The sequence below is a fragment of the Salmo salar genome, chromosome 28 (assembly GCF_965601325.2).
Source record: "Salmo salar chromosome 28, fSalSal1, whole genome shotgun sequence".
Classification (NCBI taxonomy): Eukaryota; Metazoa; Chordata; class Actinopteri; order Salmoniformes; family Salmonidae; genus Salmo; species Salmo salar.
The window spans coordinates 43,804,522-43,876,610 of NC_138318.1; the positions used below are offsets into that span (position 1 = coordinate 43,804,522).

General features: G+C 42.1%; 1 protein-coding gene across 2 annotated transcripts; it reads right to left on the minus strand.

The window, feature by feature from the left end:
• Nucleotides 1-25,735: 25,735 nt before the first annotated feature.
• LOC145865657 (delta-type opioid receptor-like) lies at nt 25,736-58,901 on the minus strand. 2 transcript variants are annotated; one of them, XM_082970611.1, is made up of 3 exons: nt 58,340-58,901; nt 36,524-36,845; nt 25,736-33,175 (listed from the first exon to the last, which is right to left on the minus strand). In XM_082970611.1, the coding sequence occupies exons 1-3, from the start codon at nt 58,582-58,584 to the stop codon at nt 32,606-32,608; spliced, it is 1,137 nt and encodes a 378-aa protein (XP_082826737.1). In that variant the 5' UTR covers nt 58,585-58,901; the 3' UTR covers nt 25,736-32,605. The 2 variants fall into 2 exon arrangements, with proteins under 2 accessions (XP_082826737.1, XP_082826736.1); XM_082970610.1 differs by having other exon boundaries at nt 25,736-33,144; nt 36,478-36,845.
• Between the last annotated feature and the right edge of the window lie 13,188 nt (nt 58,902-72,089).

The window sequence follows — 72,089 nt, forward strand, 5'->3', positions numbered from 1 at the left end:
CATAGGATACGAACATCGAACACAATTTAATTGTATTGATGGCAATTTGAATGTACAGAGACCATGACAAGATCCTGAGGCCCATTGTCGTTTCATTCATCCGCCGCCATCACTTTATGTTTCAGCATAATAATGCACGGCCCCATGTCGCAAGCATCTGTACACAATTCCTGGAAGCTGAAAATGTCACAGTTCTTCCATGGCCTGCGTACTTACCAGACATGTCACCCATTGAGCCTGATCAACTCTATGTGAAGGAGATGTGTCACGTTGCATAAAGCATATGGTGGTCACACCAGATACTGACTGGTTTTCTGATCCATGCGCCCACCTTTTTTGAAAGGTATCTGTGACCAACAGATGCATATCTGTATTCCCAGTCATGTGAAATCCATAGATTAGGGCCTAATGAATTTATTTCAATTGACTTACATTTATATTTTTGTTCAGTGTATGTTATTAGACTAGTAGCTTTCTATGTTACATTTCAGACTTAAGATGAAATCACATGGAGATGCCCGTCAACGGCATGATAGTTGCGTGCGAGAGTAGCGAGCGTCAATTCACATACACTGTGTAGCGTATGCCAACGTCATTGTCATGAAAATCCTTTAATGAACAGTTGTATTTGTTTGCTGTTGAACGTATCCCTGAGAGTTCTTGCTGTGAGTTCCTTTTGACCTTAGATGTCCTACGGGAGCCACCGTACCTGGGCTGATAGCCTATTTGACTGATAAACCTTAGTTTACAGACCAATATATTTTAAACTACATTGTTAGTTTACTTAGCATAGGGAAGATCATAAATATTATTCTACAAACGACCCACGCAATTTATCCGCTTATGTCACCAGCATTGCACCGCGCAGATGCGAGAAAAATAGACTTGACGCCGTGGCACTATGACACCATAGATGCCGTTTGAATTTAGCTTTAGTGTGCGTCTGTGTTAAACTGTGTGTGTGTCTGTGTTAGTCTATGTGTGTTGGTGGGGGTACTGTGTGAGTGTGTGGAGATGTGTGGTGTGCGTATTAAGTCTCTAATTTGCATAACGCAGAAAACCTGTATTATAATTTCATGAATTGTTTCCAATTGTTACAAACTACGTTTTGCATAACAATAATATGACCACCCTACGTTGAAATATTGCACAAAAATGGTTGAATTTATGAATCTAGATAGGTAATTTAGTGCCATTATTGACTAGGCATTAACATTTACCTGTCTGCAGCTGTTGACCTTTTCTGGTAACATGAAAATAAGATCTCAGCAATTGTAAATCCTATCCTCATGAAATAAAATGTTGTGTGCTCTCTATAACATGGAATACAAAGTATAACACCAGAACCAATGTTTCATTTAGTCCCATAACACCATACCCTAAACATTGTGGCTATACAAGGCAAGTTATCTATGAACATTTCAATGAGGCCAAGCTAATCAGCAAGCTAGCTATTGCTATTAGCTAGGTCAGGAAGCCGGAAAACCTGGCAATAGGTTTACAGACCTGAGGGGTATACTATAAAGCCATATTAATTAGTTAGCTAGCCAGCTAACTTTGCTGAACGACCAGAAAGAACTAGCTTGCTATTGATTTTCTGGTTCATTATGAAAGTTAAACCTAAATGTGTTTTTGGTAACGTTAGTTGAATCAATTATACAATTCCCATTTCAAGCTTAGCTATCTTTCTAAAAAATAAAAAATGATTTCAGAACATTTAGCCAGGCACATTAGTAATTGGGATCATATCGGAATGTCTCGTATGTGTAAAATAGAATAATGTCGGGTGGGAAACAAAGCCAGCCACATAGAGAAGCTATAATTCATATAATTCATTACTACCATTTGTACTTGGCCAGCTCTCCTGCTATCTCTCTCAGAATGACCTTCTTGATCCAAATCAGTCAGGTTTCAAGGCTGGTCATTCAACTGAGACTGCTCTTCTCTGTGTCACGGAGGCTCTCCGCACTGCTAAAGCTAACTCTCTCTCCTCTGCTCTCATCCTTCTAGACCTATCTGCTGCCTTTGATACTGTGAACCATCAGATCCTCCTCTCCACCCTCTCCGAGTTGGGTATCTCCGGCGCGGCTCACTCTTGGATTGCGTCCTACCTGACAGGTCGCTCCTACCACTGGTGTCCCCCAGGGCTCAGTTCTAGGCCCTCTCCTATTCTCGCTATACACCAAGTCACTTGGCTCTGTCAATACCTCACATGGTCTCTCCTATCATTGCTACGCAGACAACACACAATTAATCTTCTCCTTTCCCCCTTCTGATAACCAGGTGGCGAATCGCATCTCTGCATGTCTGGCAGACATATCAGTGTGGATGACGGATCACCACCTCAAGCTGAACCTCGGCAAGACGGAGCTGCTCTTCCTCCCGGGGAAGGACTGCCCTTTCCATGATCTCCCTCACGGTGGACAATTCCATTGTGTCCTCCTCCCAGAGTGCTAAGAGCCTCGGAGTGACCCTGGACAACACCCTGTTGTTCTCCGCTAACATCAAGGCGGTGACCCGATCCTGTAGGTTCATGCTATACAACATTCGCAGAGTACGACCCTGCCTTACACAGGAAGCGGCACAGGTCCTAATCCAGGCACTTGTCATCTCCCGTCTGGATTACTGCAACTCCCTGTTGGCGGGGCTCCCTGCCTGTGCCATTAAACCCCTACAAGTCATCCAGAATGCCGCAGCCCGTCTGGTGTTCAACCTTCCCAAGTTCTCTCACGTCACCCCACTCCTCCGCACGCTCCACTGGCTTCCAGTTGAAGCTCGCATCTGTTACAAGACCATGGTGCTTGCCTACGGAGCTGTGAGGGGAACGGCACCTCCGTACCTTCAGGCTCTGATCAGGCCCTACACCCAAACAAGGGCACTGCGTTCATCCACCTCTGGCCTGCTGGCCCCCCTACCTCTGCGGAAGCACAGTTCCCGCTCAGCCCAGTCAAAACTGTTCGCTGCTCTGGCACCCCAATGGTGGAACAAGCTCCCTCACGACGCCAGGACAACGGAGTCAATCACCACCTTCCGTAGACACCTGAAACCCCACCTCTTTAAGGAATACCTGGGATAGGATAAAGTAATCCTTCTACCCCCCCCCAAAAAACAAAAAATAATAACAAAAAAAAAGATATAGATATAGATGTACTATTGTAAAGTGGTTGTTCCACTGGATATCATAAGGTGAATGCACCAATTTGTAAGTCACTCTGGATAAGAGCGTCTGCTAAATGACGTAAATGTAAATGTACTAAAATAATGACAGATTTGATGCACGCATTAATTGATTGCAATCAATCCAACCGAGTGTATTGCATAAAAATCATACAGATTGTAATAACATTGCAGTTGTAATATAATCACATACAATTCTAGATATGACAAAAACAATTTTAAAAACTTCCTTGTGAATGTGATCCAAGGTCTTATTTCAATGAACAGGGAGTATCCTGTATAAGTAGTTATTGATTTGTTGTCTGTATTTAAACCTAATTCATATTTCAGAAAGTGCAAAGGCCTCCATTTTTGGGTCCATCTAATTGTCCACTGTCCATAAAATCTCTTGAGGCCTAACTGTCACAAGCCAAGAGAGGAAGTGATCTGTATTGGGCACTAATCTACTGTAAACTGTGTGAACCTGATGCAAAAAAGGTATGCCACCATAACCACCTATATATAAAGAATATTGATGCATAAAGCTATCATCATTTTTATTACAGGCCAATATTGATATTTATGAGGAGAACTCATCTGACAGAGGGAACTGTTGCTTCAATCATAATCACAGTAACAGAAGGCTGCTGTGATTCAACTATGAGAAATATATCTGTTTAGAGCACAGTTTCGTGATCAATTACTGTTGTCACACAGGTTGTAAAACCTTATCACAATTATATAAACATCACATACATTTATTGAAGGCCATGGAAGTCCTTCATTTTCACTTTTCTGAAAATAGACTATCCAATTAAAATGAGAGAGAGAGAGTGGGGCCTGTGTTGCTCTTTCAATGTGCTCATGTTTTCTGGAGTGTCACTGAAACTGGAGTGTAGTTTTGTGATGGGGACTGTGTTGCCATAGTAATGAAATATACCAGGCTCTTAGAGCGAGACGAATAATGCCAGAACTATTACCTAACTTTCCTCTGTGCCTTACAATGTTTGTACCATGTTTGTGCTGCCACCATGTTGTGCTTCTGCCATGTTGTGTTGCTACCGTGTTGTTGTCGTGCTGTGTTGCTACCATTTGTTGTCATGTTGTGTTTTCCTACCATGTTGTGTTGTCATGTTGTGTTGCTGCCATGTTGTGTTGTTGTATAAGGTCTCTCTTTATATAGTGTTGTAGTGTCTCTCTTGTCGTGATCAATGTTTTGTCCTACGTTTACATTTTTAATCCCAGCCCCCGTTCCCACAGGAGGCATTTTGCCTCTTGGTAGGCCGTCATTGCAAATAAGAACTTGCTGTTAATTGTCTTGCCTAGTTAAATAAAGGTTCAATAAAATAAAATACAAATTCTCAGAATCCCATTTCACTCACTGTAGTATTTACCACCAACTAAGAGTTTCTCCTGTCTCCAAGGGAACATACTGTACACTCTTAGAAAAAAGGGTTCCAAATGGGTTCTTTGGCAGTCCCCATAGGATAACCATTTTTGGTTCCAGGTAGAACCCTCTGTGTAAAGGGTTGTACATTAAACCCAAAAGATTTCTACATGGAAACAAAAAAGGTTTTACCAAGGGTTAACAGCCAAATAACCCTTTTAGGTTCTAGATAGCACCTTTTATTCTGAGAGTGTAGGAGCAGAAGATGCAGGTGTTGACTCTAAATGAACTGTCACGCCCTGACCTGAGAGAGACGGTTTTTCTCTGTTTGGTTAGGTCAAGGTGTGGCATTCTATGTGTTGTAATTCTATGTTGGTTTTTCCTTTGATTGGCCTAAGTATGGTTTCCAATCAGAGGCAGCTGTCTATCGTTGTCTCTGTTTGGGAATCATACTTAGGCAGCCCTTTTTCCCAGTCAGTTGTGCGATCTTGTCTTTGTTTGGTTGCATGTATTTTGCGCTATGAAGCTTTTCGTTTGTTGTGTTTATTGTTTATTGCTGGTTCACCTTTAAAATAAATGATGATGAACTCAACTCACGCTGCGCCTTGGTCTACCTTGAACGATGGACATTACATGAACACTGATTGCCTCTCTGACTTGTAGTTGTAATGAGAAAAGAAATGGTTTAATTGTACTGTAAGTGATTTTTGGAGAAATGCCAGAACTTTGAAAGGTAATACATTCATATTTCATATATGCTCACACACTTCTGAAAAGAGATTTGGATCAATAGCCTGCCCTTCATATTCATCAAACATTTTACACCGTTTTATAGATTTGCTTTATGTAAATATACTTCATATTTGCAATATAAACTAAATAAAGAATACTTCATTCATATAAATTGATGCAATTGGAAAGAAAAACAGTCATGTGCTTTTTATGAGCGGCGAACAGATTCCTTGGCAACGACTAGTGCTTAATATAGTGCCTTGAAGGCCCTGGGTTTGGTGGGCATACGGCTTCCTTTCAGGTTCTTACAAGCTGCCCATAACACAAGTCTCTCTCTCAACAGAGTTCAGGATACATGGCTTAGTGCTGGACTAAGTGTGTGTGTGTGTGTGTGTGTGTGTGTGTGTGTGTGTGTGTGTGTGTGTGTGTGTGTGTGTGTGTGTGTGTGTGTGTGTGTGTGTGTGTGTGTGTGTGTGTGTGTGTGTGTGTGTGTGTGTGTGTGTGTGTGTGTGCGTGCGTGCGTGCGTGCGGGCGCCACTGACTGGCGGTCTGTTTGAGTGGTGGGTCCCAAAACCATCAACAAGCCTGCTTCATCAGACAGAGAAAAGACTTGATCTTACCATTCAGTTGGATGTATTGGTGATTTCCAGTTACTCATAGTTAAAACAATAAAAACAAATGACCATTAATTATGAGTGTGATTTACTGTAGTGTCTACTGAAGAACTGTAATATTCTATGTTCTATATTTCTCTGAGTTGTGGCTGAACAAGGACATGGATAATATAAATCTTTTTGTTTTTTCCATGCATCGTCAAGACCGGTCGGCAGCCTCGGGTTAACAACAGCCGGTGCGCAATCTCTAATGTTAAGGAAGTCTCGAGTTTTTGCTCGCCTGAGTTAGAATAGCTGTAGACCATAGTTTTTACCAAGAGACTTTTCACCTATATTTTTCATAGCTGTTGATTTACCACCACAAACCGATGCTGGCACTAAGAGTGCACTCAACGAGCTGTATAGGGCCATAAGCAAACAAGAAAATGCACTTCTAAAGGCAATGCTTCTCATGTCCTTAACGATCTGTTTCACCTGTCTTTGTGCTTGTCTCCACCCCTTTCCAAGTGTCGCCAATCTTCCCCATTATCCCCAGTGTATTTATACCTGTGTTCTCTGTTTGTCTGTTGCCAGTTTGTCTTGTTTCGTGAAACCTACCAGTGGTTTTTCCCTTGCTCCTGTCTGTTCTAGTTCCTGTTTTCTAGTTTTTCCTGGTTTTGACCATTCTGCCTACCCTAACTCTGAGCCTGCCTGCCGTTCTGTACCTTGCCACACCACACTGGATTATTGACCCCTGCCTGCTCTGACCCTGAGACTGCTTGTCGTTCTGGACCTTTTGCACCCTATCTGGATTGCTGACCTCTGCCTGCCCTTGACTTATCGTTTTGTCTGCCCCTGTACTAGTAATACACTTTTGTTACTTCGACACTGTCTGCATCTGGGTCTGTCTGCATCTGAACCAGCAGACTCGGACCAGCTCCACAATGCCATATCCTCCCAAGGAGCACCATTGGAAGGCATGAGGAGTTGCTTCCTGGTCTTATGGAAGAGTTCCAGACCTTGGACGAACGCCATGATCAAGCATTGAACACATTGCTGGAGCAATTCAGCGGGTTGTCTGTTAGGCAGCCTACCACGACGGTAACCTCCCAGCCCCTCAGTAACCTGGCTGTTAGCAGCGCCACCTCCCAGGTTGCCCCGGTTTCCCGGGAACCCCGCTTAACTCCCCCGGAACACTTCGATGGAGAGTCGGGCATCTGTCGGGCGTTTCTCGCTCAGTGTTCCCTCATCATCGAGCTGTAGCCCTCCTCCTTCCCCTCGGACCACTCTAAGGTAGCGCACCTCATCACGCTGATGTCCAGAAAGGCTCTCGCCTGGGCTATGGCAGTATGGGAACAACAGTCGGCCGTATGCGTCAGTCTGGAGGAGTTCATGGCAGAGGTAAAGAAAGTATTCGATGCTCCATTGTCCAGGAGAGAGGCTGCCCGGAAGTTACTCCGGCTTCAGCAAGACTCCTGCAGTGTGGCAGACTATGCGGTGGATTTCCGCACGTTGGTAGCTGAGCGCCTGGAACCCGGAAGCACTGTTTGACATGTTGTATTGGAGGAAGTAAAGGACGAGCTTGCAGCCCGGGAACTACCGACGGATCTTGACTCGCTCATCGCCTTGACCATTCGGATCAATGGGCGACTGCGGGAACGAAGGAAGGAGAGGAGATTCGATTTCACTCGTACGTCCAAGGATTCCACCTCGCCTCCGAGGCATCCCGGACGTCCCCGACAGCTCCGTTGCCGAGAGAACCCAAGGCTACCTAAGTTCCCCTGAGAGTCTCAGAAGACTGCTGATTCACCTCTTCCAGAGTCTATGCAACTAGGCAGAGCTAGGCTGTCCCCAGCTGAATGGCTTCACACTAAAAGTTGCCTGTATTGCGGGACTACTGGCAATTTCGTCTCCACCTGTCCACTAAAAGACCAGGCTCACCGGTAGGAGCGAGTACTCTTGTGGGCCATACGGAGAACTTTTCCTCTCCCCTTACTCGCACCCCTTTTCATGCCATTTTGTTGTGGGGGAACCAGTCGAAACCTCTGCGGGTACTCATCGACTCTGGGGCTGATGAGAGCTTCAGAAACGCTACCCTGGCTTCTGAGCTGGACATCCCCACTCAGCCCATCTCCATTCCCATGGACGTTAGAGCACTGGACAGGCGCTCTATAGGCCGGGTCACCCACAATACCACCCCCATCAACCTACGTGTGTCAGGGAACCACAGCGAGACGACCCAATTCCTGCTCATTAAGTCTCTTCAGGTTCCCGTGGTATTGGGATTTGCTTGGCTCCAGCGACACAATCCCCTCATTGACTGGTCTGCTGGTGTCATCATGGGTTGGAGTCCGTTCTGCCATGCCCATTGCTGGAGGTCTGCCCCGGGACGTCTTCCTGGGGGCTCAGAAGTTTCCCCGGGCCTCTCTACCATTCCTGCGGAGTACCAGGACCTCCGGGAGGTGTTCAGTAAGGCCCGGCCACTTCGCTTCCGCCGCACCGACCATATGTCTGTGGGATTGACCTTCTTCCAGGCACCACTCCGCCCCGGGGATGACTGTACTCTGTCGGGTCCGGAGACCAATGCTATGGAGACCTACATTGAGGGTTTTGTCCTTCTTCTCCACAAAGAAGAACCCTGCTCCCGTGCATCGACTACCGTGGTCTCAACAACATCACAGGGAAGAACCGCTACCCGCTACCCCTCATATCCTCAGCCTTCGAGCCGCTCCGGGGGGCCACCGTGTTCTCCAAGCTGGACCTACGGAACTCCTACCACCTATGCGGATATGGGAAGGGGACGAGTGGAAGACTGCCTTCAACATGGCCAGCAGTCACTACGAGTATCTCGTCATGCCATTTGATCTTACCAACGTCTCTGCTGTGTTCCAGGCTCTGGTTAATGATATTCCCTGCGACATGTTGAACCAGTTCATCTTTGTCTACCTCGATGACATCCTCGTCTTCTCCCGCTCTGCCCAAGAACACGCACGTCCAAAAGGTTCTCCAACTCCTCCTGGAGAACCAGCTTTCTGTAAAAGCAGAGAAGTGCGAATTCCATCACTCCACCATCCCCTTTCTGGGTTACATCATCACTGCAGGGAGTGTACAGATGGATCCCGGAAAGGTGAGAGCAGTGGCGGATTGTCCCCAGCCTATGTCCAGGGTGCAGCTGCAATGTTTCCTGGGATTCTCCAGCTTTTATCACCGCTTTCTCCGGGGTTACAGCACCCTGGCTTCCCCCCTGTCTGTACTCACCGCTCCCAAGGTTTCGTTCACGTGGTCCCGAGCTGCTGACCGGGCGTTCCGGGATCTCAAACACCGTTTCACCACAGCTCCCATCTTGGTTCATCCTGACCCGTCCCGCCAGTTCGTGGTGGAGGCCGATGCTTCGGATGTCGGAGTGGGGGTTCTCCTGTCCCAGCATTCCTCTCTGGACCTCAAGTTACATCCGTACGCCTTCTTCTCCCGGCCGCCACAACGCCATGGAGAAGAACTATGAGGTGGGGCAACACGAGCTTCTCACGGAGAAGATGACGTTGGAGGAGTGGAGGCACTGGCTGGAGGGGGCGGAACATCTGTTCATTGTGTAGACCGACCACAAGAACCTGGAATATCTCCGCACTGCCAAGCACCTCAATTCCAGGAAAGCTAGGAGGGCCTTGCTGTTCACCCAGTTCAACTTCTCCCTCTCATACCGGCCGGGATCCAAGAATGGGAAGCCCCATATGTTGTCACGCCGCTATAGCCCCACGGCTTCAACCCCGGAACCCAAGACCATCCTTCCCACCTCATGCTTGGCGACGGCACTCAGCTGGGGAATAGGGAAGCAGGTTCGTGAGTCACAGCGTTCCTAGCCAAACCCTGGGGGGGGGGGGGGGGGGGGGAGATAACCGGATGTTCGTTCCTGACGCGGTCCACTCCTCGGTCCTGGAGTGGGCTCACTCTTTTGGTGGCCTACCATGGTTCCTGACATCTCTATTCGTCACCGCATGCACGATTTGTGCACAGAACAAGACTCTTTGGCAAGCTCCGGCTGGTCTCCTTCAACATCTGCCTGTCCCTCACCATCCCTGGTCTCACATATCCCTGGACTTTGTCACGGGTCTCCCCCCATCTGATGGCAACACCACCACCCTGACCATAGTGGATCAGTTTTCCAAAGCCTCCCACTTCATCCCTCTCCACAGCTACCCTCTGCCAAAGAGACAGCCAAGCTCACGGTGCAGCACGTCTTCCGGATCCATGGACTGCCAGTGGACATGGTCTCCAACCAGGGTCCTCAGTTCTCATCCTGGTTCTGGAAGGCATTCTGCACACTCATTGGGTCATCGGCCAGCCTGTCCTCCGGGTTCCACCCCCAGTCCAACGGCCAGTCTCCGTCAACCCCACCAGCTGGAGCCAGCAACTAGTGTGGGTCGAATATGCCCGCAACACCCTTCCTTGCTCTGCCACGTGTCTATCGCCCTTTGAGTGTTCCCTGGGGTATCAGCCCATGCTCTTCACTGAGCAGGAGGAAGAGGTCGGCATACCTTCGGCCCAGATGTTTGTCCACCGCTGTCGTGGTACCTGGAAGAGAGCCCAGTCGGCCTTTCTCAAAATCACCTCCAGGTATTGACGACTAGCGGATCGCCACCGGACCCCAGCTCCCCGGTATCGTCTCGGGCAGAAGGTATGCCTGTCCAAACGGTATCTGCCCCTCCAGGTGGAATCACGCAAACTCTCCTCCCGGTTTATCGTCCCTTTCCCATCTCCAAGATCATTAGCCTCTCTGCTGTACATCTTCTGTTGCCCCGTACCCTCTGTATACATCCCACTTTTCAAGTTTCCAGAATTAAACCCATGTCTCACAGCCCTTTGTCTCCTGTTTCTGTTTTGAACCTTTTGCACCCTATCTGGATTACTGACCTCTGCCTGCCCTTGACTTGTCATTTTGCCTGCCCCTGTACTAGTAATAAACTTGTGTTACTTCGACACTGTCTGCATCTGGGTCTTACCTGAAACGTGATACATAACATGATGCAGCCACCACCATGCTTGAAAATATGAAGGGTGGTACTCAGTAATGTGTTAGATTGGATTTCCCCCAAACATAACACTTTGTATTCAGGACACAAAGTTAATTGCTTTGCACATTTTTGTCCAGTATTACTTTAGTGCCTTGGTGCAAACAGGATGCATGTTTTGGAATATTTTTATTCTGTACAAGCTTCCTTCTTTTCACTCTGTCAATTAGTTTAGTATTGTGGAGTAGCTACAATGTTGTTGATCCATCCTTGTTTTCAACTATCATAGCAATTAAACTCTGTAACTGTTTTAAAGACACCATTGACCCGTTGGCCTCCACCACTCCGGCAATTGAGTTAGGAAGGACACGAGTATCTTTGTAGTGACTGGGTGTATTGATATACCATGCACCAACTAACACCAACTTATTATGTGACTTGTTAAGCACATTTTACTCCTGAACTTATATAGGCATGCTATAACAAAGGAGTTGAAAACTTATTGACTCAAGACATTTCAGCTTTTCATTTTTAATTAATTTGTAAAAGTAAAAAAAAAAAAAAAATCCACTTTAACATTACGGGGCCAGTGACAAAAATCAAAATGTAATGTATTTTACATTTTTGGGGGATTTTTTTTTGGGGGGGGAAAGTCAAGGGGTGTGAATACTTTCTGTGGTTAACGAAATAGCTACCTGGACTATCTGCATAAACCATTTTTGCACTAACTGTTTTGACATGTTTATTATCTATCCTGTTGCCTAGTCACTTTACTAACTAACTATAGGTGCATATACAGTGCATTTGGAAAGTATTCAGACCCCTTGACTTTTTCCACATTTTGTTACGTTACAGCTTTATTCTGAAATGGATTAAATAAATATTTCCCCTCATCAATCTACACACAATACCCCATAATGACAAAGTGAAAACAGGTTTTTAGAAATGTTAGCAAATTTATAAAAAAATAAAAAAACTGAAATACCTTATTCACATACAGTAAGTATTCAGACCCTTTGACATGAGACTCAGAATTGAGCTCAGGTGCCTCCTGTTTCCATTGATCATCCTTGAGATGTTTCAACAACTTGATTGGAGTCCACCTGTGGTAAATTCAATTGATTGGACATGATTTGCAAAGTCAAACACCAGTCTATATAAGGTTGACAGTGCATGTCAGAGCAAAAACCAAGCCATGAGGTGGAAGGAATTGTCCGTAGAACTTCGAGACTGGATTGTGTTGAGGTACAGATCTGGGGAAGGGTACCAAAAAAATTCTGCAGCATTGAATGTGCCCAAGAACAGAGTGGCCTCCATCATTCTTAAATGGAAGAAGTTTGGAACCACCAAGACTCTTCCTAGAGCTGGCCACCCGGCCAAACTTAGCAATCGGGTGAAAAGAACCCTATGCGCACTCTGACAGAGCTGGAAAGTTCCTCTGTGGAGATAGGAGGACAACCATCTCTGCTGCAATGATGCCTTTATAGTAGCTGCTCCTCAGTAAAAGGCACATGACAGCACCTAAAGACTCAAACCATGAGAAACAAGATTCTTTGGTCTGATGAAACCAAGATTAAACTCTTTAGCCTGAATGCCAAGCGTCACGTCTGGAGGAAACATGACACCTTTCCTACGGTGAAGCATGGTGGTGGCAGCATCATGCTGTGGGGATGTTTTTCAGCGTCAGGGACTGGGAGACTAGTCAGGATCGAGGGAAAGATGATTGGAGCAAAGTACAGAGAGATCCTTGATGAAAACCTGCCCCAGAGTGCTCATAACCTCAGACTGGGGCAAAGTATGTATTTGTATTTATTATGGGTTCCAGCAAAATTAAGGCAGTTTATACAATTTTAAAAACATTACAATACATTCACAGATTTCACAACACACGGTGTGCCCTCAGGCCCCTACTCCACCACTACCACATATCTACAGTACTAAATCCATCTGTATGTATAGTGTGTATGTATCTCCCCATCTTAGCTACTACTGCATCAATATGTTTTGACTATGACAGTTTACAATCTAGGGTTACTCCAAGCAGTTTAGTCATCTCAACTTGCTCAATTTCCACATTATTTATTAAAAGATTTACATTTTAGTCATTTAGCAGATGTTCTTATCCAGAGCGACTTACACTAGTGAATGTATACATTTCATTTCTCCATACTGGTCCCCCGTGGGAATCGAACCCACAACCTGGCGTTGCAAACACCATGCTCTACCAACTGAGCCACACAGGACCATTTAGCTGAGGTTTAGGGTTTAGTGAGTGTTTTGTTCCTAATACAATGCTTTAAGTTTTTGAAATATTTAGGGCTAACTTATTCCTTGCCACCCACTCTGAAACTAACTGAAGCTCTTTGTTGAGTGTTGCAGTCCTTTCAGTTGCTGTAGTAGCTGACGTATATAGCGTTGAGTCATTCGCATACATAGACATTGGCTTTACTCAAAGTCAGTGGCATGTCGTTAGTAAACATTTTAAAAAGCAAGGGGCCTAAACAGCTACCCTGGGGAATTCCTGACTCTAACTGGATTATATTTGAGAGGCTTCCGTTAAAGAACACCCTCTGTGTTCTGTTAGACAAGTAACTCTTTATCCACATTATAGCAGGGGGTGTAAAGCCATAACATATGTTTTTCCAGCAGCAGACTATGATCGATATGTCAAAACCTGCACTGATGTCTAACAAGACAGCCCCCACAATAATTTTATCATCAATTTCTCTCAGCCAATCATCGGTCATTTGTTTAAGTGCTGTGCTTGTTGAGTGTCCTTCCCTATAAGCATGCTGAAATTCTGTTGTCAATTTGTTTACTGTGAAATAGAATTCTTTCTGGTCAAACACAATTTTTCCAGAAGTTTAGTAAGGGTTGGTAACAGGCTGATTGGTTGAATATTTGAGCCAGTAAAGGGGGCTTTACTATTCTTGGGTAGCAGAATGACTTTTGCTTCCCACCAGGCCTGAGGGCACACACTTTCTAGTAGGCTTAAATTGAAGATGTGGCAAATAGGAGTGCCAATATCATCTGCTATTATCCTCAGTAATTTTCCATCCAGATTGTCAGACCCCGGTGGCTTGTCATTGTTGATAGACAACAATACTTTTTTCACCTCTTCCACATTGACTTTACGGAATTCAAAAGTACAATTCTTGTCTTTCATAATTTGGTCCGATATACTTGGATGTGTAGTGTCTGCGTTTGTTGCTGGCATGTCATCCCTAAGTTTGCTTATCTTGCCAATGAAAAAGTCATTAAAGTAGTTTGCAATATCAGTGGGTTTTTTGATGAATGGGCAATCTGATTCAATGAATGAAGGAGCCGAGTTGGCTTTTTTTCCCAAAATGTAATTTAAGGTGCCACAAAGCTTTTTACTGTCATTCTTTATATAATTTATCTTTGTTTCATAGTGTAGTTTTTAAAATGTTTTTATTTAGTTTAGTCACATGATTTTTTAATTTCAGTACATTTGCCAATCAGTTGGGCTGCCAGACTTAATTGCCATACCTTTTGCACCATCCCTCTCAACCATACAATTATTCAATTCCTCATTAATCCAACGGGATTCAACAGTTTTTTACAGTCATTTTCTCCCTTTTTTCCAATTTTCGCCTAAATGACATACCCAAATCTAACTGCCTGTAGCTCAGGCCCTGAAGCAAGGATATTAATATTCTTGGTCCCATTTGAAAGGAATCACTTTGAAGTTTGTGGAAATGTGAATTGAATGCAGGAGAATATAACACAATAGATCTGGTAGAAGAAAATACAAAGAAAGAAAACAACCGGTCATTTTCTACCACCATCTTTGAAATGCAAGAGAAAGGTCATAATTCTAGCCATCACTCTGGTTGTAATTCTGATAGTGTTCACAAGATGGCGGCAGTGTATGTGGAAAGTTTCAGATGGATAACTTAAAGTATGAGTGAACAACAAGACTTTTAGTGTGAAGTCCTCAGGTACATTTGGGCAAATCGGGAAGGAGACATTGACATTTTTCGTGTCTTTGGCATCATTAAAACTGAAGACATATTTAACAAATAACTCTCTGTAATTATTATTACACGATTAACCTGATTAATCATGTAACTGTAATTAACTAGGAGTTATAATTTTCCTAATATAACTTTCAGATATTTTAATATTTGATCAATTAGTCTTCGAATTAAGAAATTATTATTTACCTCACGCCAGATGCATTCCAAACATAGTAAATTGTTGGTTATCTTCACTATGAGTCATCCATACATCAATTGTCTTAAAATCATTTATTTACTAACTAAGTAATTCACAGAAATGCATAACAAACAGTAGATATCTTACAAAGAAATGATAGAGGAATGTGCCCTAGTGGGCTAAGCCGGCATGGCGGCTTGTTAGACAAAAGGGGAGTGGGGGGGTCAACTGAGAAGGCACTACAGAGTTGATAATTATAACAATTGAAATGCTAATCCTTTGCACATGAACGCTCACTCATTCTGGAACAATTGCAATTAATATATATATTCCCCGCTCAGTGTGTCGTTGGGATCTCTGTTGAAAAGTCAGTTTCTGTTGGAGAGTCTGTCCGCCCTCTCTCTCTCTCTCTGCCGTGGTTAGAATGGATAGTTCAGAGTAACATTCATTCATGTTGTTATAGAATAGCTGTTTCGGCGGTTGTCGGTCTTCGCGTTCAATGATACCAAATTCCTAGCTGCAGACTAATAATTGATATCAAAGACTTGTTCTTATTCTGTCGGTATCGATAGTCTAAGAGTTTAACCTCTTACATCTAGACGTTCCGCTAGCGGAACACCTGCTCCAATATCCAATGATAGGCGTGGCGCGAATTACAAATTCCTCTAAAATACAAAAACTTCAATTTTTCAAACATTCTTAACGTTGTTAACCTCTCTGGGCTAGGCGGGACGAAATCGTCCCACCTACGCAACAGCCAGTGTAATCCCGTGGCGCGATTTTCAAATACCTTAGAAATGCTATTACTTCAATTTCTCAAACATATGACTATTTTACACCATTTTAAAGACAAGACTCTCGTTAATCTAACCACTGTCCGATTTCAAAAAGGCTTTACAACGAAAGCAAAACATTAGATTATGTCAGCAGAGTACCCAGCCAGAAATAATCAGACACCCATTTTTCAAGCTAGCATATAATGTCACAAAAAACAAAACCACAGCTAAATGCAGCACTAACCTTTGATGATCTTCATCAGATGACACACCTAGGACATTATGTTATACAATACATGCATGTTTTGTTCAATCAAGTTCATATTTATATCAAAAACCAGCTTTTTACATTAGCATGTGACGTTCAGAACTAGCAAACCTCCGGTGAATTTACTAAATTACTCACGATAAACGTTCACAAAAAACATAACAATTATTTTAAGAATTATAGATACAGAACTCCTTTGTGCAATCGAGGTGTCCGATTTTAAAATAGCTTTTCGGTGAAAGCACATTTTGCAATATTCTGAGTACATAGCCCAGCCATCACGGCTAGCTATTTAGACACCCACCAAGTTTAGCCCTGACCAAACTCAGATTTACTATTACAAAAGTTTGATTACCTTTGATGTTCTTCGTCAGAATGCACTCCCAGGACTGCTACTTCAATAACAAATGTTGGTTTGGTTCAAAATAATCCATAGTTATCTCCAAATAGCGGCGTTTTGTTCGTGCGTTCAAGACACTATCCCAAGTGTAAATAAGGGTCACGAGCATGGCGCATTTCGTGACAAAAGATTTCTAAATATTCCATTACCGTACTTCGAAGCATGTCAACCGCTGTTTAAAATAAATTTTTATGCCATTTTTACTGCCCAGACTGGAAGATCTGGGCAGTAACTTAGGCATATGTTAACCTGTTATGGCTAGGGGGCAGTATTTTCACAGCCGGATAAAAAACGTACCCGATTTAATCTGATTATTACTCCTGCCCAGAAACTAGAATATGCATATAATTATTAGCTTTGGATAGAAAACACTCCAAAGTTTCTAAAACTGTTTGAATGGTGTCTGTGAGTATAGCAGAACTCATTTGGCAGGCCAAAACCTGAGAAGATTCCATGCAGGAAGTGCCCTGTCTGACAATTTCTTGCCCTTCTTGATTATCTCTATCCATTACAGAGGATCTCTGCTGTTACGTGACACTTCCTACGGCTCCCATGGGCTCTCAGAAGGCGGCAAAAAGCTGAATCGTGGCTTTGCAGGCTCTGATTGAAAAAAAGTAGCGCGTTTGGGTAGTGGCTGGTTACAATACTGTGAGACTCAGGCTTGTGCCCGCGTCGACCTCATGCTTTGTTTTCTTTCGTCTGTTTACCTAAACGCAGATTCCGGTCGGAATATTATCGCTTTTTTATGAGAAAAATGGCATAAAAATGGATTTTAAACAGCTTCGAAGTACATGCTTCGAAGTACGGTAATGGAATATTTCGATTTTTTTTGTCACGATTGCGCCATGCTTGTGACCCTTATTTACACTTCGGATAGTGTCTTGAACGCACGAACTAAACGCCGCTATTTGGAGATAACTATGGATTATTTTGAACCAAACCAACATTTGTTATTGAAGTAGCAGTCCTGGGAGTGCATTCTGATGAAGAATATCAAAGGTAATCAAACTTTTGTAATAGTAAATCTGAGTTTGGTCAGGGCTAAACTTGGTGGGTGTCTAAATAGCTAGCCGTGATGGCTGGGCTATGTTCTCAGAATATTGCAAAATGTTCTTTCACCGAAAAGCGATTTTAAAATCGGACACCTCGATTGCACAAAGGAGTTCTGTATCTATAATTCTTAAAATAATTTTTATGCTTTTTGTGAACGTTTATCGTGAGTAATTTAGTAAATTCACCGGAGGTTTGCGGGGGGTATGCTAGTTCTGAACGTCACATGCTAATGTAAAAAGCAGTTTTTTTATATAAATATGAACTTGATTGAACAAAACATGCATGTATTGTATAACATAATGTCCTAGGTGTGTCATCTGATGAAGATCATCAAAGGTTAGTGCTGCATTTAGCTGTCTTCTGGGTTTTTGTGACATTATATGCTAGCTTGAAAAATGGGTGTCTGATTATTTCTGTCTGGGTACTCTGCTGACATAATCTAATGTTTTGCTTTCGTTGTAAAGCCTTTTTGAAATCGGACAGTGGTTAGATTAACGAGAGTCTTGTCTTTAAAATGGTGTAAAATAGTCATATGTTTGAGAAATTGAAGTAATAGCATTTCTAAGGTATTTGAAAATCGTGCCACGGGATTACACTGGCTGTTGCGTAGGTGGGACGATTTCGTCCCGCCTAGCCCAGAGAGGTTAACAACGCACGCACACACACTCATGAAATATATATAATTACATTCATTCCCCAATGAGTAGCGTTGTGGCACTAAGTGATGGTTGTATGGGGACTTTGTTTATGGCTCTATCACATCCTAAGTGTCAAAGGAACTGAACCGAAAAGGAATGAAAGCATAAACAAAAGATATACAAAATATAGTTCTCACACAAAAATCATCTAATTGGACTGTATTCTATATACGTCCAATGTTCTGGCAAAATGACTAACATGGCATTGTCTCTAATGCCATATCTAGGGTTTTCCTACTTGCTGTGTTGCTTAGGCACTATAAAAAGTTGATAACTATATGATAAGTCTACAGCTGTAAGGCACTAGTTTTGGGCAGTCTACAGGGATGACCTACGGACTTCTGGGAAGAAAACTGGTGAGTGCTGTAGAGTCAAAGGCCTAGAAGTAAAAGTTCAACTTTACTAAGGCTGGTATTCTGCTTGGACCCTTAAGTGATCCTAGCATAAATCCTAATTAGATGTTCCGTTGTGCATTTGCGTTTATGCTTACACAAACGCGCATGTCAAGGGAAGAAAAGCAAGTATCCTGGCAGATTACAACTTGTTCAGAATGAATCTGACGTAGTCAGGTCATTTTCAGGTCAATGCCTGGAGGTCAGTCAGAATTGGTGTCAAGGGAGTCTGTAGTAGTTTTTCTACAAGTCACTGTGTCTTCCACTATTGTAGTGGTGATAGGTATGAAGTCTATTTCATAGCTATGTTATCCACAGAGGAGCTAACCTCACGACGGAAGTACTCTTTAAGTGTTGGACCAGTCGTACGTGGTGTGATCCTGGTTCATGACTTCTAATAATTTTCCTCCTGAATGGAGGATTCTATTTATTAGTGACGTGTGTTAACCATTGGAAGAGTGCACTGGAGATTCCCTTCCACGTGTTGCACTCTGAGTGACTCCTATGTCGCTGTTGTCAAGGGTAATTTGATTGGTTAGGTCTCTAACCTTCTTACTGATCGTAGCTGGACTGACTGTTGCTGGCATTGCTACTGGTGCTCAAGGGGACCAGTTATCCTACGGATTTATTCTGAAATATTATACTACCGGAACACATGATTGGAGCATTTTACTAGTTGTATTGTAGTTGAACCTACACATGGCAAGGAATGATTATTGTTGCCATTTGTTTTGGAGGTGGACAAGTCCACTGGACTTCCTTTACGACCAGTGTGGTACACCTCAGTACTATCTTAGATGTGTCCTAAGATAATTCCCATCTAGGGGCCTGTCTGCTCCTCACTGTTCTCATAGGGGAGTTTACAACTAGATTTGATTTATGCTCTGGCGGCCTCGTACGGTGTTGTCCATAGTCTCGACCCCCCCACCGGCCTCGATGAGGCTCATCATGGGTCTGGGCTACTATTCCCCCCCCTTTGTGTCTCGGGACCCCCCCACCAGCGGGTGGTGTTGGTGCAATCGAAAAGGTCGGACCCTATGTACGAGTTGTCAGCGGCCGCGTTGTTATGAGAATGGCTGTAACCTTTCAACCAAATCTCCTGGTGTTTGTGCTTCAAAACGCTCAGTGGCTGTCGAGGCATGTCAGTCACCACCGCGTCCGCGTGTGGCAACCTCTTCAGTACCTGCGAACTGAGACGAGGATATCGGTCTGTGATATCGCAAAGTGTTTCACCAGTGGGAGTCATTGGGTCAGTTGCTGGACTGATGCCATTAGTGTCATTGTAAGGGGTGACAGTCCCCAACAAAGCGGAAGGTGTATCATCGGAAGCAGAGTATAGTCTGCGCATCGATGTTTTTACATTACATATTACATTTAAGTCATTTAGCAGACGCTCTTATCCAGAGCGACTTACAAAATGGTGCATTCACCTTATGATATCCAGTGGAACAACCACTTTACAATAGTGCATCTAAATCTTTTAAGGGGGGGGGGGGTTAGAAGGATTACTTTATCCTATCCTAGGTATTCCTTAAAGAGGTGGGGTTTCAGGTGTCTCCGGAAGGTGGTGATTGACTCCGCTGTCCTGGCGTCGTTTTTCTTGCTGAGACGGTCGCAGTGCTTGCGGAAGTGTCCGAAGGGCAAGAGAAGTTCATCTCAACTATCGTATTGTACGACTGCAAGGATGAGGGAAGTTGCTTATTCACAGAGACAGCTGGCTCAAAATCATGAAAAGAATGGTCAATCAGGTTGGCTGATGGAATGTGTCGAGATATCGTAATATGTCCTTGGATCGGATTCTGCACCAAGAGGTTTCTAAACGTCTTTTTCCCAAGGGGTGCTTTCGACAGATACCCCTCGTGAATGACTGCGTTGCAGCTAGCGTTAGGGGAAGACAGTGTGGTCAGTGGAGAAGGCACTGTTGCCTGTGACCATACCTGGTTGGTTTTCCAATCCATCAATGGGAGTAACCGATCAATCAAGTCTGCTCCAAGTAGCAGGGGTACAGTTTCGAGGCTGGTAACATACACAGGGTGAACGAGCGATACATCCTTGAAGTGTAGTTTCAGCATGACTCTCAATGTGAGAGGCGAGGTTTTCTGGGTGACCCTTCGAAGTGTAGTGTCGCATTGTTCCACCTTTAACCAATGTTTAGTTGGCTTCAAAGCCCTTTTGAGATCATTGAACAATGTTTGAGAGATGAGTGATATTGTCGCACCCGAGTCAATTAGCGCATGACAAGTCAAGCAGTCCTCCAGGACTGTTTCCAGGTATGGCCGTTTAGATTCTTGTTTAGTGGACATATTCCCCACAAAGTGGAGTGGTCATTCGCAACGACGTGATGTGCCATTCCTATTCAAGGTGGAAGCAGATTGACTTTTCAGATTTTGAGTGGGCTTGGCTTTAACGAAGCGTTTTACCTTTTTCTTCGCAGCCTTTGTATCATAGTCTATAGACAAAGCCCGGGGGCTTGTTTCTTGATCAAGCGGGCCCTGGATAGGGTCTTGAATGAGAGCGGGAGAAATTTGAACTTTAACGTCCTTGCTATGGGTGTTAATGCCTGCGGACCTGGTGTCCGGTAATTCCCCGTCTAGTCCTTGTGACTTATCTTTTACCCTTTTCTCAAATTGTTCTCGCTTTAGTTCTTCCTGTAGTGGAACTCCTGGAGAACATTGGTCTACGTTTTGATCGTCCTTCAACCCTTTGTTACCCTTGTGCTCTGACACTTTTTGTGGGTTGGGTGCAGGAACGTAGCGAACGGGTCGATTGTAGCGGTAATCATGTTGATGGCGACGTACTTTACAGTTATTTTGACCGCGGAGGTTATTGGAATCATGGTTTCGTGGTAGAAACTGTTGTTGTGCGTCATCTCTCAACGCTCCAATACCTGATAATGCACCCTCTAACTGGAGTGAGTGCTCCTGGTCAAACTTCAAAACCGAGTGGTCAGGGCTGTTAGCGTTGTGAACTTTTGATGCCTCAAAAGCTGTGCTTGCAAGCTCTCTGAGTTGTAAGATAGGCAAGCCAACGTGGGCGGCAGGGCCCAAGTAGGTAATGAAGGTGGGATACATGTTCGACAGAAACATTTGTTTGTATGGTAACAGCTCTTCCATTCCTGTTTCAGTGAGTAGGCCAAAGTAAGCTGAACGAAGCCTATGATAGTAAGCTTGTGGGTGTTCGTTCCGAGCTTGTTTGACGGTGTTAGCCAGTGAGCTATCGTGTTTGTGAGTCGCAGAACCACTGAATTCTAATTTCAAAGCTGTGGCAAGTTTAGCGTAGTCATTTAGCATGTGTTGCTGTTGTATACAAATGAACCTTGTCACGTGTCTATTCGACGTTCGCTTCAACAGGTAAACCCTGTCAGAACCCATAGCGTTCGGGTAGCCATCCAACGCGTCCTATATATTTCCATCCTCATCACCTGAGTTCTCTCATCATTCATTTGGTCAGCGACTTCAATAAGTTCTGCTGATTTGTCCTCCGACTTTGTCATTGTGTTCATTAACTGATCGTCTTTGGTCTGCAGCGTTTTGAGTAGAACTGTGCTACTTTGAGTAACGTTCAACAAAACTGCATGCATGTTATCAAGTTGAGCGCTCCTGTTTGTAGATAACTCTTCAGATTTATCTAGTTTGGCGTGGACATCATTGTATTTAGTTTTGGCTAAATCGAGTTGTTCCTGTAGCATATGATTTTGTTCCTGTAGAAGACGATTTTGTTGAAGAGCTTGTGCTTGTTCATCGTCATACGTTTTTGCAATTACATTTAAATGTTCAGTTTTCAAGCGCACTTCCATAGCTAGCAGAATTTTTCCCTTTTCTGCATTTGTCATTGGTTTCCCGGTTCTCTCCACCTGTCCCTTTATGTCTATCATTACCTGCTCGTACTTCAGCTGTGCACTGCGGTATTGGACAGATGCCAATCTCGGATGGCAAGACATCAGGGCTAGACTGGAGAGAACCTTTACGAGGCCTGCGCCTGATGGTTGATTTTGGAAAGCGTTGTTGTCTGCTTTTCCACTAATGGCATAATTAGGGTTGGTATCACTGCTGAGGTCAGAGATCAATCCATTTACGGGTGGAGGTTCACTAATTAGCGGGTGAGCGGGGACTACCCCCTCTGATAGCTTGCACATTATTAGAACATTTGAAAGGAAAAATGTTTTCCAAAGTTTGATTTTGGAATATGTTGGGAGCTGCAAAGATGATTTTAATCTATTTATAGACGTTAATGAACCATCAGTACTGTACAGTACTGTGGGAGTTGGACGTGAATGAATTTTCAAATGGTAATTGGTAATGATTAATCATACCTGGATAGGCTATCTGGGAATTAAACTTTCCTTAACCTGGGAAGTTGGTTCATCTAGGTTACTATTGCAAAGTTTAAGACGTCTCATTTAATTGGAAGAACCTAGAAAGGTATGTTCGACAATTTAAATAAATAAATTGAATGAGACGATGATACCCAAGCAATTGAGATTGCTGGATTATCATAAAAGTAATGTTAGGTACATTCACCACTATGGTACACTTTCCCCTCAGGCCACAGCCATATGGGATTCCCTCTGGAGGCGGGACTGATTGATTGTGCTTTGCAAAAGCAGATTTTACTGATTGATCAAATGTAATGAATAATCAAACCTGTATAGGCTATCTGGGAATTAAACTTTAAGTTAACCTGAGAAGTTGGTTCATCTAGGTTACTATTGCAAAGTTTAAGATGTCTCATTTAATTGGAAGAACCTGGAAAAGTATGTTCGACAATTTAAATAATTAAATTGAGAACGTCTGGATTATCATAAAAGTAACCAGTAGTTTAAATGTTAGGGTACATTCACCACTATGGTATACTTCCCCCTAAGGCCGAAGCCACATGGGATTCACTCCCGTCAGTAATGGGTTTTACTGAATGTGCTTTGCTAAAGCAGATTTTACTGATGAATCTATTTATGATAAATCAAACCTGTGTAGGCTGGGAATTATATTAAAATATTAAAATATCTGAAAGTTATATTAGGAAAATTATAACTTTGTAATCTGAATATTTTCCTAGGTGCCCCGACTTCCTAGTTTATTACAGTTACACGATTAATCAGTTTAATCGCGTAATAATAATTAGAGAGTTATTTGATAAATATGTCTTCAGTTTTAATGATGCCAAAGACACGACACTAGATATGGCTATTATATTGTGATCACTACATCCTATGGATTTGGATACTGCTTTAAAGCAAATATCTGCAGCGTTAGTAAAGATGTCATCAATACCTGTTGATGATTTAATTCCTGTGCTGTTTGTAATTACCCTGGTAGGTTGACGCACTGGTTACAGTTTGAAGTTTTTTCCTGAGCTTGATGAGAGCCAGTCAATATTTAAATCACCAAGAAAATATACCTCTCTGTTGATATCACATACATTATCAAGCATTTCACACATATTATCCAGATACTGACTGTTGGCGCTTGGTGGTCTGTGGCAGCTTCCCACAAGAAAGGGCTGTTGGAAGTTCACCTTCCAACAGGACAACGACCCTAAGCACACAGCCAAGACAATGCAGGAGTGGCTCCGGGACAAGTCTCTAAATGTCCTTGAGTGGCCCAGCCAAAGCCCAGACTTGAACATCTCTGGAGAGACCTGGAAATAGCTGTGCAGCGATGCTCCCCATCCAAACTGACAGAGCTTGAGAAGATCTGTAGAGAAGAATGGAAGAAACTCCTCAAATACATAAATGCCAAGCTTGTAGTGTCATACCCCAAAAGACTCAAGGCTGTAATCGCTTCAACAAAGTACTGAGTAAAGGGTCTGAATACTTATGTAAATGTGATATTTCCGTTTTTTGTTGTAATACATTTGCAAAAAAATCTAAAAACGTGTCTTTGCTTTGTCATTATGTGGTATTGTGTGTAGATTGATGAGCGTAAAAATGATTTAATCCATTTTAGAATAAGGCTGTAAGATACCAAAATGTGGAAAAAGTCAAGGGGTCTGAATACTTTCCGAATGCACTGTATCTACCTTAATCACCTCGTACCCCTACACATTGACTCATTACTGGTACCCCGTGTATACGGACAGGTTATATATGAGAGAGAGAGAGAGAGAGAGAGAGAGAGAGAGAGAGAGAGAGAGAGAGAGAGAGAGAGAGAGAGAGAGAGAGAGAGAGAGAGAGAGAGAGAGAGAGAGAGACCGTGAACCGTGTACAACGCGCATGAAATATTTGATATCAAAGTATTGCAGAATCATATTATAGACCCTCTCCAGCCGGTGGGGGTCCCTTGTCAAGTAATTAACAGCCTGGCAATAACTGAACACAGCTGCTGCTTTCTGGGCTTTGTTTTGTTTCCAGGCTACAAGGTGCTATCTAGAACCTAAAAAGGTTCTTCAGCTGTCCCCATTTGAGAACCCTTTGAAGAACTGTTTTTGGTTTCAGGTAGAACCTTTTAGGTTCCATTTAAAACCCTTTTCACAGAGGGTAGCTATTCTGTATTTGAAGAGAAGAGACTGACATCAGACACAGTGCTATGCTCCCGAGTGGCGCAGCGGTCTAAGGCACTGCATCTCAGTGCAAGAGTCATCACTACAGTCCTTGGTTCAATTCCAGGCTGTATCACATCCGGCCGTGATTGGGAGTCTCATAGGGCGGCGCACAATTGACCCAGCGTCGCCAGGGTAGGCAGTCATTGTAAATAAGAATTTGTTCTTAATTGACTTGCCTAGTTAATTAAAGGTTAAATTAACAAAAAAATATATATACTCTGCATCATTCATCGTTACCTAACACATTTTTTTTCAAATGGTGTCCTTTACGCATAAAATACGCATGACACATTGGCTTGTGGGCTGAAACACCCCTGTTGATACTGAATGTGATACCAAGCCACAATGTCAAATGCTTTGACAGCTTTGACATGATAAGTAGATTGGATGGGGAAAACTGATTTGTCATTCATATGAGATCTAAAGTGTTTGATGCAGTGCATCTCAACCAAAACCTTTTTTTGCTGCATTATAGAGAGGGAAGGTGTGCAGGTTTATTGAACATGACCATGTTGGACTAATACTTTTTACAGTTTTTGATAGATAATGGTTTATTTGAGTGCTTATAAAAACATTCATATGTCAAAATTCAGAATTTAAGTATATTTAGAAAAACATTTGCTCATTAACATGCAAATGTATACATTTGGCATGAAAATATGAGTAATTTCAGATATTTTGAGTCAAAGTTACATACTCAGCTTCAAATTTACAACAATAATTTAGAAAGTACACGCAAGTACGTTCACCATGATAACATTACATTTTAAGACAATTCAGGGATTTTACCAAAGGACCTGTAATTGCTAAATTGTTAATACAGAAAAATGACACTTTTACAATAAAAAGTTACATGATAGACTATTGTATATTGTCATGTCCCTGAAAAGCGACACAGGCATAATAAGACCATAATATACATCTGACAAAGCCTGGTGGAATCCCTATCTACACATGCTTTTTAAAATCATTGAATGGATTGACCTAAAAAATGTATATAATATAGAAATATATCAAGCAAGTACATCGAGTTTGGAATGAACAGCCACACCCTAGACCTGGGTTCAATACTATTTAAGGTATTTCAATTACTTTCACATTCATTTCAAAGTAAGTATTTTTATATTTTTTCTTTGGAAATACAAGTATTTTCTACTACTTCAAATAGAAGTAGCTGATTCGGTCACATTATTTGAAAATACTCAAATACACAGAAAATAAGTATTTAAAATATAAATACTTAATTAAGCATGCATTTGAACCCAGGCCTGCCACAATCCAATGGTTAGGACTTTGTCTCTGTAAACCTGCAAGCACTATAATATATCAGCAGCATTATCATGTTGATGGAACATTTTGGATGTGGGCAAGACATCTGCCAAGTTAAAAATGACAAAATGTATTGAATACAATATCTGGATATAACTAAATATAATCATGTTTTAAATCCCTTTTCAGTTTTGATATTCTGCACTGCTACAGTAAAGGCAATATGTATTTATTTATTTTTATTTAACTTTTACTTATTCAGGGGATCCCAATGGAGGCCAGGGTCTCATTCACAATAGTGCCCTGAGAACAAACAATTCACAAATCAACATAATTCAATAAAACAGCAAAAAATGAAAATACAAGACACAACAGATACATTTCAACAACACAAATAAATGATTACAATCAACCAAAACACTCGCAAACCTCAGAGAATGTATTCCACATCAGCGTTCTAAACTGCCCTGCTGGCACCAGGGATTCAAGATGTAATGAAGATTGTAAATTATTCCAAACATGAGGGGCATTAAAACTAAGGGCTAATTTACCTAGGTTGGTAGAGATACAAGGGACCTCAAGAGTTAACCAACCCTGTGAGCGGTTTTGGTGCCTCGTGTTTTTCTACTTTAACATAGGGCGGAGCACAGTGTCGTCCTGGTCAGGGTTTGGCCAGTGTAGGCTGTCATTGTAAATAAGAATGTTTTCTTATCTGACTTGCCTAGTTAAACAAAAAATACAAACAGAGAAGTGAGATATGTTGGAAGTTTGTGCAGCAGAGCCTTGTAATCAAAAAGGGAGAAATGAAGTGATCTACAGGAAATTAGAGAGGTCCAGCCGACCTTCTGATAAAGCATGCAGTGATGAGTATTAAACCTGTCACCTGTGAAAAAGCGAAGCGCGCTATGGTACACTGCATACAAGGCTTTTAGAGTAGCGGCTGCTGCCTTCTGATAAATGGTGTCACCACAATCAAGAACTGGCAGGAAGGTTGACTGGACTTTAAATCTCAGCTTTAAATCTCAGCTTCTTAACCAAAAGCCCAGATATTATAGGTGGGAACCTGCTCGATGAGAGAACCATCCAATGCATAAATGTATAAACCATCTGAAATGTTTATACGAGAATTAGAAAATGACATACATTTAGTTTTTCCCAATTTCTGCAAGGCAACAAAATCATATTGCAGCTCTAACATACTGTAGTCTGGTCAGCATTACGGGCAGTAGTGTACAAAACAAAATATGCATTTCGTGAACTAACACTCGCACTATACATTTATTCCCCCCTTACTAGCTCTGACTTTGTTTATGTCTACTTTGATGAGGAAAAGTTGACTTACTATGACTGGGATAGAGTATGCGGTTGTCCCACCTAGCTATCTTAAGATGAATGTACTGACTGTAAGTGGCTCTGGATAAGAGTGTCTGCTAAACGACTAAAATGTCAATGTAAATAACAGTGTAATCTGCATACAGATGAATGTTACAGGTTTTTGCAGATAAACCAATATTATTTAGATAAATAGTAAAGAGGATAAGTCCCAAAATGGACCCCTGCAGGACACCTTTAGTAATAGAGCTCCAGTGGAGGTGTCATAATACCCATAAAACCTAGCGGTCAAACAGGGAAATGGTTTCAATCGTTTTTCCAACATTCATTTTTCCCATAGGGGATTTTAGAAACACTTAAAATAAGGGCTGTGTTTCATGTAGGTTTACCCTGGCGTAATGTTTTGATAACCATGCAAATCTCTCTAGGACAAGGTGACTTTTATCAATATATTTGCCTCTATTTACTCTCAGTAGACGTCATGCAAAACTACAAATCCCAGCAAGCTCCTGCAAGTCAACTCGAGCTGACACCTTTGCTAACAGGTATTGCATCAATTTAAAACTTGCACAAGACAGTTCACCGATTTGTTAATTTACAGAAATTTAGCCAGTTTATTCATGACAAAATGTAGCTAACATTAGATAGTTAATCTAGAGATTGTTACCTTTGCCTCAATTCGGCAGGCTCGTCCAGATCATCATGGCATTTGTAGTTTTTTTATGATAGCCGCATTAGCAGCTAATTAGCGTTTCACTTTTGGGGGATAAATACAGGAAAATATATTGATAAAAGTAACCTTGTCCTAGAGATTTACATGGTTATCAAAACGTCATGCCAGGGTAAGCCTACATTAAACACAGCTCTAATTTTAAGTGTTTCTAAAATCCACTATGGGAAAAATGAATGGTGGAAAAACAATTGGTAACTTGACTTGACACCATTGTGTCCTGTCTGTGAACATTTGAACGAAAACCAAATCAAAGGAGACATGGACGCTATTAAAAAGCAACTGACAATGCAATATTAAAACAAATGGGTGGAGATTAATCATAAACCCAAATTGAGAACCTTTTGTTTGATTAAGGCTGACTTTGTGTGTGAGATATATATTATGTACAACCTACATAAAAGCAAGTGATCGCTATGTGCACATGTAAGATCCGGAATATTGCCTCTGCATATTGAAACAGGTAAGATCAGGGAAATTGCCTCTGTGTATTGAAACAGGTAAGATCAGGGAAATTGCCTCTGTGTATTGAAACAGGTAAGATCAGGGAAATTGCCTCTGTGTATTGAAACAGGTAAGATCAGGGAAATTGCCACTGTGTATTGAAACCGGTATGATCAGGGATATTGCCACTGTGTATTGAAACGGGTATGATCAGGGAAATTGCCTCTGTGTATTGAAACAGGTAAGATCAGGGAAATTGCCTCTGTGTATTGAAACAGGTAAGATCAGAGGTATTGCCTCTGTGTATTGAAACAGGTAAGATCAGGGATATTGTCTCTGAGTATTGAAACAGGTAAGATCAGGGATATTGTTTCTGCGTATTGAAACAGGTAATATAAGGGATATTGTTTCTGCGTATTGAAACAGGTAATATAAGGGATATTGTCTCTGTGTATTGAAACAGGTAAGATCAGAGATATTGCCACTGTGTATTGAAACAGGTAAGATCAGAGGTATTGCCTCTGTGTATTGAAACAGGTAAGATCAGGGATATTGTCTCTGAGTATTGAAACAGGTAAGATCAGGGATATTGTTTCTGCGTATTGAAACAGGTAATATAAGGGATATTGTTTCTGCGTATTGAAACAGGTAATATAAGGGATATTGTTTCTGCGTATTGAAACAGGTAATATAAGGGATATTGCCACTGTGTATTGAAACAGGTAAGATCAGAGATATTGCCACTGTGTATTGAAACAGGTATGATCAGGGAAATTGCCTCTGTGTATTGAAACAGGTAAGATCAGGGAAATTGCCACTGTGTATTGAAACAGGTAAGATCAGGGAAATTGCCTCTGTGTATTGAAACAGGTAAGATCAGGGAAATTGCCACTGTGTATTGAAACAGGTAAGATCAGGGAAATTGCCTCTGTGTATTGAAACAGGTAAGATCAGGGAAATTGCCTCTGTGTATTGAAACAGGTAAGATCAGGGAAATTGCCTCTGTGTATTGAAACAGGTAAGATCAGGGAAATTGCCTCTGTGTATTGAAACAGGTAAGATCAGGGAAATTGCCACTGTGTATTGAAACAGGTAAGATCAGGGAAATTGCCTCTGTGTATTGAAACAGGTAAGATCAGGGAAATTGCCACTGTGTATTGAAACAGGTATGATCAGGGAAATTGCCTCTGTGTATTGAAACAGGTAAGATCAGGGAAATTGCCACTGTGTATTGAAACAGGTAAGATCAGGGAAATTGCCTCTGTGTATTGAAACAGGTAAGATCAGGGAAATTGCCACTGTGTATTGAAACAGGTAAGATCAGGGAAATTGCCTCTGTGTATTGAAACAGGTAAGATCAGGGAAATTGCCACTGTGTATTGAAACAGGTATGATCAGGGAAATTGCCTCTGTGTATTGAAACAGGTAAGATCAGGGAAATTGCCACTGTGTATTGAAACAGGTAAGATCAGGGAAATTGCCTCTGTGTATTGAAACAGGTAAGATCAGGGAAATTGCCTCTGTGTATTGAAACAGGTAAGATCAGGGAAATTGCCACTGTGTATTGAAACAGGTAAGATCAGAGATATTGCCACTGTGTATTGAAACAGGTATGATCAGGGAAATTGCCTCTGTGTATTGAAACAGGTAAGATCAGGGAAATTGCCTCTGTGTATTGAAACAGGTAAGATCAGAGGTATTGCCTCTGTGTATTGAAACAGGTAAGATCAGGGATATTGTCTCTGAGTATTGAAACAGGTAAGATCAGGGATATTGTTTCTGCGTATTGAAACAGGTAATATAAGGGATATTGTTTCTGCGTATTGAAACAGGTAATATAAGGGATATTGTCTCTGTGTATTGAAACAGGTAAGATCAGAGATATTGCCACTGTGTATTGAAACAGGTATGATCAGGGAAATTGCCTCTGTGTATTGAAACAGGTAAGATCAGGGAAATTGCCTCTGTGTATTGAAACAGGTAAGATCAGAGGTATTGCCTCTGTGTATTGAAACAGGTAAGATCAGGGATATTGTCTCTGAGTATTGAAACAGGTAAGATCAGGGATATTGTTTCTGCGTATTGAAACAGGTAATATAAGGGATATTGTTTCTGCGTATTGAAACAGGTAATATAAGGGATATTGTTTCTGCGTATTGAAACAGGTAATATAAGGGATATTGTCTCTGTGTATTGAAACAGGTCGGATTGTGGTGAAATGGAAGAGGAAAGACTATGTAACTATTGTGACCTCGAAGAGAGAACTCAATTAATTTTATCCTCTATTGCCCTTTCTACCACAATATACGCTTTCAGAAATTCCACCAGATCTACCCTGGCATTATGTGGCTGAGCGATGAAGAGAAACTGAAAACGTTTTTTGTCCATTGTGTATTTCTGTTTGCAGAATTTTTTTTATAAAGCCTGGAATAAAAGAAAAAGTGTGACAGAATGAAATTCAAAGTGCACATATGTATATAGATTGTGTAGATCACTTATACTAGAAGGGCTTGTAAGTAAGCATTTCACAGTAAGGTCTACACCTGTTGTATTCGGTGCATGTGACAAATACAATTTGATTTGATTTGTGCCAGACCGGGTTTAAACGCCATCCATTTCATTTTGCTGTATTTCTTTTGTAATTCATTTGTATTCTTTTTTACAGCTCTAGGGATGTTATTATTATTGCTTGAATAACCTTATCTACTACTATGTATTGATTTCTTGTTCATTCTTTATGCGGTGCACACTGCACAGAACACTGGAAGAATTATCACTGAATAATCACTGTGAATCATTGTAATGTTTGTTTATGCGTCAGTAACTGGCGATTTGACACGGAAATACAATATAATTCATTCATTTGATAGTTCCCAAACCACGTGCACATCATATACACATATAATAAATAACAATTTAGTACAGAACATACAGTATATAAAAGCTGCTATACATACAGTAGATGTAAAGCAGATTGGTAGGCTACATCCATTTTCTGACTTTAACATTAATAATATAAAGCCATTGACTCTGGAAGCAAACAATAATGTAATTGTAAACAAACAAACTGATCATTTTGATCTCATGAATGGTCAGTTCTTGCATCCATAGCTCTGTCTATCAATTTGACAGTGGTTACATTCCTCCAGCCCCATCTCTCAGCTGTTTACCAAAACAAGTGGTGGGGTGGCCGCTTTGTTTTTTTGAATCGCCGCTTGACCCTTAAATAACAATCTTCTTCTATTAGCATCTTGAATTAAGTACTCTCAATGAAGATTTTCTAATTGTGAATGTTGTTGACCACAGAACATTATCCTATTACAGTATGTTCAATATACCAGTCTACAAAGATACTGTGTACATAATAGTTGATGTTTCTTCATTTCAGTGTTCTGCCTAAAGTTCAACATTTTAATAATGCTACCTGACAGAAAGCCTTATGCGGAGTGTCATTCTGCATTCAAATACTCGTCAGCCTCCAGAAAGAGGCGACAGTACGATCGATGCTTGTGTTACGTTGCACTTCAGTATCTTGGCGCATCATGTGTCAGAGCTTTGTGTCAGAGCACTGTGGTTACCTGGGTGACTTCCGAGCTCATGTCATCGTTTGGCTGGTAGCGTGAGTCCAAAGACAACATCTCCATACCTAGTCATACCGGTTGATTGGACCTCTCCACCCTGTTGGCGCTGGAGTGCTGCTCGCACTGGTGCTGCTGGTGGGGGCGGGTACGAGAAGAATTCTGCAGCTCCAGCACAGAGGGACTCAAGGGGATGCAGAACTCGCGGAAGCAGCGCTTGAAGTTCTCATCCAGGAAGGCATAGAGGACAGGATTCAGGCAGCTGTTGGTGTAGCCCAGAGCGATGCAGAAGTGCCAGGTGACGGACTGCAGCAGGGAGTTGGGGATGTTGATCAGGGCTTTGATGATGACGTAGATGTGGATGGGCGTCCAGCAGATGATGAAGACGGCCACCACCACCAGGACCATGCGGGTGATGCGCCGCAGGTTGCGGTCCTTCTCCTTGGAGCCGGACAACATGCGCACGCTCTTCAGGCGCAAGATCATTAGCCCGTAGCATACGGTAATGATGAGGACCGGGATGATGAAGGCAAAGATGAAGACGCAGATTTTCAGGAGATTCTCCCAGTACCAGGACGGGTGTGGGAAGATCAAAGTGCAGTCGATGATTCCTGAACATGTGAAGATTGAGTACAAAACACAGTTGAAGGAACGTAGTACATGAGGAAACCAATAGCTTCACAGCAGTCTTTTTCACAGGTACAGTTGAAGTCAGAAGTTTACATACACCTTAGGCAAATACATTTAAACTCAGTTTTTCACAATTCCTGACATTTAATCCTAGTAAAAATTCCCTGTCTTAGGTCAGTTAGGATCACCACTTTATTTTAAGAATGTGAAATGTCAGAATAATAGTAGAGAGAATGATTTATTTCAGTTTTTATTTCTTTCATCACATTCCCAGTGGATCAGAAGTTTACATACACTCAATTAGTATTTGGTAGCATTGCCTTTAAATTGTTTAACTTGGGTCAAACGTTTCGGGTAGCCTTCCACAAGCTTCCCACAATAAGTTCGGTGAATTTTGGCCCATTCCTCCTAACAGAGCTGGTGTAACTGAGTCAGGTTTGTAGGCCTCCTTGCTCGCACATGCTTTTTCAGTTCTGCCCACAAATTTTCTATTGGATTGAGGTCAGGGCTTTGTGATGGCCACTCCAATACCTTGACTTTGTTGTCCTTAAGCCATTTTGCCACAACTTCGGAAGCATGCTTGGGGTCATTGTCCATTTGGAAGACCCATTTGTAACCAAGCTTTAACTTCCCGACTGATGTCTTGAGATGTTGCTTCAATATATCAACATAATTCTCCTTCCTCACGATGCCATCTATTTTGTGAAGTGCACCAGTCCCTCCTGCAGCAAAGCACCCCCACAACATGATGCTGCCACCCCCGTGCTTCACCATTGGGATGGTGTTCTTCGGCTTGCAAGCCTCCCCCTTTTTCCTCCAAACATAACAATGTTCATTATGGCCAAACAGTTATATTTGTGTTTCATCAGAACAGCGAACATTTCTCCAAAAAGTACAATCTTTGTCCCCATGTGCAGTTGCAAACCGTAGTCTGGCTTTTTTATGGCGGTTTTGGAGCAGTGGCTTCTTTCTTGCTGAGCGGCCTTTCAGGTTATGTCGATATAGGACTCGTTTTACTGTGGACATAGATACCTTTGTACCTGTTTCCTCCAGCATCTTCACTAGGTCCTTTGCTGTTCTGGGATTGATTTGCACTTTACGCACCAAAGTACGTTCATCTCTAGGAGACAGAACGCGTCGCCTTCCTGAGCGGTATGACGGCTGCTTGGTCCCATGGTGTTTATACTTGCGTACTACTGTTTCTACAGATGAAAGTGGTACCTTCAGGAGGTCTACAATTTTTTTTCTGAGGTCTTAGCTGATTTCTTTTGATTTTCCCATGATGTCAAGCTAAGAGGCACTGAGGTGGAAGGTAAGCCTTGAAATACATCCACAGGTACACCTCCAATTGACTCAAATGATTTCAATTAGCCTATCAGAAGCTTCTAAAGCCATGACATGATTTTCTGGAATTTTCCAAGCTGTTTAAAGGCACAGTCAACTTAGTCTATGTAAACTTCTGACACTGGAATTGTGATACAGTGAATTATAAGTGAAATAATCTGTCTGTAAACAATTGTTGGAAAAATGACTTGTGTCATGGACAAAGTAGATGTCCTAACCGACTTGCCAAAACTATAGTTTGTTAACAAGAAATGTGTGGAGTGGTTGAAAAATGAGTTTTAATGTCTCTAACCTAAGTGTATGTAAACTTCCGACTTCAACTGTAGATAAAGCTACATAGGCCCCGAAGCATTGCTCATAATGTTAGCCATAATAATCAGCTATTTGTTAAACAACCTTGTGCTGCCTGCTTCTATTCCCCAAGCTGACATCAGATAGAGTTCCTTCAAGAGACTGCAAATAACACCCATTCTCCTCTAACCAATAAAAAGAGCTATGATGGTTTTTACAGGCATTTTGAAAACCTAATTCAGGAGACGCATCACAAATTTTTCTAACAAGTTTCCATCCCACTATTATACTGAAATGATGCATGGACTTTAAGACTATTATACATGGTGGAAGCTGCTAGTCTATGGTTATATTAGTCATCTATAAAGACTACATGGTGGAAGCTGCTAGTCTATGGTTATATTAGTCATCTATAAAGACTACATGGTGGAAGCTGCTAGTCTATGGTTATATTAGTCATCTATAAAGACTACATGGTGGAAGCTGCTAGTCTATGGTTATATTAGTCATCTATAAAGACTACATGGTGGAAGCTGCTAGTCTATGGTTATATTAGTCATCTATAAAGACTACATGGTGGAAGCTGCTAGTTTATGGTTATATTAGTAATCTATAAAGACTACATGGTGGAAGCTGCTAGTCTATGGTTATATTAGTCATCTATAATGACTACATGGTGGAAGCTGCTAGTCTATGGTTATATTAGTCATCTATAAAGACTACAAGGTGGAAGCTGCTAGTCTATGGTTATATTAGTCATCTATAAAGACTACATGGTGGAAGCTGCTAGTCTATGGTTATATTAGTCATCTATAAAGACTACATGGTGGAAGCTGCTAGTCTATGGTTATATTAGTCATCTATAAAGACTACATGGTGGAAGCTGCTAGTCTATGGTTATATTAGTCATCTATAAAGACTACATGGTGGAAGCTGCTAGTCTATGGTTATATTAGTCATCTATAAAGACTACATGGTGGAAGCTGCTAGTCTATGGTTATATTAGTCATCTTTAAAGATGCACTATGTAGAAATCGCTCTGCAATTTTCTGGTTGCTAATTTCAGTTTATGTGACAAAACAAGCAAGTATAGTGTAGAGCCTCCATACTCAACTGGCGGACCGGAACCGGAACCAGAACGGGGTCAATACGGACCGCAGGTTCCAAAGAAAAAACATATATATATTTTTTTACATGTTTCGGACCCCTGGTATCATAATAACACACATAACTCACATTTCTATGTGAAGTTGGTTGGGTCGCCCCAAAAGTTACATATTGCAGCTTTATAGCATTATATTGATGAATAGAGTTGGAAACCTACATTAAGGCCAATTAGGGATGAACACTTACAAAACATTATTTAATATAGCCTCTGATTTGCAGTTCTAAATCCACCATTATGTAAAAGTTAATGTCACACGTAAACCTAAATAAAGGAGCTGAAAGTGTTCTTATTGTATGATAATAAAAAAAGGTTTCATAGCTAACATGGCACTCTATTTCTCTCTATGACTCAGACCCAGACCATGTGTAGAACAGCAAAACAGCATTTCACAGACATGAAATGAAATGTAAAACATAATTGTTACTCTCTCGCTACTGTGGTGTACTCACTGACATTATAGATAGGCTGCCTACAATTGAGGATCATAGAAAAACAGCATGGGGAAACGTACTGTCATACTTGCCATTATCGGTTACAGTAGTTAAGGCGGTGAACATGACAGGCAGACCGATGGCAGAGGACAGGATCCAGTTGCACACGTTGACAATCTTTGCATTACGGGGCGTGCGGAAGTCTAAGGCCTTGACAGGGTGGCACACTGCAATGTAACGGTCAATACTCATGGTGGTCAATGTGAAGATACTGGTGAACATGTTGTAGTAGTCGATGGATATCACTATCTTGCACAGAACGTCTCCAAATGGCCAAGTCCCCATCAGGAAGTTGACACTCTGGAAGGGCAGTGTACTGGTGGCTAGTGCATCAGCCAAGGCCAGGTTGAAGATGTAGATATTTGTGGCGGTTTTCATTTTAGTGTATCTGGAAAGATAACATACAGAAAGAAAAATCAGAAGACAAATAATCAGGACAGCAGCTTGTCTATCTCAAAACCATAGGCTCAGCAATATCTTCGGTTCACCTTGCCGTTCATGGCAACATCTTATCGCTGTGTCTCAGTTTCTCAGACAAATCATGCCACCAAGAACAGGTTTACAAAATATTGGATTTATAAGGAATTTATATTACAAACAAACACACAGACAGATGGTGTATTGACATAGGCCTACATACATTACTGTTAATTAATTCTAATCCAATTTCTCTTTCTTACAGAGTTACCGACTGGGTAGCTCTCGAAAACGATTCTAATTATCTGTGGGTTTTCAGCGGTTAGCTTTGCACACGGTTGACTGCATGTCAACTACAATTCCTCCAACAGTGTGTTTTAACGTTTAGAAATGTCAATAATCATTGCTTGCGAAACGATTTTCGAAACATGCTGATATACCTTTTATCTTTCATACAGTGCCTTCGGAAAGTACCCCTTCCCTTTTCACATTTTGTTACGTGACAGCCTTAAAAATAGGTCAAATACGTTTTTTCCCTCATCAATCTACACACAATACCCTATAATGTCAAAGCGAAAACAGGTTTTTTGAAACTAGCAAATTTATAAAAAAGAAAAATCAATACCTTATTTACATAAATATTCAGACCCTTTGCTATGAGACTCGAAATTGAGCTCAGGTGCATCCTGTTTCCATTGATCATCCTTGAGATGTTTCTACAACTTGATTGGAGTCCACCTGTGGCAAAAACCAAGCCATGAGGTTGAAGGAATTGTCCATACAGCTCAGAGACGGGATTGTATTGAGGCAAAGATCTGGGGAAGGGTAGCAAAACATTTCTGCAGCATTAAAGGTCCCCAAGAACAAGTTTGTAAGAAGTTTGGAATCACCAAAACTCATCCTAGAGCTGGCCGCCTGGCCAAACTGATCAATTGGGGGAGGGCCTTGTTCAGGGAGGTGACCAAGAACCCAATGGTCACTCTGACAGAGCTCCAGGGTTCTTCTATGGAGATGAGACACCTTCCAGAAGGACAACCATCTCTGCAGCACTCCACCAATCAGGCCTTCGTGGTAGTGTGGCCAGACGGAAGCCACTCCTCAGTAAAAGGCACACGACAGCCCACTTGGAGTGCGCCAAAACACACCTAAAGCCTCTTAGGCCATGAGAAACAAGATTCTTTGTCTGATGAAACCAAGATTGACCTCTTTGGCCTGAATGCCAAGAGTCATGTCTGGAAGAAACCTGGCACCATCCCTACGGTGAAGCATGGTGGTGGTAGCATCATGCTGCGGGGATGTTCTTCAGCGGCAGGAAGTGGGAGACTAGTCAGGATCTAGTCAGTGAAAGATGAACGGAGCAAAGTACAGAGAGATCCTTGATGAAAACCTGCTCCAGAGCGCTCAGGACCTCAGACTGGGAAGAAGGTCACCTTCAAACAGGACAACAACCCTAAGCACACAGCCAAGACAACTCAAGAGTGGCTAATTTCCACCGATTTGAACCAGATCAAACATCTCTGGAGAGACCTGAAAATAGCTGTGCAGCAATGCTCCCCATCCAACTTGACAGAGCTTGAGAGGATCTGCAGAGAAGAATTGGAGAAACTCCCCAAATACAGGTGTTCCAAGCTTGTAAAGTCATACCCAAGAAGATGTGAGGCTGTAATCGCTGCCAAAGGTGCTTCAACAAATTACTGAGTAAAGGGTCTGAATACTTATGTAAATGTGATATTTCTGTTTTTTCTAAAAACCTGTTTTTGCTTTGTCCTTTTTGTGTAGATTTTAGAATAAGGCTGTAATGTAACAAAATGTGGAAAAAGTCAAGGGGTCTGAATACTTTCCAAATGCACTGTATCAGCGAGAAATAATCGTTCAAATAAAAAATCTACACTTACTGTAGCAGTTTTGCACAGATCCACAAGCAGTGTGTGCCTCCAGTTGACAAACTACACTTCCTCTCCAGTTAAGTTTACACACAGGTGTTCAGAACACACTACGCTAGATAGCTAATTAGCCCAGGTGGCTGCCTATGTCTTGCACCTGTCTTCCGAAACAAGCGATGTAACATGGAGATATGGCCGTGTAGGAACACTAACCCAGTTAAGGTGTGTGGTAATTTTTAAAAATGTATTATTATTATTTTGCACTGATATGAATGATACGTTCCTTATGTTTCCAAAATTGTGCCGCAAGCGATACGTTTTAACAGTCAGAACGATCCTAAAAAAACTCCCCCGGCCAGAAGATACTGTCGTCAATAGGCGCTAAAGTTAAAGTACGTTATTGTTAAACAAACAGACAGTCATTGTAATGGAAATTGAATTTTTACTTGAACAAATATTTGACCAGCCTAAATCCTCTCATGACAGGCACCGACAATAGTTCATCAAAATGATTAGCTCCAACAGCATAAAGACAGTGTTGAGTGGATCAAGAATGTCATTTCCACCCATTAGATACTACATTGATCTCTTATGTATCATATCAGAGCACTTATGATCCAGTTGGGCTTATTATACCAATTATCCAGGGATACCATAAGTAGTGTTGTCCATTGTGTTTAATTCAACGGAGCAGACTCGATTTTTTATCCTTATCTGTTGTCATCCCCGATCTTAATAATTTCAATCAAAATCATAGTGTTAATTTGGAGCTTATTGTGCTCCGTTACACAAAGAACGTATTGCTGCAAAATTAAGTACGGTTCACTTTTGTTGTTTCTTAATTTTCATTATTTCTCATTATGAGGCATCATTTGTAGGTTTAATTTTGTTACTTTCTAGGTTCAGCATATTCCTGTACACAAATAAAACTAAAAGGAAACCATTTTCATTTGTATAACTATTCTGCAATAATTTCTTTGTAGTAGTACAGAGAGTAAAGGTGGGTTTACATTGTGGAGATGCGGAATGACTACAAGGAACCGTCGCTTATATGTGAATTAGACTTTCGGAGCAGTCTGACCCTGTGCAGGATGCCTTTCTAATCCAAATCTCCCGGGCAATCTTGTGGACCGACCTGCCAACATTTTACGTTTGCGTGTGATGCGGATTACCATTAATTACATATTATATAAAAGTTATAAATTGAGATTTGGATGCGTGGGGGGGAAACTCAAGCATGTCGGAGCTTGAACTGTCGTTCCTGCGTCTCCGCAATTTAAGGATAGTAAATCAATTATTGCTATTGAACTTCCCATAATGACCAAAAAGAAAGAGTGGCATATCTTAAACAGATAGAAAGGCTTGTGTAATTGGCTATATAAATATACTGCTCAAAAAATAAAGGGAACACTTAAACAACACATCCTAGATCTGAATGAAAGAAATAATCTTATTAAATACTTTTTTCTTTACATAGTTGAATGTGCTGACAACAGAATCACACAAAAATAATCAATGGAAATCCCATTTATCAACCCATGGAGGTCTGGATTTGGAGTCACACTCAAAATTAAAGTGGAAAACCACACTACAGGCTGATCCAACTTTGATGTTAATGTCCTTAAAACAAGTCAAAATGAGGCTCAGTAGTGGGTGTGGCCTCCACGTGCTTGTATGACCTCCCTCCAACGCCTGGGCATGCTCCTGATGAGGTGGCGGATGGTCTCCTGAGGGATCTCCTCCCAGACCTGGACTAAAGCATCCGCCAACTCCTGGACAGTCTGTGGTGCAACGTCGCATTGGTGGATGGAGCGAGACATGATGTCCCAGATGTGCTCAATTGGATTCAGGTCTGGGGAACAGGCGGGCCAGTCCATAGCATCAATGCCTTCCTCTTGCAGGAACTGCTGACACACTCCAGCCACATGAGGTCTAGCATTGTCTTGCATTAGGAGGAACCCAGGGCCAACCGCACCAGCATATGGTCTCACAAGGGGTCTGAGGATCTCATCTCGGTACCTAATGGCAGTCAGGCTACCTCTGGCGAGCACATGGAGGGCTGTGCGGCCCCCCAAAGAAATGCCACCCCACACCATGACTGACCCACCGCCAAACCGGTCATGCTGGAGGATGTTGCAGGCAGCAGAACGTTCTCCACGGCGTCTCCAGACTCTGTCACGTCTGTCACGTGCTCAGTGTGAACCTGCTTTCATCTGTGAAGAGCACAGGGCGCCAGTGGGGAATATGCCAATCTTGGTGTTCTCTGGCAAATGCCAAACATTCTGCACGGTGTTGGGCTGTAAGCACAACCCCCACCTGTGGACGTCGGGCCCTCATACCACCCTCATGGAGTCTGTTTCTGACCGTTTGAGCAGACACATGCACATTTGTGGCCTGCTGGAGGTCACTTTGCAGGGCTCTGGCAGTGCTTCTCCTGCTCCTCCTTGCACGAAGGCGGAGGTAGCGGTCCTGCTGCTGGGTTGTTGCCCTCCTACGGCCTCCTCCACGTCTCCTGATGTACTGGCCTGTCTCCTGGTAGCGCCTCCATGCTCTGGACACTACACTGACAAACACACAAACCTTCTTGCCACAGCTCGCATTGACGTGCCATCCTGGATGAGCTGCACTACCTGAGCCACTTGTGTGGGTTGTAGACTCCGTCTCATGCTACCACTAGAGTGAAAGCACCGCCAGCATTCAAAAGTGACCAAAACATCAGCCAGGAAGCATAGGAACTGAGAAGTGGTCTGTGGTCCCCACCTGCAGAACCACTCCTTTATTGGGGGTGTCTTGCTAATTGCCTATAATTTCCACCTGTTGTCTATTCCATTTGCACAACAGCATGTGAAATGTATTGTCAATCAGTGTTGCTTCCTAAGTGGACAGTTTGATTTCACAGAAGTGTGATTGACTTGGAGTTACATTGTGTTGTTTAAGTGTTCCCTTTATTTTTTTGAGCAGTGTATAAACAATATTCTATGACGTTTGAGAATAGCAAATACAATCCCATTATGCTCATCCACATCATTCAGATTGTTTTTTCATGAGAAAATGTTTAATTCATTTCCAATGCAACATTAGCAGTCTGGGATTGTCTCATTTCTTCTCGTTTCCAAAACTCTTTATTATCTTCTAATGTCAATGAGATATTCAGAACAGATAACAGCAAATCATCTTTTTTATTTAGGAAAAATCTCACTGATCACTGTTTAGATAGATTACTAAACCGTACCGTGCCCCTGATTAAAAAGGGGGAAATCTAGTCAGTTGTACAACTGAATACCTTCAACTGAAATGTGTCTTCTGCATTTAACCCAACCCCTCTGAATCAGAGCGGTGCGGGGGGCTGCCTTAATCGACATCCACGTCTTCGGCGCCTGGGGGTTCACTGCCTTGTTCAGGGGCAGAATGACAGATTTTTACCTTGTCAGCACGGGGATTCAATCCAGCAACCTTTCGGTTACTGGCCCAATGCTCTAACCACCAGACTACCTGCCACACCAAAAGGAAGTTAGAGGAAAGAAGTTAGAGACCGTTTCACGAGCCAATGCTAACTAGCGTTAGCGCAATGACTGGGAGTCTGAAAGAACAGCGCACTGAATGGAAGTCTACAGGAACAGCTAGCATGCTATAGTTCCCTTAGACTTCCAGTCACTGCTCTAATGCTAGTTAGCAACTTCCTTCAAACTGCACGCAGAGACATAAAAATGGTATCCACGAGTTCATCTGACTCTGGGGAATTTGATAAAGGGCTTCATTGACAAAACCCCGAAGTATCCCTTTAAGATACAAGGCGTTTTCTGGATAAATACAATCTCAAATTGGCCGCAGGTAGCCTAGTGGTTAGAGAGGCTAGACAGCAACCGGAGGGTTGCCATTTTTAAATTCTGGGTCTGATGGGAAGAATCTGACAGGAAGGGAATCCTGGATGCCATTGCCTGCTGTTGTGCCCTTGAGCAAGGCACTTAACCCCCCCCCCCCCCAACAACTGCTCAACGGGCGCCAGGGTGACAGCCCCCTGCCCCAACCTCTCTGACCTATATATGTATGTGTGTCATTTGGAGGGGTTGGGATAAAGAGAAAGTAAAATTTCAGTTGACAAATAAAAGTTAATTTGATCTCAAATGAAGAACTACTCCAAAATAAAAAAAACAGCAGCACAGTAACCCAAACAATGAAAAGACAAAGAATTCAATCAAAGGCACATTGTAAACAAATGCACTGCATTTTACTTTTAAATGTAATTTACTCTTGAGCTGACATCCGCAGCATTTACTCTGAATGCAATCTCTGAGAACATCAGGGAAGTTGCCTTGTCGATAGTGCATTGCACTCGGATTGAATCCTGGCAGAAGATTGAGATGGCTGGGGAATGCATGCCAAAATAAATTGAACTATTTTTTTTGAAAAGATAATTCATTTTTTGTCTGCTATGTTTGCGCATGGAGTCGTACATTATACGTAAGCCATGGATGTACACAAGGAACCGGATGTCTTGAGCTTTAAGCGTAACATTTTCCGTGTCTGATGGATGGGTCTGATGTCATCAGTGAAAAAGCCCAGGAAGGAGCCAAGTGCAGGGTGTTTTGTATTGCACATTCTGGAACACAACATGTCTGTCTATAACAACACCATAAAACACAGCAAGGGAGAAGTGTTGATAAGGTGAAGCTTGAGTCTGGACAGAAGGGATATCTGGATCTGGACAGAAGGAATATCTGGATCTGGGCAGAAGGGACATCTGGATCTGGACCTAGGACTGTTGCGGTGACTGTATTACCGCCACACCGGCGGTAACGAGTCATGAAGGCAGTCAAATTCCATGGGACCGTTTAGTCACGGTAATTAGGCTTCTCCAAGCTCTGATGCTGCTGATGGTCATTAGTAGCCTACCAAACTTGCTAACTGACTGGCACTCTATAATCACTCTGACATCAACGCAAATGTGTTCGAAAATCTAATCAAACACTTCATGAGAGCCCACGAGCTCATGTTGGGCAACATGGCCTCTATTAAAAAGAGGAGGATCCCATCAGCCTTCTATAGGCTAGACCTAGTATATTTATTTATCAACTTTCCTAATATTAAGCACAATGCTTCTCTTTAAAACAGGAGTATAGCCTACCTGGCTAGCATGAAAATAAACCATCAGAAAAGCGTCCTCCATTTGCTATTTAAGTGCATAGATTACATGTATTTTTTTCCTGCTTTCCCTGTTTCGAGACAGGTGCATGATAACGGTCTATTCTAAATCAAAACAAATTTCACACCTATATTATTTAGTATATGTAAAGACAAGATTAAATCAAGAATAGTCTGATGGGTGACAATATTAGCCTATCACTTGTGAATTATTTTTTGTCACTTGTGAATGATGCCCAGCATAAGAAACTGACTTTTTTGCAACTTTTTCTATTCATAGTTGCACACCTCATGTAGCCTAGCCCATAGGCCTATATGTTTTAATAATGTTTGCATAACTAATAAAGTGCCCAAATAACCTTTTAAAATTAAGCACATTAATCCGCTTGACAAAGGGATTAGAGCCTAACTGTCATACATAAGCAGCACGAGATTCAAGTGTGGGGAAGATAATTTCACCATAAAAATGCACCTTTATAATATTTGCTGTCACTTTTGATAATGGTGTTTTTCCACTAATGGAACATTCGTGCTTATAGCCTACTGCCATGTGTGCATTGCTGCGCTTATAATGTGGAGAAATAGAATATGAATATGTGGACAACTACATAGGATATGTATATGAATATGTGGACAACTACAAATACCTAGGTGTCTGGTTAGACTGTAAACTCTCCTTCCAGACTCATATTAAGCATCTCCAATCCAAAATGAAATCTAGAATCAGCTTCCTATTTCACAACAAAGCCTCCTTCACTCATGCTGCCAAACATACCCTCGTAAAACTGACTATCCTACCGATCCTTGACTTCAGCGATGTCATTTAGAAAATAGCCCCCAACACTCTACTCAGCAAACTGGATGCAGTCTATCACAGTGCCATCCATTTTGTCACCAAAGCCCCATATACTACCCACCACTGCACTTGTATGCTCTCGTTGGCTGGCCCTCACTACATATTCGTCACCAAACCCACTGACTCCAGGTCATCTATAAGTCTATTGTCATGATGTTGGCCTGTGGGTAAGGTTTATGACCCCTCCATAAATACCTTTCTCCCTTCCCTCTCTCTCTGACTCTACTGAAGGTCTCTTGAATAGCCTTTGTTAAACATAGAGAGTCTGGGAACATCAAACAAGTGGGGGGAAAGGAACCATATTTCAGTAATAGAACCAGTTGAAAATATGTGTTGGTACTTAATGTATATGATGTCTGTTCGGTTGTCATCTGAGACATTATGACTGATGACAGGACGACATAAACTGTATCTGGGAAAGTCTACACATTCTAGTTATCAGATTCACATGGAATTGTTGTGCAAATTAAATGTTTGAATATGAAACTATTTGTGATAAGATTAAATGTAATTTTAGCTTCCAAATGAGAGAATTGGGTTATCATAAGGTTAGAGCCCTGCTCAATCAGTGGTCCGCCCCTGTGAAGAGACATGGGTTATAAACTATGAAACACACCTTTCTCTCCCTCCACTATATAAGCCCTTGACAAAAATGCAACCTGCTGTTCCGAGGACGATAGGACGACGGTCCATACGTTAAAAAGGACTAACATGTCAACTACAGAACTAAGCCAATCTCAGCGTGAGCTTTGGTTGTGAATGGTATGAACTTTGAACTCTTATTCACTAAAGAAGTGAGACATCCTAGCCGTTGAGTTAGCAACAGCAGCTGTAAACGTGGGCTAGGAAAGGACGGACGACGTATCCAGTCTAACACACAATGAAGATACTACAACGTTTCCAATTTACCACCAGAGACATTCTTCCGAGGACAGGAAGATCTCTGTTGGCCAACACGGCCAGCATCTACGACCAACCTATGGAAGCGCAGCTCAGAGTAAATATTTATTGCATTTTCCTTTTCCAAATGGGCGGTAATTTAGGATGCATAAGATACTGTATTTACGAAAGCTTAGCTTCTCCCTTTGTTCCTCAGTCTTCCCGCTCTTTCATTCAAGCCCAACCCCCTCTCTTTGTGTAACAAGCCATCATACAGGTTCCGTCCACCAGGGACGTTTTCTGTAGGACATAATTTGCATTCTGTGTATATGTAATTCTGTGTGATTAGTTAGGTATTTAGGAAATAAATAATTAAACCCAATTTTGTATTGCTGATTCAACTTGTTAGCCAGGGTTCGTGAAGATAACCAAGAATCTACAACTTTCAGATGAGACTGAAATAAGGTGACGATTAATATTTACTGCTATTGATGTAAAATATTACTAGGTCTTTCAGAGTTTATTCCGAAGATAACGGCTCTATAAACACTCTTTCGTGGTGCCCCGACTTTCTAGTTAATTACATTTACATGATTAGCTCAATCAGGTAATATTAATTACAGAGAAAGGATTTTATAGAATAGCATGTCATATCACTTAATCCGGCATAGCCAAAGACACGACACTATGCTAGGTAAAGCCCCGCCTTATCTCAGCTTACTGATCACCATAGCAACACCCACCCGTAGCACGTGCTCCAGCAGGTATATTTCACTGGTCACCCCCAAAGCCAACACTTTCTTTGGCCGCCTTTCCTTCCAGTTCTTTGCTGCCAATGACTGGAACAAATTGCAAAAATATCTGAAGCTGGAGACTTATATCTCCCTCACTAGCTTTAAGCACCAGCTGTCAGAGCAGCTTACCGATCACTGTACCTGTACACAGCCAATCTGTAAATAGCACACCCGACTACCTCATCCCCATATTGTTTTTTATCCTCTTGCTCTTTTGCACCCCAGTATCTCTACTTGCACATCATCATCTGCACATCTATCACTCCAGTGTTAATGCTAAATTGTAATTATTTCACCTCCATGGCCTATTTATTGCCTTACCTCCCTACTCTTCTACATTTGCACACACCGTACATACATTTTTCTATTGTGTTATTGACTGTACGTTTGTTTATGTGTAACTCTGTGTTGTTGTTTTTGTCGCACTGCTTTGCTTTATCTTAGCCAGGTCGTAGTTGTAAATGAGAACTTGCTCTCAACTGGACTACCTGGTTAAATAAAGGTGAAATAAAAGAAAAAGAAATGGCCTAATAGTTTATCAACATTTTAAGCTAAATGTTCTGATCTGTTGCATCAGCCACATTGCATAAACAAGTTTGATGCTAGTGGTTGTATTAATTTGGGATCTATTGCATCCCACAACTGTCTCAGACTATGTTTTGAATATTTATTTCTCACACAGAATAGGTCAACTTTTGTACAGTCGTGGCCAATTTTTTTTTTAGAATGACACAAATATGAATTTTCACAAAGTCTGCTGCCTGAGTTGTATGACGTCAATTTGCATATACTCCAGAATGTTATGAAGAGTGATCAGATGAATTGCAATTAATTGCAAAGTCCCTCTTTGCCATGCAAATGAACTGAATCCCCCACTGCATTTCAGCCCTGCCACAAAAGGACCAGCTGACATCATGTCAGTGATTCTCTCGTTAACACAGGTGTGAGTGTTGACGAGGACAACGCTGGAGATCACTCTGTCATGTTGATTGAGTTTGAATAACAGACTGGAAGCTTCAAAAGGAGGGTGGTGCTTGGAATCAATGTTCTTCCTCTTTCAACCATGGTTACCTGCAAGAAAACATGTGCCGTCATAATTGCTTTGCACAAAAAGGGCTTCACAGGCAAGGATATTGCTGCCAGTAAGATTGCACCTAAATCAACCATTTGTCGGATCATCAAGAACTTCAAGGAGAGCGGTTCAATTGTTGTGAAAAAGGCTTCAGGGCACCCAAGAAAGTCCAGCAAGCGCCAGGACTGTCTCCTAAAGTTGATTCAGCTGCGGGATCGGGGCAACGCCAGTACAGAGCTTTCTCAGGAATGGCAGCAGGCAGGTGTGAGTGCATCTGCACACACAGTGAGGCGAAGACTTTTGGAGGATGGTCTGGTGTCAAGAAGGGCAGCAAAGAAGCCACTTCTCTCCAGGAAAAGCATCAGGGACAGACTGATATTCTGCAAAAGGTACAGGGATTGGACTGCTGAGGACTGGGGTAAAGTCATTTTCTCTGATGAATCCCCTTTCCGATTGTTTGGGGCATCCGGAAAAAAGCTTGTCCAGAGAAGACAAGGTGAGCGCTACCATCAGTCCTGTGTCATGCCAACAGTAAAGCATCCTGAGACCATTCATGTGTGGGGTTGCTTCTCAGCCAAGGGAGTGGGCTCACTCACAATTTTGCCTAAGAACACAGCCATGAATAAAGAATGGTACCAACACATCCTCCGAGAGAAACTTCTCCCAACCATCCAGGAACAGTTTGGTGACGAACAATGCCTTTTCCAGCATGATGGAGCAATGCCTTTTCCAGCATGATGGAGCACCTTGCCATAAGTGGCTCGGGGAACAAAACATCGATATTTTCAGTCCATGGCCAGGAAACTCCCCAGACCTTAATCCCATTAGGAATGTGTGGTCAACCCTCAAAAGGCGGGTGGACAAACAAAAACCCACAAATTCTGACAAACTCCAAGCATTGATTATGCAAGAATGGGCTGCCATCAGTCAGGATGTGGCCCAGAAGTTAATTTACAGCATGCCAGGGCGGATTGCAGAGGTCTTGAAAAACAAGGGTCAACACTGCAAATATTGAATCTTTGCATCAACTTCATGTAATTGTCAATTAAAGCCTTTGACACGTATGAAATGCTTGTAATCATACTTCAGTATTCCATAGTAACATCTGACAAAAATATCTAAAGACACTGAAGCAGCAAACTTTGTGGAAATTAATATTTGTGTCATTCTCAAACTTTTGGCCACGACTGTACTTGTACATTTATATTTACATTTACGTCATTTAGCAGACGCTCTTATCCAGAGCGACTTACAAATTGGACTATGGGGGATAGTAGATTGACATAGGCTAGTGCTTTTGCTGTTCATTAGGCCACTGCATCTTGTTGGCTGACAAAGTAAATGTGGACAGTTCTTCCAAATAACTTCAATATGCACCTCGGAATTGGATAAGGACGTTCGCAGTTGTGTCCCAGATGTGTCTGTCTTCACTTGTAGCCTGTGAGAAAGACCCAATCACGTGATGGAAAGCCATGTGAGTGAGAGGTGCTTAGGGGCGCGCAGCACTCAGGGAGAAGGGCACAATGCAGCAATCCGGGCCAAGGGCACAACGGCCACTGGCCGCAAAAGGCATGGATTTGTTTGGGGTGCATTATGGCCGCAAAGGGGATGCCGCCGTGAAATTCGAAGCATTATCAAGTGCTTGTCAAATTGTGAATGAGAGACTAATGAACTGTGTACAGCCTGCGCAAAAAACAAAGCAGACCTCATACCTTTCAAGCAACTTTTTTCAAATCATCATTAGAGTCGCATCATGCCGCCTGACAATGTATTAAAAATCAAAACATATAGCCCAACATCTGCAGAACAACTAAAGTTACATTAATAACTGTAAATTAAGCATATAGGAATACCTATTTCTTTGTTAACCGTTCAACACAGAACAGCCGCATGTGCGCACTCTCTCAAATTGTTTGGAGAAAATATTTATATTTTATTCAGCTATGTTCAATTGTATTCTTCATACTATAAAATAATGCCACGTAATTCTAAGGAAATCTTTCTGCTAAATGAACTCGTGTAGCCCACAGCCATTTGGCATAGACAGATCAGGACCTAACATAAGGACAACTCAGAGTATGCTATTCTGTTCTTCTGAAATAGACTACGATTTCTTCATATCATGCTTCTTTAGACCTGTCTAAAATAAATTATGGATTTATTGTGATGGTGTAGGCTATATTACATGGATTTATTCTACTTTTTAAAATGTAGATGTTCCAAAGGTCTACAACAGTGTGGAAGCCAGGAGATGCTAAACGTGTTTATGTTGATTAACGGTCAATTACCGTGAGACCGACAGTTATTTTTTGGACAATCACCAGCTGACAAAATTTAGTGACTGCCACAGCCCTATCTGGACCTATGTATGAATCTCCCAGAGTATACAACAAGCCATGCCAACATGCTCTACGGTTTTCATTATTCTCATATGTGACCTTGGATGCTAACAGAAGGGAAGTTCAGAAGTCTGATCAGTAATCAGTAGTGGGCGACAGTGACAGCTATGGTTGGAGTTCACTTCTTCATATTAAATGCTCTACTACGCTCATCCTGTCTCTCACAAGAAATTTCACAGGAAAAGAGAAAATGATTGACGGTTATAACACAGCAGAATGGAAATAGTCCCTGTGCACAATCCTGTTAAATGAGCTTTTAGTGCCTTTTTTCAATAAGAGATTTGTTCCTGGTTTTAGATGACAAGCCAATTACAAGTAGAGCGAATGTGCATCAAAAGCCTTTTTTTTCTTCTCTTAAGTTGGATGAATTTAACTGGTCCTTCCTCATTAAGGAAATTGTCCCCATAATCAGGGATGCCCCAGATGAATCATCTCCCGATATTCTTTAGTCTGGCTCCAGATTCTTTGAGGTGGAGAGTTATTCTTATGTATCAAAGGCATGATGAACCCTCTGATGCAGCATGGAGAGAGGATGGCAGTTGCACGCCATCAAAAACAGGTTCTTTCCACCTCTGGAAATGTCTCTCTCTGCTGTGATTTGAGGTTAGTGATTATGGGTGAGTCAGGCCCTTAGAATTCAATAGCATCAAACCTCTCTAACATCTGCTGGGGGACAAATCCATTTGATGCCACCACAACAACCTGTTCCCACAGACTTTGGCCGTAGTGTATTGGAGGAGAAGTCTTCCGCCCAACATCTTTCATTTTTGTCATTTAACAGACACTTATCCAGAGCAACCAGGGTTAAGTGCCTTGCTCAAGGGCACAACATATTTTTTACATAGAGGACTCAGGGATTCAAACCAGCAACCTTTTAGTTACTGGCCCAACACTCTTAACTGCTGGGCTACCTGCTGCCCAGCAGAAAAATGTGTAGCAGGGAGCAATGGCACAGGACGCCTCCTGCAACAGTGCTGTCTGCCTCTAGTCAGTGGCAACTAGTTCGCTATGAAAGAGGGAGCACAGCCATCACAGTATCTGATTAAGACAGACAGCAGCTTAACACTAAAACACTTCAGCTGCCTCATAGTAACTGCCTCTGCAATTACTGAGTGTGATGGTCCGCTCGACTGGCAGACATGATCACACCGGTGGCTGTTACCTCGAATCAAATAGAGCAGATATCCCTGCGCAGCCAGCTGTCTTTTCTCATTATTCAGCAGGTGATGTCTAGTGGAACGGATTTGCAAATACTTTTGGATATTCACCGCTGACACATGGCTCCAGGCATAAGTGACATAAGCTTATGTCGGGGTCCCAACTTACTGTTACAATAGTAGAATGCACTAGGTGCAATTTCAAAATGTGGTTGTGCATCAGCAGTTTTTCTCTTGTTATGTCAACTAACAATTTTTAGATTGGTAAATGAGTCTAGCCAGCTATCTAAACGTGTAGTAATCATGGCCAAATACCAACTGGGCAGGCAGGGCAGGTGCCCTGACCTCCCGGGGGCCCCTATTGATTTTGATAGTTACTCTCACTCAGATATCATTAACATGGCATAAGTTGTGGCAAAATGTGTATAATTGCAGAAAGCTTGCTTTAAAACTGCTACATTTTCTCTACTCCCCATGGCAAAATGTGTCCAATTGCAGGAAATTAACTTTAAAACTTACATTTTATCTCTGCCGTCGAGAGGTGGGCCACCAAAATGTTTTGACTGTGGGGTGGGGGCTAGGGCCGGCCCTGCACATGGCCTTTGAGCACGGCATGTTGTAAGGCCTAATGCACATGCATAGTGATAGTTGACATAGAGCAGACGTAAACAAGCCTTTTCACAATAGCTCCGAACTCATCAGAGCCACACTAGTGCAATTTATGTTGTCCCCTTACTGGCTATCACCCGGTTACTCAACCCTGCACCTTAGAGGCTGCTGCTCTATATACATAGACATGGAATCACTGGTTACTTTAATAATAGAACACTAGTCACTTTAATAATGTTTAAATAATGTTTACATACTGCTTTACTCATCTCATATGTATATACTGTATTCTATTCTACTGTATTTTAGTCAATGCCACTCCGACATTGCTCATTCTTATATTTATATATTTCTTAATTTGATTATTTTACTTTTATATTTGTGTGTATTGTTGTGAATTGCTGGATACTACTGCACTGTTGGAGCTAGGAACACAAGCATTTCGCTACACCCACAATAACATCTGCTAAATATGTGTATGTGACCAATAAAATGTGATTTGATTTGAAAAGATTTCGATTATGTGGATATAGAGCAGTAACACACCATGGTATGTTGAGCCTGTTTACAAAACATTGGTTAGTTTGGATTATCTCTTAAAATGCAGTTTGATTTTAGGAAATGAATGGTAACCTAGTATAACCACAGAAACAGCGCAGCAGGGTAGCCTATGCAATCAAGGCTGGTTGCTAAGGAACAACCGGAACATCGCCTCTTACTTTTTGTGATTACCTTCTCCCCATATCAAATCATACAGCCACAGATAGAACAATGAGCCAGATGTTTCACCAGAGTAGAAATATGAAGCATCCGGTGGGCATTTCCACTCAACACCAAATATGGAAGCCCAGTGGCTGGCAGTGGGAGAAGATGGAGCGAGATGGATTTTGGCCAACATTCTACACATTTTCTCATCGATAAAACATTGGATCTCAACACAGTTTTCTGTTCCCAAAACTAAAATCTGTTACGAACAGACTGGAATAAGTTTAGTAGACTTTACCGTTTGCCAAAGTTTCTAAAAATGGTGTTGTTTAGAAGGAGTGCGAGGGCGAATTGAGTTATTGCACGAGTACTTCACAGAGTAGACATTCCCTAATGTAAATATGCAAATGCATGCTAGAACGCGCCAATAAGATCTCGCTAGCTCGTGCTTGGCTCTGTCCACCTCCTTGTTTGTTTTGCCCACTATGATTAATTTGCTCCCATTGGAAACAACAGGCTGTGGTGTATCTTGGGTTAGTTCGAAAAATATTTGATACAACCTTCCATTACATTCACGCGAGACAGTGTTTCTCCTAGATTGTTTCAGGCGGGGTCCAAAGCCCCCAAAAATCAACATGGGCCTCTTTAAACATTTGAATTGAAATCAATTTCCCTAATACCCAATTTCCCTAATACCCACCTATATAATGGAAACAATGTGGTGAGTTCCTTTGGTACGAACCAGTTAAAGTTCTGATGAATATTCAAATGTAAAGTGGGCAATTTAGACTCTGACGTCTTTCTTTTTCCAGCGTTTTAAAACTGGAAAGCTTTGTCAAAGGGACAATACATTATTCAGTTGGAAATGTCAAAGACATGTTCTCTCAAAAACCATCATCACAAAATCTACAGTTAATATAGGAGCCAAAGAAAACAGTAATGAGTCCAATTAAAAACACCGTTTTTTTTTAAGTGTGACATTTTTTATGGCATCTCCTGAATTAGAATCCTTTCAATGGTGGAGAGAACCAAGATAAGAACCATCTTAATTGTATCACCCTGCACAGCAGGGAACGCAAACTTGTATTGTGTTTGAGGTTTAAAAAGGCTTCTAAAATGTGTAACTTCCAAAATGTCAGACTGGATTTGCACTAACCCTTACAAAAATGTCAATTACACAACAATTCACATTTCCTGTTGCTGTGAGAAACTGGTCAAATTAAGATCCCACATCTGTATTATATAATGACTGGAGACTGAATCAATGTCAGTCATGTATTCATTGACAAAGCTACTACTACCAATCATATTGTGAAGACACATTTACTGTTCAGGAGCAGTCCTGTTCTTGTCCTCATCTTACCTTGAGGAAAGACAATCCCTATGGGAGGGAGGCAATGGTGGAAATACAATTGTTCACCACTGCTGACCTTTCAAGACCAATATTGTTAATCTCCCTTAATAAAGATAGAAGGTAATTGAGCATAAGAAGAGGGAGATTGCCCTGCATGCTTCATCCTGCCAACAGACATCAGGAGTTAATCATAAGGAGAGCCAACATATTGAGCCAAAAACAGTGTGACATAAGGAGAGCCAACATATTGAGCCCAACACAGTGTGACATAAGGAGAGCCAACATATTGAGCCCAACACAGTGTGACATAAGGAGAGCCAACATATTGAGCCCAACACAGTGTGACATAAGCTGCCTATTGGCGATCCATAGGTGGCTGAGTTAGCGTTATTTACTTGGGTTTGAGAGGATGGAACTACTAGTATTAACCTGTATTTTCTGCCCATTTACCTGATGCTGTTTGGCATAGAGTACTGTGTGGAGCCTATTCAAACACATTTCTATCCCCATACGACATCCAGCACATGGACGTCTTTGAAGTGGCTTTATGAAACCAACTAACATCATGAAATGAGGAGATGTGTTATTACTGAAGGGTTGTTGAATGATCGATCAGGTAACACTTACAGAAAAATATTATTTGGCGATTTGCTCAGAACCCTCCTTTAAAACTTCTTCAGGATCGGTGGGTCCCCTGCGGGACGTAGGCTAATGCGATTAGCATGAGGTTGTAAGTAAAAAGAAGATTTCCCAGGACATAGACATATCTGATATTGGTAGAAAGCTTAAATTCTTGTTAATCTGCACTGTACAATTTACAGTAGCTATTACAGTGAACGAATACCATGCTATTGTTTGAGGAGAGTGCACATTTTTTAACATGGAAAGTTATTAATAAACAAATTAGGCACCTTTGGGCAGTCTTGATACAAAATTTGGAACAAAAATGCAACGGTTCATTGGATCAGTCTAAAACGTTGCACATACACTGCTGCCTTCTAGTGGCCCAAATCTAAATTGCACCTGGGCTGGAATAATACATTATGGCCTTTCTCTTGCATTTCAAAGATGATGGTACAAGAAAATAAAAATAAAACAGTTTTTTTCTTTGTATTATCTTTTACCAGATCTAATGTATTATATTCTCATACATTCCTTTCACATTTCCACAAACTTCAAAGTGTTTCCTTTCAAACGGCACCAAGAAAATGGATATCCTTGCCTCAGGGCCTGAGCAACAAGCAGTTAGATTTGGGTATGTCATTTTAGGCGAAAATTGAAAAAAAGGGTGTGATCCTTAAAGGAGTTGGACCTGACGTATTAGGCATACATTGTAGCAACCTGTTGATAAGAGGACAATTTAAATGATAAATCTTTACTAATCAAAATCATTTTGTTTGTGCATAGAGGGACATTTTAGCCTGAATTGATTTCCCTACCTCGTCATGTTTTGCACCCTTCAAAATGATGATAAAAAACAAGCACTAGCCTGACAACAATAAACCACCATTTTGGTTCATGAAGGAACATATGGCCATGAAGCTGACCCTTTTGAATGCATTGTTTGTGACCCAAAAATGTAAGTGTTAACAGCAATTCAGGGAATGGATCACACCAGGTGTTTTATTGTACTGCAAGAGGCTGACTAGGGGAAGGGATGGGCTGGTAGGCTGACTGGGGGAAGGGATGGGCTGGTAGGCTGACTGGGGGAAGGGATGGGCTGGTAGGCTGACAAGGGGAAGGGATGGGCTGGTAGGCTGACTGGGGGAAGGGATGGGCTGGTAGGCTGACAAGGGGAAGGGATGGGCTGGTAGGCTGACTGGGGGAAGGGATGGGCTCGTAGGCTGACAAGGGGAAGGGATGGGCTGGTAGGCTGACTGGGGGAAGGGATGGTCTGGTAGGCTGACTGGGGGAAGGGATGGTCTGGTAGGCTGACTGGGGGAAGGGATGGTCTGGTAGGCTGACAAGGGGAAGGGATGGGCTGGTAGGCTGACTGGGGGAAGGGATGGTCTGGTAGCCTGACTGGGGGAAGGGATGGTCTGGTAGCCTGACTAGGGGAAGGGATGGTCTGGTAGGCTGACTGGGGGAAGGGATGGGCTGGTAGGCTGACAAGGGGAAGGGATGGGCTGGTAGGCTGACAAGGGGAAGGGATGGGCTGGTAGGCTGACTGGGGGAAGGGATGGTCTGGTAGGCTGACTGGGGGAAGGGATGGTCTGGTAGCCTGACTGGGGGAAGGGATGGTCTGGTAGCCTGACTGGGGGAAGGGATGGGCTGGTAGCCTGACTGGGGGAAGGGATGGTCTGGTAGCCTGACTAGGGGAAGGGATGGTCTGGTAGCCTGACTGGGGGAAGGGATGGTCTGGTAGCCTGACTGGGGGAAGGGATGGTCGGAGAGAAAGCCTTGGTGTCTCCATGACAACAAAAAGCACTCTGCACTATTTTCCCTGCGGTTTCCTGCAGTTCTTCTGCCAACTAGAATGGATTTTCCACATGAGCGTGCAGATATCATTCTGTGGGTGACACTGATTGTCATTTGTTTGTGCTTGTGAGAGTTTCTGGATGAAAGCGCTGATCTGGTGGAAGATTGAGGGTGGGGTAGGTGTTGTTGTTAATGGCATGACCATTGTCCACAGTGTAGCTGCTTTTAACACATAAAGGTTCAAAAGGCCTTTGCAGTTACTAGAGCTATTAAGTTGGTACACACTTAGGAAAGAATCCAAATTTGAGATAGGAATGACTAACTTGATTTTGTGTACATCATGCATTGACGTCAATGCATGATTTTCACGAGTTATGCACAGCAATCTCAGGCTACTTGTCTTTAAAAAAAAGTGTAATCATAATGCCAATCAGTTCACCACCCTGGTGTTCATTGGGGTAAATGGAGGACTTTGTGAGTGTATTCTGAATTCCCCAAAGGAGTTGACTCTCTTGAGGTTGTGCTTAAAGTAGCTTACATGCCTCTGGGTCATAGTGAAGTGTGGCAATATGGCACATGTTCAGTAGGGAACACCGTAATGAAACTTGTGCTGTGATTAATGAATATCTGTGTTCTTATTGGACAAGCTCAGGTAGTAGTATGTCTGGATAAGACTGAACTGTACTCAGGAGTCTTAGACTACTGTATGTCATCAGCAGAGATCAGTTGGTTGTCATCTCCTCTTTTGATCAAAGACTAAATGAAGCAGGCGAATGCTGATGTCCTACTAAGGCCACCCCGGCTGAGGAAGACATTTCTGAGAAACAGCATTGATTTACTGCTGGCCTTGAGCATCTTTCAATCACAGTGTGGGATTGTGGCTGGTGACTGGAGATACTCAACTGATTCAAAGCTTTAGGCTTTTAACACCTTTGGTAAAATATGAAGGACATTAGTGAAGCTGTTTAATTAAAAACACATCTCTGGCAACAGCATGCTAAAATATGCACAAGCTCCCTTCAATCAACACACCTGTGACTACAAGATATTATGTCTGTATAGAAAATGGTGTGAGGCATGCTGGGACCGGTAACAAAGTAACATGTACACATGTCAATCAGAAAGCTATCAGCAGTCTTGTAGCCAATCCATCCTCTCAATGTCTCCATGCAGGCCAGACTGCTGCTCAGTCTCACAAGGGCATATCAAGGGCTACACATACAATACATTTCTAATGAGCCTTTACCCTAGTGAATCATTTTTCATTGAAAGGGTATAGACCATACTAATATTGACATATAGCCAGGTTCAGTGTAATAATAGTGCAATTACACATTGTTATATTGTACCTGTTAAGCCTGTAATTACTGTTTTGCGCTTTAATATTATTGCAAAATAACAGGCCTTGTCATTTTTCTGGCCAATTTGACATGCATTTTGGGAGGGTGGGGCATATGCTCCTTAAAATATCTTTATATGTTGTCAAAGTAAAGTGTTTATGACAGTTAAATACCAATAATTACAAATAATGTTAAACTCCTATGTAGCCAATTGTTTCTACTGTGCCACATCAATGGTTTCTATGGCAGCTAATGTTATGATGTTGACTATGAGGGTCTGGAAATCGTTGCATTTTAGCGAATCAAAATTCCTTAATAACTGGAGTTGTAACTTGTAATTGTCTGATTAACTTGTGATTGCAATGCATTTTCTTGCTGCATTTTATTCTGACTAGGCTACATGAAAATACACATGGTGCAATGCTCTGCCTATTGACAAAAAAAAGCAATATGCTTTATTTTTATGATGGCCTTCAGCACATGTTGTAATGAATTCCCTAATGAATTACACAGGCTAAATAATGTAGCAATTTGCTGGTCAATATCATGATTTACATGCGTCTCACTCCTGGTGCCATTCCTTCACATGCTCTGTTCAGATTAATTATTGAGCAGGGTGCCATATTCATCTATAAACAACCTGTTTCTTTCAATTTACCACATAATATTCTACATTATATAAAAGGCAACAAGTTACTCATGGTGTCCCCTTTTATGGCGGGTTACTGCCCATTGATTTTCCTATTACTTTGACATTTACAAAGACTAACCTAGACTAGGCTAGGATTTACCAAACATCTGGACAATTGTCAGGGCAGTGTAGACTATAAAACCTGGGATTAGTTGTGATATCTTACCTGATAATGACATACATGACGAGCACGTTCCCCACCAGACCAAGCACACACACGATAGAGTAAAGAGTCGTGATTATAATCGCGACGATCACTGGTGTCGAGTCTTTGGCTAGGTTGTCTGTTCTCTCACATTTGGCATCTATACTCACGTTATCGCTGAAGTTCCGACAAAAAACACTATTGTTCATCATGGCCAAATGTGAGAAGTGGTACGGAATGTCCGAAGTGTTGCCACCGCTTTCCATCGTCCACGGAATAATAATGCGTTGATTTGAAGTGTATCACTGGCGCGGCTTGCTGTGTCGCTTTTTGTTGCAGATCCACGGAAGCTGTCAGTGCTGAGGCGCTCAGCACCAGAAATCTCCGAACGATTCTCCTACCTTCCAGGCTGCACAGTGTGAGTTTGAAGGCGCTTTTGTGTCACACCAAGTTAAGTACCCGTAAACACGAGTGACGGAAGGAAGATGAACAGGAATGAATATGACCAATTTCCCTTAATGCTTTTTCTCAATTTATCAAAAATGTGACGTCAGTCCATGAACCACCTGACCTGATGCACGGGCGTTAGAAAGTGGTAATTGTCTGTATAGAATAATTTTTAATGATTTCATTTAAGTGCGCTACAGTAGACTGCATACATTTTTCAAACTCCAAACCCAGCCGCAGGTCAAAATGAAGCGCAGCTGTAGACCCTGGCATATAGGCTACAATTGAAAGTCTAGTTCAAAGTGTAGGCTAGTAGCAAGCTACCAATATCAGAAAGATATAGGCTACAATTGTACAAAAATGTGGTGGTGTTGTTGGTGATGGGCTGTGGAGGGGGTGGTCCAGTGTGGCTCAGTTGGTAGAGCATGTTTTTTTGCAACGCCAGGGTTGTGGGTTCGATTCCCACGGGGGACCAGTACGGGAAAAAAAAAAAAAGAAATGTATTCACTACTGTTAGTCACTCTGGATAAGAGCGTCTGCTAAATGACTAAAATATAGAAATGTTAAGCAACAGGTGCACTTCATGCACCAACATTCAAGGCATTAGACAAGGTTTCTCTATCTCCCAGTGCAGTGTAATGCTTGATCACGTACTGTATCTACACAGTAGTTCACACGTAACACTTTTACACACGTAATCGCCTTTTGACACTTGTAGAATGAGTTGAGGTATTCTTATATTTAATGTTTTGTGTTGCATTATAAGTGAAAGAGGTCTGGTACCCACTTCTATAATCCAATAGGCATTGATTTTAATCATGATAATGTAACTCTGTGTTACATTGCAGTTTCTGGGAAATGTTAAGTGGATGACATTCATTTGTTAAATGTATTGAAGGCCGAACAATGTTTTGCAGAACATGCAGCTGCAGTTGCGACACTCCAAAACATTTTATAAAGTTAGGACAAATCCCACAGTGAGTCCTCTGTTTTGAATCATTTACAAACTGCTTCTGTGATGTTATTATTAAAATATATCACTGCTGTAGATCACAAGCACAGTTTTTAGTTACATCACAACATATGTCCATGTCTTTGTAGTAGTCTATTCTGCTGTAGATCGCTCAGAGAGTGCGGCAGGTACAGTAGCCTAGCAGTTAAAGCGGTGTGTAAGTAACCCAAAGATTGCTGGTTAGAATACCTGAGCCGAGAAGGTGAAAATACGTCGGTGCCCTTGAGGAAGGCACTAAGTCCTAATTTGCTCCAGAGGTGCTGTACTACTATGGCTGGCCGTGTAAAACAACACATTTCACTGCACCTATCCAGTGTATGTGACAAAACAACATCATTTTTTGTATTATTATTTACAGGTTATGTACTGTACCGTAAAGGGCTGATCGTTGGCCCATATTACATTGCTATCTGATTAAGGTTATACATTGTGTGGAATTCAGGCAAGTAGCTGGCATCTTATAGTTAACAGATATTTTGGTTCTCGACTATTCACTTATTCCTGTTACAGTAAGAACACATTCTTATTTTCAATGCAGGCCTGGAAAAGTATTTGTTTGGGTAGGCATACTGTTTAAAGAGAATAACGTTTTCTCTTTATTCAGTATGGCTAGTGTTAATTAAAGTATTTGAAATAGAACAAATTCTATTTGAACCCAGGTAGAGCCCTCAATAGAGCCCTATTAGTGAAGATCCATTGAGATTGTAATTACAGTATCTCCCATGTAGATTCACTTTTAGGAGCTTCAAAAGCATGCCTCAAGCATCAGATTGGAACCGTGGTCTTCCTTAACAATATAGACCATATTGTTCTCTTGACATTTAATTATCTTCAAGTAATGTATTCTTATTCAGTTAAGAGGTTTGCTGTTTGATTAGGTTTTCAATATGGCTAAGACATAAAAAATGAGATTGTATTGTCCATTTGACATTTTGGTCATTTACCAGACACTCTTATCCAGAAGGTAGGTGAGACAGCCACATATCAATTGGCCTTTTAATCCAACTCCCTGAGAAACACACCCACACACACACACACACACACACACACACACACACACACACACACACACACACACACACACACACACACACACACACACACACACACACACACACACACACCACACCCACACACACACACACACACACACACACACACACACACACACACACACACACACATACAACCTGAGCAATTGGAATCCAGGTTTTATTATAATTTTTTACAGCTCAGTGGACCAATCCCAATCGATTAGAAACTTTTACAAAAACACATACAATTGACAAATGCAAACATGAGAATGTCATGAAACTGTAAATAAGTGCCTTAAGGTAGGTGGCATCTAGGATACAATTGCTAGCAAACTTTTCACACCAGATTTGGGATCTCTAACCTCTAGGCTAAATACAGTACCTTCGGAAAGTATTCAGACAGCCTTATTCTGAAATTGATTCAATTGTCTTTTTCCCTCATCAAGCTACACACATCTACACACAATAATGATAAAGCAAAAACAGTTTTTTAGAAATGTTTGCTAATCTATATAAAAAAAATGGAAATATCACATTTACATAAGTTTTCAGATCATTTACTCAGTACTTTGTTGAAGCACATTTGGCAGTGAATACAGCCTTGAGTCTTCTTGGGTATGATGCTGCAAGCTTGGCACACCTGTATTTGGGGAGTTTCTCCCATTCTTTGCAGATCCTCTCAAGCTCTGTCGGGTTTGATGGGAAGCATTGCTGCACAGCTATTTTCAGGTCTCTCCAGAGATGTTTGATCTGGTTCAAGTCCGGGCTCTGGCTGGGCCACTCTTGGACATTCAGAGTCTTGTCCCAAAGCCAGGTTAGGTCGTTGTCCTGTTGGAAGGCGAACCTTCGCCCCCAGTCTGAGGTCCTGAGTGGGATGGACCAGGTTTTCACCAAGTATCTCTCTGTACGTTGCTCTATTCATCTTTGCCTCGATCCTGACTAGTCTCCCAGTCCCTGCCACTGAAAAACATGATGCTGCCACCACGCTTCACTGTAGGGATGGTGCCCGGTTTCCTACAGACGTGACACTTGGCATTCAGGCCAAAGAGTTCAATATTGGTTTCATCAGACCAGAGAATCTTGTTTCTCATGGTCTGAAAGTCTTTAGGTGTCTTTTGGCAAACTCCAAGCAGGCTGTCATGTGCCTTTAACAGAGAGGGGCTTCCATCTGGCCACTCTACCATAAAGGCCTGATTGGTGCAGAGAGGCCACTGTGTTCTTGGGGACCATCAATGCTGCAGACATTTTTGGTACCCTTCCCCTGATCTGTGCCTCAACACATTTGACATTTTTTACATTTTAGTCATTTAGCAGACACTCTTATCCAGAGCAACTTACAATAGTGAATGCATACATTTCATACAATTTTTTTTCCATACTGGTCCCCCATGGGAACCGAACCCACAACCCTGGCGTTGCAAACACCACACTCTACCAACTGAGCCACACGACACAATCCTTTCTCGGCGCTCTACGGACAATTCCTTCGACCTCATGGCTTGGTTTTTGCTCTGACATGCACTGCCAACTATGGGATCTTATATAGACAGGTGTGTTCCTTTCCAAATCATATCCAATCAATTGAATTTACCACAGGTGGACTCCAATCAAGTTGTAGAAACATCTCAAGGGTGATCAATGGAAACAGGATGCACCTTAGCTCTATTTAGTGTCTCATAGCAAAGGGTCTGAATACTTATGTAAATGTTTTTCTGTTTTTATTTTATATAAATTAGCAAAAATGTCTAAAAACCTGTTTTCACTTTGTCATTATGTGGGTATTATGTGTAGATTGCTCAGGATTTTTTTTATTTACTCCATTTTAGAATAAGGTTGTAACGTAACAAAATGTGGAAAAAGTCAAGGGGTCTGAATACTTTCCGAATGCACTGTATATACCTAAATTTAAACCATTTAATTATTTTAAATGGTAGTGTTTTTCTCCTTCTGTGTAATGACAGAACAGAGCCGATACCCGTTTTGTGTGGCAGTACAGATGTAGGATCTGAATTTGAGCCAGTTTGCTACAGCAGGAAAATGATCCTGCAGCAACAGGAAATGTGAATTATTATTTTGATTATAGTTCATGAAAATGTTTGTAGGGGTTGATACGGTTTTCATAAGGGAAAATCCAGAAGCCTTTTTAAACCTCAAATACACTACAATTTTAAAATGTCTTGCATTGCAGGACAGTTCTCCTGCAACAGGGTGATGAAACTAAGATCCTACACCTGTACAATCATGGATCGTTCAATGCAAGAATGAGGATAATGGACGGGTTAACCACATTTTTTGGAGCTCCACACACTGTTACCTTTTGTTTGCCATTCTGTGGGTTGTTGACTATAACACTACCTCTTATCAGCTCACTCTGCATACCAGCTGTTGGCATAGAGAGGCTTGCAGAAGTAGCTAGTCATCCACACTAAATCAAAGTCTTACAGATCTCCTCACACACAATGCAACATGATCCATTACAAATCAGTGATCTGTTTCTCACATATTGATCTGCAGTTCTTCAAACACAACTCTGCTGTTTGCTTTTGTTTTTGCTCTTATACTGTTTGTCAGAATGTGCTAAAAAAGTCCAATATAATTAGACATTTTAATGCATTCAATCTCTAGATGCAGTTATATGTAGTTCATTATATGTACTGCCTGTATGAGGGGGTGATTGAAAGTGTAACTGGTTCCAGTCAACCATGAATAATAGAATGTGTACACATGGAACATAGTGTATTTTCCTCTTGATCCTCCACTGTCTCTCTCTGACACCACACACACACACACACACACACACCTCATACACACACACCTCATATATACACACACACACACAGCTCATACACGCATACAAACCACACACACACACACACCTCATACACACACACACACCTCATACACACACACCTAATACACCCACACACCGTTCACACACACACATACACACACACACACACACCTCATACACACACAGACTCCTGTTCTCATATATACACTCACACACACTTTTTCTAGTTTTTTCGTATTATTATTTGTGTACTTCTTTGACATTTTTACTGCATTGTTAGGAGCCTGTAACACAATCATTTAGTTGCACCCGCTATAACATCTGCCAAATTGTGTACACGACCAATAGACTTTGATTTGATTTGACACACACACCCTTATGAAAAAAAAACATGTCAAATTTGCAGTTTCAAATGTGAAATAGCTGTTTTCACATGTTGTGCCTAAATGTCACGTGTTACATTTAGAGTTCACATTTTAACACCAACTTTTTCACGCGAGGAGAAAACCAGGTTTTCACCTCACATGTGAATTGCAGTTTCACATCTGAAATTTGTGGTTTCACTTTTCACATTTGAGAATCAAATATGCACTTTCACATGTGGAATTTGTAAGGGCACACATGCACGTATGAACACACACAAACAAACTCTCTCTCTCTGGGTTTTTCACCTCTGTGTACTAAAGAAGCACTTACAGAGACATATAGATTATCCTCAAACCTTGTGTGCGCTCCTCTTCTACATCTGCATTGCTTGCTGTTTGGGATTTTAGGCTGGGTTTCTGTATAAGCACTTTGGGACATTTGCTGATGTAAAAAGGGGTTTATAATTAAATTTGAGTTGATTTGATTTGATCCTCTTAATTTCCTTGCACCGCTAATAGGGGACACTAGGGGAAATTGTATTAGTCGCACGCTCGCTATTAGTAAGGGGGGACTGGCGGTAAAATATTTAGATTTTTTAAATCTGTTATTCAGAGACCAGCTTTGGTCATGCATTTTTTCATCATTCTGAATGATTAAAGAATCCATATGATCTGAAACATAAACACAGAATCCATATGTTCTGAAAATGAACACAGAATCCATATGTTCTGAAACATAAACACAGAATCCATATGATCTGAAATATGAACACAGAATCCATATGTTCTGAAAAATGAACACAAAATCCATATTATCTGAAATATGAACACAGAATCCATATGTTCTGAAATATGAACACAGAATCCATATTATCTGAAATATGAACACAGAATCCATATTATCTGAAATATGAACACAGAATCCATATGTTCTGAAATATGAACACAGAATCCATATGTTCTGAAACATAAACACAGAATCCATATGTTCTGAAATTTACATTTACATTTTTACATTTACGTCATTTAGCAGACGCTCTTATCCAGTGCATTCACCTTATGATATCCAGTGGAACAACCACTTTACAATAGTACATCTATATCATTTTTTTTTGGGGGGGGGGGGGATTAGAAGGATTACTTTATCCTATCCCAGGTATTCCTTAAAGAGGTGGGGTTTCAGGTGTCTACGGAAGGTGGTGATTGACTCCGCTGTCCTGGCGTCGTGAGGGAGCTTGTTCCACCATTGGGGTGCCAGAGCAGCGAACAGTTTTGACTGGGCTGAGCGGGAACTGTGCTTCCGCAGAGGTAGGGGGGCCAGCAGGCCAGAGGTGGATGAACGCAGTGCCCTTGTTTGGGTGTAGGGCCTGATCAGAGCCTGAAGGTACGGAGGTGCCGTTCCCCTCACAGCTCCGTAGGCAAGCACCATGGTCTTGTAGCAGATGCGAGCTTCAACTGGAAGCCAGTGGAGTGTGCGGAGGAGCGGGGTGACGTGAGAGAACTTGGGAAGGTTGAACACCAGACAGGCTGCGGCGTTCTGGATGAGTTGTAGGGGTTTAATGGCACAGGCAGGGAGCCCCGCCAACAGGGAGTTGCAGTAATCCAGACGGGAGATGACAAGTGCCTGGATTAGGACCTGCGCCGCTTCCTGTGTAGGAAAGGAGAAGATTCATTGTGTGTCGTCTGTGTAGCAATGATAGGAGAGACCATGTGAGGATATGACAGAGCCAAGTGACTTGGTGTATAGCGAGAATAGGAGAGGGCCGCTTCCTGTGTAAGGCAGGGTCGTACTCTGCGAATGTTGTATAGCATGAACCTACAGGATCGGGTCACCGCCTTGATGTTAGCGGAGAACGACAGGGTGTTGTCCAGGGTCACGCCGAGGCTCTTAGCACTCTGGAAGGAGGACACAATGGAGTTGTCCACCGTGATGGCAAGATCATGGAAAGGGCAGTCCTTCCCCGAGGAGGAAGAGCAGCTCCGTCTTACCGAGGTTCAGCTTGAGGTGGTGATCCGTCATCCACACTGATATGTCTGCCAGACATGCAGAGATGCGATTCGCCACCTGGTTATCAGAAGGGGGAAAGGAGAAGATTAATTGTGTGTCGTCTGCGTAGCAATGATAGGAGAGACCATGTGAGGATATGATAGAGCCAAGTGACTTGGTGTATAGCGAGAATAGGAGAGGGCCTAGAACTGAGCCCTGGGGGACACCAGTGGTGAGAGCACGTGGTGCGGAGACGGATTCTCGCCACGCCACCTAGTAGGAGCGACCTGTCAGGTAGGACGCAATCCAAGAGTGAGCCGCGCCGGAGATACCCAACTCGGAGAGGGTGGAGCGGAGGATCTGATGGTTCACAGTATCAAAGGCAGCAGATAGGTCTAGAAGGATGAGAGCAGAGGAGAGAGAGTTAGCTTTAGTAGTGCGGAGAGCCTCCGTGACACAGAGAAGAGCAGTCTCAGTTGAATGACCAGCCTTGAAACCTGACTGATTTTGATCAAGAAGGTAATTCTGAGAGAGATAGCTGGAGAGCTGGCCAAGGACGGCACATTCAAGAGTTTTGGAGAGGAAAGCAAGAAGGGATACTGGTCTGTAGTTGTTGACATCGGAGGGATCGAGTGTAGGTTTTTTGAGAAGGGGTGCAACTCTCGCTCTCTTGAAGACGGAAGGGACGTAGCCAGCGGTCAAGGATGAGTTGATGAGCGAGGTGAGGTAAGGGAAAAGGTCTCCGGAAATGGTCTGGAGAAGAGAGGAGGGGATAGGGTCAAGCGGGCAGGTTGTTGGGCGGCCGGCCGTCACAAGACGCAAGATTTAATCTGGAGAGAGACGGGAGAAAGAGGTCAAAGCATAGGGTAGGGCAATGTGAGCAGGACCAGCGGTGTCGTTTGACTTAACAAACGAGGATTGGATGTCGTCGACCTTCTTTTCAAAATGGTTGACGAAGTCATCCGCAGAGAGGGAGGAGGGGGGAGGGGGAGGAGGATTCAGGAGGGAGGAGAAGGTGGCAAAGAGCTTCCTAGGGTTAGAGGCAGATGCTTGGAATTTAGAGTGGTAGAAAGTGGCTTTAGCAGCAGAAACAGAGGAGGAAAATGTAGAGAGGAGGGAGTGAAAAGATGCCAGGTTCGCAGGGAGGCTAGTTTTCCTCCATTTCCGCTCGGCTGCCCGGAGCCCTGTTCTGTGGGCTTGCAATGAGTCGTCAAGCCACGGAGCAGGAGGGGAGGACCGAGCCGGTCGGGAGGATAGGGGACATAGAGAGTCAAAGGATGCAGAAAGGGAGGAGAGGAGGGTTGAGGAGGCAGAATCAGGAGATTGGTTGGAGAAGGATTGAGCAGAGGAAAGAGATGATAGGATGGAAGAGGAGAGAGTAGCAGGAGAGAGAGAGCGAAGGTTGCGACGGCGCAATACCATCTGAGTAGGGGCAGAGTGAGTAGTGTTGGAGGAGAGCGAGAGGGAAAAGGATTCAAGGTAGTGATCGGAGACTTGGAGGGGAGTTGCAGTGAGATTAGTATAACAGCATATAGAGAAGATGAGGTCAAGCGTATTGCCTGCCTTGTGAGTAGGGGGGGACGGTGAGAGGGTGAGGTCAAAAGAGGAGAGGAGTGGAAAGAAGGAGGCAGAGAGAAATGAGTCAAAGGTAGACGTAGGGAGGTTAAAGTCACCCAGAACTGTGAAGGGTGAGCCATCCTCAGGAAAGGAACTTATCAAGGCATCAAGCTCATTGATGAACTCTCCAAGGGAACCTGGAGGGCGATAAATGGTAAGGATGTTAAGCTTGAATGGGCTAGTGATTGTGACAGCATGGAATTCAAAGGAGAAGATAGACAGATGGGTCAGGGGAGAAAGAGAGAATATCCACTTGGGAGAGATGAGGATTCCAGTGCCACCACCCCGCTGACCAGATGCTCTCGGGGTGTGCGAGAACGCGTGGTCAGACGAGGAGAGAGCAGTAGGAGTAGCAGTGTTTTTTGTGGTAATCCATGTTTCCGTCAGCGCCAAGAAGTCGAGGGACTGGAGGGTAGCATAGGCTGAGATGAACTCTGCCTTGTTGGCCGCAGACCGGCAGTTCCAGAGGCTGCCGGAGACCTGGAACTCCACGTGGGTCGTGCGCGCTGGGACCACCAGGTTAGAGTGGCAGCGGCCACGCGATGTGAAGCGTTTGTATGGCCTGTGCAGAGAGGAGAGAACAGGGATAGACCGACACATAGTTGATAGGCTACAGGAGAGGCTACACTAATGCAAAGGAGATTGGCATGAAAATTAACTAAACAACTGGGGAAGCGAGAGATCAGGGCCTCCCTCACTAACAATTCACTGAAACACTAAAACGCTAAAATATAACTTTTCTAGCTACCACTAGAAATTAAAATTGATGTAAACTACAGTGGTTCAATGTTTCCAGGAATAGGCTCAAACTTAGTTTATTCCGCTAGATAACTTGGTACAGTGTTCTTCCGTGAAAACCCACCTAGTGCCCCGTGTCCTATGACGCCGTAGTTAACTAGCTAACTAGCATGCTAGCATCCTATAACACACGGTTATCACCAATACTTGGTAACAACAAGCTACCAATGGATCATTCGTGTCCGTGTCTAGTTCATAATGCAGAAGTAATTAAACGTTGGCTAGCTAACACAAAGTCAGTCCTGCTAGCTACACAAGTGGACTACACATCTCGAATGTTCAGAAAGTTAAGCTTACGTTACAAAAATCTTGTTGACTAATAATGATACAGCTAGCTGGTAGGGTTAGCTAGCTAGCAGTGGGCGCGTTGTTGACTATGTTAGAAAATGTAGCTGGCTAGCTAACCTCGATAGTTACTCTGTACTACGCCTTTATCTTGATACAAAGACAACTATGTAGCTAGCTAACATCACACTAGTCAAATCGTTCCGTTGTAATGTATATAGTTTCTACAGTACTGCTAATTGGTCAAGTTGGCTAGCTAGCTGTGGTGTTATGGTGTTGACGCCGTTTCGAAAATGAGCACAGAATCCATATTATCTGAAATATGAACACAGAATCCATATGTTCTGAAACATCAACACAGAATCCATATGATCTGAAATATGAACACAGAATCCATATGTTCTGAAATATGAACACATAATCCATATTATCTGAAATATGAACACAGAATCCATATGTTCTGAAACATTAACACAGAATCCATGTGTTCTGAAAATGAACACAGAATCCATATGTTCTGAAATATGAACACAGAATCCATATGTTCTGAAATATGAACACATAATCCATATGTTCTGAAATATGAACACAGAATCCATATGTTCTGAAACATAAACACAGAATCCATGTGATCTGAAATATGAACACAGAATCCATATGTTCTGAAATATGAACACATAATCCATATTATCTGAAAAATGATCACAGAAACCATATGTTCTGAAATATGAACACAGAATCCATATGTTCTGAAATATAAACACAGAATCCATATTATCTGAAATATGAACACAGAATCCATATGTTCTGAAATATGAACACAGAATCCATATGTTCTGAAATATGAACACAGAATCCATATGATCTGAAATATGAACACAGAATCCATATGAACTGAAATATGAACACAGAATCCATATGATCTGAAATATGAACACAGAATCCATACGATCTGAAATATGAACACAGAATCCATATATTCTGAAATATGATCACAGAATCCATATGATCTGAAATATGAACACAGAAATACAACTCTTATTATAGTAGCAATCTGACAAAATTACAATCTCAATCTTTGATTGGACTTGCATTGTTCTGGTCTTGAGTCTGTCTCCCCCCTCCAGTCTCGATTTGCTCCTGTCTTGGTCTTGAATTGGTCTCGATTTTCTCCGGTCTTGGTCTTGACTTGGTGTTGCTTTTGGTGGTCTTCTAGAGAACACAGCACTGCATGTTTGTAACCCTAACCCCAGGGGTGCTGGAGAACCTGCCTTTTTGCCCTCCTATGAAAAATGTTGGTGGCGTTAAAACAATAATAACCTTTCTATTTTAGTAAATTATTTCTCTTGTAACAGAACAAGTTGAAATCTATGAATGGAATTATGGTCATTTTTTTAGAGGTGGGGGTTTTGTCCTTTTTTCACTTTGAGCACCTGCCCACCAAAGCTCTGTGCACAGCACTGACTCATGCTCAATTATTTAAGGAATGTTTTAGAGGAAGGGCAACTACTTTCAACAGTTTCCCCTGTTCCAGCAGATCGAACTTAAAGACGCTGCAAATGTTGTCCTCAGTTCAAATTGAGTTCAAGGAACCTGTGTGGAAAAGCAATTTAGGAGACTCAATGAACCTCATTACAGCAAATTCAAAATGTCTTCATTTTTACAATAGAACATCCTCACGAATGGAGTTCCCGGCATTGTCTTATTCCATTTAGGCTGCGACTGAAATACAATATTAATTTTACTGACAACATCTTCATGGTCTCTCCATAATAAAAAAAAGCATTTTATTACTAGATATTTTGCACATGATACTCTCTTATGTTATTCTCATTACATATACTGAGGTGTTATGTCTGACCATTTTAAATAAATCAGATCTACTTTCAAGGTCCACAAATTCAATTATCACTTTTCCCAAGTTAGAGAAAAGCAATCTTAAAAAGTTGGTCAGCAAGCATGTAGACAAGATTTGCAATCTATCCGTGACTACTTCTTTCTTCTTCACACTATAGTTTTAAATGACAAGGGTTGACAGCTCCAATTTGTCAGTCTGCTGTGTTATAGCTTTACCATGTATCACACAACCCCTTTGGTAATATTCTGCCCTGGGTTCTCACTATTACCACAGTCATTGATTTCTTCAAAGTGCTCAAAGGTGACTCATAGGTTAAGTCCAGCAGGAGCAGCAGTCCTGGATATGGAGTATGAGTTAGTGCTAACAAGGTCTCCATGATCACGATTCACAGAAAACAGAGCACAATGTTCTTGTTGCCACATTAAGCTGGTCACCTGACTGTTTTTAACAACCTTTGAGGTGAATGCAGTTGGATGACTAATTAGATGCTAAAATAATTTTGGTGCCTTTTCTTTTGTTTCCCCGGTGAATGTGATGAGGGTGACAGAGCTCAGATCACAGCTTGAAATTCTTCCATTCCACATTGTTCCAAACAATCTGCAGACTGTTCTGTGTTTACTCATCTTGGACATAAGTCTTTCTGTTTAAGTAAATATTTAGTGGAAAATCTGGCGTAATAACTACATCATGTCATGTTCATTTTCTAAATACAGTCAAACATTTCATAAAACAGACTAACAGACCCACAATGACTTTGCATTAAATCTCCTCAATCTCCTGGTTTCTAAACTCGAATCTTCCTCTATTTTAACCAACTAAATGGTGTTGCAAAAGTTGTATTGCTATTTTTATAGCTGGATTCATATAAGCAAGTCATGTTGTCATGCTTCCCCAACTATATTATGGGAAAGTAATGGCAACCAGCACTTCAGAATGCTTCCTTTACATGTAGGCTACTGTATAGTATTGCCAGGTTAGTATGTAAAGGATCTTGCTTTGCGTCAATGGTAGAGAAATTGCTGCGTTTTTCCCTGCCGTGTGCATTAATCTTCAGTTCTTTCATTTGTCACTACTGTGCTGCCTTGTTGATAAAACATTACATGTGGTGCTCATGTAATGCAGACTGACCGGGGAAAGAGGACGCTGCACTTCAGTGTTCCAAGAGACTGCACACACTGCACTGCTTAGAGAAACAATCATTTTGATCCAACGGATGGACAGTCCCTGCATCCATAGCTCTGTCTATGAATTTCAGAATGGTTACATTTCTCCAAGCCCATCCCTCAGTGTTTACCAAAACAGTGGCTGGATGGGCGCTTTGTTGTTGTTTGAACAGCAGATTGCACTATTAATGATAGATAGTTATTACAGTATTGCTATTATGTATTCATGACTTGCACAATGGCTAAATGCGTCTCAGTCTGATTAATTCAATCTTTCACTCAATGTCATAGGAATTATTCTCTTGAGATACTGCCTGAACCCAGGCAAGAGTATATTAATTAAAATTAAGTCTTTGGATTATTATTCATTATTTAAGATTACAGTAATACAGGGAGTTAAGTTATTCAGCAACA

Bases quoted from the DNA above. Each gene is read 5' to 3' on its own strand.
- LOC145865657 (XM_082970610.1), bottom strand. From the start codon at position 58,584: ATGGAAAGCGGTGGCAACACTTCGGACATTCCGTACCACTTCTCACAT. The intron at 36,846-58,339 runs GTAAGATATCAC...TTATCTTTCCAG, and splicing joins GTCATGTATGTCATTATCAG to ATACACTAAAATGAAAACCG. The intron at 33,145-36,477 runs GTACGTTTCCCC...TCACATGTTCAG, and splicing joins CGATAATGGCAAGTATGACA to GAATCATCGACTGCACTTTG.